This window comes from Nicotiana tabacum, chromosome 20 (genome assembly GCF_000715075.1).
Source record: "Nicotiana tabacum cultivar K326 chromosome 20, ASM71507v2, whole genome shotgun sequence".
NCBI classification, from domain to species: Eukaryota; Viridiplantae; Streptophyta; class Magnoliopsida; order Solanales; family Solanaceae; genus Nicotiana; species Nicotiana tabacum.
The window spans coordinates 129,551,453-129,623,541 of NC_134099.1; the positions used below are offsets into that span (position 1 = coordinate 129,551,453).

Genomic DNA, 72,089 nt, shown 5'->3' on the forward strand with positions numbered 1-72,089 from the left:
TAGAGTATGGTAATTTTGAGTCATAGCCATGGGGTATTAAATCGTTCAATCAGGTTATGGAATCTGTTAGGCATCGTCTAAATCCCCGTGTACATTCTTATCTTATACGAGGATGCTCATTAGCCTTGAAAGTGTGGCTTTATGAGTGTTGATCGACCGTCAGCACGGAGCTTGCCACGAGGTGTTCTGACTCAATACCTCGCATATTAAGATGGTCAGCTACTAAGGGGCAGATTTGGTTAACTGCCTTTGAAGAGAAGATGATCAAGCCTGAGTGGATTAAGGTATTTTTTTTCATTTTTGTATGTTCCTACATTTACCTTCATAATATCTGCATTTAGACTATATTTTTTTGTCTTAGTGGAACTAACTGTTTTTTTTCATGATTCAGTTCACAAGCATGACTGAATCTGGAGAAGAGATTGAAGTGCTTACTCTGCCAAACAAGATTGAGTATGAAGATGAACAAGGTGCACAATCATCAGAGATTCCAAATGCTGATTCTCCAACATTGGAACCCAAACATACAGACTGTCAAGAGGACAAGGAATCTGTGGCTATGAAGCTCAGGAAGCTAGAAAAGGGAATTAAGCAGGTAAAATTATTAACTACAATATATTTACATATTTGCTACAATTTATCTACATTGCATAACATTGTTGTTAAATTGTAGTATAACTGTATCAATTTGGAGACAATTGTATAAACAATACTGCCTCGTACATAATTAAACTAAATTGTAATTTATTTGAATAAAATTACCAACTAACTATATTTTTAACTTTTAGGTTGATGGAAAGTTAGAGGATTTTAGGAAGGATGTATTTAAGGAACTCCATGACCTTCGAGTGATTATAGATGATTCTATGAAGAGGGTTTTGAATTTGATAAACAGGAGATATGATGTGGATGAGGCAAAGGTAAGAGTTGATATATATTTATATGCCAAAACAAATTATGACATTTTAAAAAATATAATCAAACTAACATAAAATCTTTAGTTTGCTGGTAGTTCAACCAAAAACAATGACCAAAAACAAGGAGTGAACCACCAGCAATTTCCGTTCAATCTTGGTGATCAAGTGCATGCAAGCACAAGCAACACATGTATCTACAAAATACATACAAATATATACACTTATTATAAAACTTTATAGAACTGAGTTTTATTATTCACAATTTATCTACAACTTCCTACATATATCTGCAACTTTCAAGGCAACATTATCTAGTATTTTTTACCTATTATTTTTTTATAAATTGAAGCTGCAGTTTGTCCAGAACATGTTCCAGTACATGTTGACTTATATGGAGAATTTCAAGAAGCAGCTGAGGTAGAACAAGCAGGTATAATATCATACTGTCATTCAGAATAAATAATTGTTCTTTATACAATTTTACATTCCCTGTTAAGTAAGTATTGTTTTTTGTAATAGATATTGAAGATATCAATGCACAGTCCCCAATTCACGGAGTGACTGTAGCAGCTCAGACAGAACATGTCATTGAGAAACAGCTAAATGAAGGTGAAGATGTACATCATGTGGATGAAGTTGTTTCTGAAGTTGTTTCTGGATGACTTTGAGTTGCCAGACAATTTAACACATTGGTTAAGTATGGCCAGCCCGTACCAGATGAAGCAACCCCTATTCATCCGGGGAGAACCAGGCAACCGGGGAAACATGCACGATCACCTTTCATACCGCTATATAGTTCTGGAGGCAGCAGCTCTATTGGACCTAAATTTTTCTACCTCAAGCACCCATTCACAACTCTTATAGGTGAAAATGTAGATTCTGATATGTTAGATAAGTTCAACAAGTGGTTATACCACCGTACTGACAAAGTATCTAAGAGGTATGAATGCTTAATTTGACACTTTCATTTCAGCATTTTAAAGTTAAAAAATGTAATTTATTCTGTGAATTTTTTTGATTGGGCATTTATTTGTTGTTACAGGAAGAAGGCTCCCTTTTCCATAAAGGATAACCAAATCAATCCTTGGTTAGACCTTGGAGTTGAAAAAGTGGATAAGAAGGACTGGTTTTATTCCCTTGCTCACCCCGGGGAGTCCTCAATGACTCGGTAAGTATCAAAGAATAAATTCACAAGATATATTTTCACTTCTGTTTTGTAGTTATATTGTAGATATGAAATATATGTGACCATGCCCTTTATTATAAATTGTAGATATAATGTAGACATTTCTTATAAATGATGCTCTTATTTATTATAGTGTGATTGTATTTAGGTTGAACCTTATGTATCATATTTGATGATGAATTGTATGTAAAAATTGTATATTTATTAATTTGGACAGAATTGGTATATCTATATTTCATGGTTGTAGTTAATTTGTAGTAAAATTGTAGAGCCAGTTGAAGACTTATAATATTAACTTTAGTTTGCATGTAGATATTATTGAGGCCTTTTGTGGTAGTTGTTGTTCCATGTGTTGCTATGTATAGCAGTTAAAGTGTAGTTATTTGTTAGATTATTTGAATTCTGATTTTGTATTTTAAGGTGTAGCTGCTTTGTTGATAATTGTAGTTACATTGTAGCTAACAGTAGATTTCATTTTATTTTGCAGCACATTGATGTTATTATGTATTACCTGAGAAAAAGAGGCAAATATGGCCCCAACCCTAATAACACTAGGTTTACAACAACCGATTGTTTGTTCAAGTCAAAGATTGTACAAATCTATGACAAGTTCATAAGTTCTCCACCAGAAAAAAAGTATTCGATTATTAAACCCGATGATGATGTTGCAGAATATATTCTTGGGTATAGACTCCTTGCTAATATTGTCTGGGATGAAGTTGACTATGTCATCATGCCCCTGAACATTGTAGAGAATTTCCATTGGTTGTTGATCGTTTTCGACATAGTGGACAGACAACTTTATGTGTATGATTCCATGGTGTCTTCACACCATCATAATGCTGTTGAATCATGTGTTGATAAGTTTTCAATCATTATCCCTCTGTATTTGTCTTGCACTAGTTTCTACGGGAAGCGTAAATACATTGACTTTAAGACCACAAAGGCATACATTGAGAAATCAGTTACAGACCCTCTCAACATACAGTGGATGGTTACAGAGATTCCACAGCAAAAGGAAGGTTCACTGTAAAAAAACCATTCTCTCTTTCTGGATGTTTAATTATTATTTTTTATAATCATTTGTTAAATAATTAAATTTTTTGTCTTATGCAGCGATTGTGGTGTATTTGTGGCTGCTTTTGCGGAGTATGTTTGCATTGGAGATTTGTCAATCCCTTCAGAAGACCTTTCGGATATCGACCAACACCGTAGACGCTATGGAGCTCTCATATGGGACTATGTTACAAAGAAGCAAGAAAATGGGTCAATCAGTGAAAGTGAGGTTACAGGCAGGCTAGCAAGGAGGAAGGGTGCTCCTGCATTGAATGAGAAGACTAGAGTCCAGAGAAAGAAGAAATAGTGTCCTGTTTTCCTAGTTTAGTTGATGCCAATTTGTAGTTGAAGGAGAATACACTACTTTATGAACAAATTTTTTTTATTGCAACATACCTTTTTGTTTTGTAATTTTATCTTTCATCTTAGAATACAATTTGCCTACAAATAATCTCCACAATATCTACATTTTGGCAACACTCAATGTAGTAATTGTATATAATTTTGTAGTTGTATATGTTCATAATTTTTATGAAATACCTTCAAGTTCTAGGTAATATCTGTATATAACTGTCAGATGAAGTTAAATTACACAACAAATAGAATAAATAATTACTCCAATCATAGAAATATATTACCCACAATTTATCTACAAATCATCTACAAATTATTACTAAGACTACAATTTAAATACAGTTAACTTATATTTTACCTACAATCTGGAAACACTTTACATTAAAGTTATTTTTTTAATATCAGTTGTATTGTAGATAATAAATATTTAAATTTAATTACACTCTATCAAAGACAAATTTAGATGCCTGATCTTTAAAAACAAATGTAGCATATTAAACAAACATAAACAAATTTTAGTCTACTTCATAATGATATTTAAAAATTTAAACTATTATACAAAATATCTGCTAACTTTAACTCACTAACAGTTATTTTGAATAACTATTCTAACTACATGATATTCATTTGGCGCATTCTTGCAAGATCTTTTGTTATGCCCTTCACCTCCACAGTTTCCACATGACACCTTGTACTTCTTTGACTTTATTTCATCATAGGTTTTATATCTTTCCTATTGAGGTCTCCTGGCTGTCTTTTATCTCCCATCGGTGGTTTTACTACCTCATCCAAAATATGTTGTGGCACATTCCATTTGCTTTCATCAGGAAGAGTGGCATTTCATACGTACGCAGAAAGCTCTCCCTTGTGTAATACGAAGAGCAATAGTTTTCATATGTTTCATTCCTGTGCCTTAATGCTGCCAAAGCATGCGCACATGGAAGTTCTTCAAGCTGGAATTGGCCACAACTATATTTCTTGTTTTCTAAACACACAATGTACCGCTTCACACCATCTAACACAGTATGTATATGATCTGTTGAATCCCTCACCTACAATTGCAGAACAAACAAAAAAAATATTATCTCAATCATAAAAATTTATTATCTACAACTTATATACAAATCATCTACAAATATTCTACACCTTATATACAATCTACAATTATCTACAATTTGACTACAATTTATATACAATCTGGAAACACTGCATATTAAGTAATTCATTTTTTCTGCACCAAATAAACAGATCTTACCCTAAGCTTCTGAGATAATGTTCTGTTGTCATCTAATTCTTTGTTGAATTTGGCCCCAAGAAATGTGAAAGTACCCTTCGCCTTCAATAACTTCTCATTGGTCCAACGTTCTAGCAGTGTCCGCATATACTCTAAAAGGTCAAATATCGGCAGCTCTCTTGCATCTTTTGTTACTGCGTTCAACGACTCTGCAATATTTGATGTCATTGTCCACGTTCTATTCACTGTTGCATGTACTCTTGACCATCTATGATAACCAATATCATATAGGTAAGATTTCACACGCGGGTCTACCTCTTCAATCTTCGACATCCTTTCATTAAATTCATCCAGAGTGTATGACCGTGCTGTAGCAAAGTACAATTCATGCAATTGTAGATGACCCTTCTTGAATTTTGACCTTATATTTGTCCAAATATGCCACATGCAAGAGTAGTGTGGGATGCCCGGATAGACAATTGATGTTGCCTTTAGTATACTCTCATTCCTATCTGAAACAACACACATTGAAGGTCTTTCACCATATGCCTGCTTGAATTGCTCAAAGAACCACTTCCAAGATGCGTCGTTTTCAGAATCAACCACAGCATATGCCAAGGGCAATATTGTTCCTACATTATTAATTCATAAAATATTAATTGGCAGCTTTGAAAATTTATATAAAAATATAAATACATAACAACTACAATATATATTCATAATATATTCATTTTATCTACATTACATGTAATAGCTACAAAATAACTACAAATTACTACAATATATCTACATTTTATAGACTGCCTACAAAATGACTACAAAATTTTTACACTTTTTACCTGCTGCATCCATGGTGCTTGCTGTCAGCATAATCCCTCTGTAGGCTGACTTTAAGAATGCCCCATCAACCACTACTACTGGCCTACAATGTTGCCAACCACTTATTGATGTACAAAGAGCAACAAATGCGTATAAGAAGCATTCATCTGCTGTCCTTTTCAATTTAACAACCGAACCAGGATAAGTCTCCTCAAGAATATAAAAATATTTGGGTAATTTGCTGTAGGAGTCAGCCGGATTCCCTCTCAAAAACTGTAAAGCCTTTTCCTTTGCTCTTTATGCTTGCATGTAGCTTAGGTTCACTCCGTGTTCGGATAACATGTCAGTCTGTATGTCCTTTGGTGTGTAAATAGTCTTAGGATCACAATACTTTGGAATTACCATGCTACCAACTACATCTGCAGTACATTTGCGCTGTATGAATGTTTCGTCCATTAGGAAGCATGTGTGTTGTCGGTTGAAACTCCTTATCTTGAACATTGCGAAATCATTAATTGACGTTGCCTTGAAGTGTCATTTACAGTTTTCACCAACGCATACAAGCCAGTAGATACAAAAAGAAATACAATATATAATACAGATTATAAATGTAGATGCAACAAACAGACTGTTTTAACATAAAGTAACATAAACGACAATGTAACTACAATTTATCTACAATGTTTACATTACACATATCTTGAGTATAACACTGCTTTTATTGGTCTTTTCTCCATAAATATCTCCACACCTTCTACGACTAGATCTTTTAACTCTGAACTGGAACTTGTGCATCACAGAAAAATGCTTCATTGCAGCAGCTACAGTTTGTTTGTCCTGATACACTTGTCCTTCTTCAATAGCAGTTTGCGTAGATTCTGTTATTATTTCACTTTGATATTCCTCTATAGCTGGAGATGATGGCATATCAAGTAACTTTATGGATCCAGATGAACCTGCATCAAAATAAAGATAAACAGTGTACTTATAATTTTGTAGAATATTTGTAGAGAATTTGTAGATATAGTAAAAATTTTGTAGTCATCCATTTTTAGGATGTCAGCCATTATAGTTAATTTCTACTATAACTGTTGCAATTGTAGTTTTATTTGAAGACAACATTTTGAAATCAACAATTTCTAATCATAATTGTAGTTTATGTTGTTTTATAAATGTACTAACTTTGTAGGTAATTTTGAAAACAACATTGCTTTATTATATCATGAAACAGATTTGTAGTTAATTGTAGGTAGCTGTAGTAATTTTGAAGATAATACCGTAAAAACATAAATCTATGCAATTTACAACTATACAAACCTGCACTTGTGTTATCGTTGGTGATTGCCAATTCCATATTGAAATCTCGTACACTTATACATAACGGATATGAACCTAAGTTTTTATTCTCCTTTTTGGTTTCCATATACACACGAACCCCCATATCATTCCTAATCCCCATTGGGAGATATTTGTCGTTCACCATGTATTTGATTTCTACAATTTTTTCTGAAGTATCAATCGATAGTTGTTCTGCAATTGTAGAAATCAGAATACTGTAGCTTGCATTCTCATCTACCACAATGGCATCAACTTCAAAATCTCTGAATCTGCCATAGTTATCCCAATTCCCATTCAATTGTAGCATGATTGCGATTTTGGACATGATTGCTGATGTATTATTCTAAATTTTTTCGTTTTTTTGTATTTCTAGATTGAGAGAAAAAAAGATGAAGAACAGATTTATGATCGCCAATTTGTTTTCTGAAAACGAACGAAGAACAGAATATACCAATGTTGAGTTGTTGAATCTCGAAGATTTGAATTCTACAATTTGAATTCAGTTTGTTGAAGCTGTTCGTAGTTTGTTGAAGCTGGTCGTATTTTTTTTTTAAAAAGATTTTCAAATTGTATTCTAAGAGTAAATTACGCAGATGTGAAATCTCCTTTCCTTTTCAAAACTTGAAGTTAATGTAGAATCAATCTATCCCAAGATTCTTTCCTGATTTTTAGCATGTTTTTATGGAATATTCTGCCCTAATTATTCATAATAGACGAATGGTACATGAATTGTAGGAAAAATGTAGACTAGGCGGATAATTTAGATACTATGCACATATTTGGTAATAAAGTTTCATATATGGTATAGAAGGGAAAAATCCCTAAATAGAATTCCTAATCCTTCAATTCATTAGGGAAAAAACCTATAGGAATTACATTCAACAATCACAACCACAAATTAGAAAATGGACTCTATGGTAAAATCACAAATGTAAAATCCTAAGTCAAAAAATGTTCCTGCTTTTAACTTGAATGTTATATAATTCTTTAATTTTTAAAGCTTGAAATTCTTGTTTGGTGATAAAAAATAGAAGTTAATAATTGATTATTGTTAAAATCCTTTGAATGTTGATAATTTGTGCTTAAGCGTTTAGTGCAAACACAAATTTTGGTGACTTATTGTAAAAATCTTAAAAATCTATTGTTGGACCTTAGAAAGTGTTAAAAAGATAAAGTGAGTCTTTTCAATTTGGTATTATTTGACTAAATTGATGATTGGAGATTGTTTATGTTAGTATTTGAAAGTTTTGTTTCAAATTTAAGATTATTTGGAGCAGATTTGGGGTGGTTTGATCGAAACTGAAGTTGCAAATTTGAATAACACTTTGTTAAAACAACCTAGAAGAAGTGTGTCAATCAGATAGACTTCAATGAACAGCTTAATAAATAGGTAGAATAAATATAGCATCAATTTTACCATCGATAGAGAAGAGCAAAAGTATGATAATTGGATAGACTTCGATGAACAATTTAACAAATAGGTAGAGTAATAATAACATCAACTCTAGCAATCCGATAGAGAAATCCCGAAGAGCAAAAAGTATGACAATCATGTAGACTTCAATGAAAATTTAATCCAGTAGAAAAACCCTTGAAGAGCAGTGCACGGGCGTGGGGCCATTTCTCAAATACCACCAATTTTAAGGACGCTCGGCTAAGATCAGCCCCAAGGGGCCATTCTTGTCAATCTCCCAAGTAATAAGCCTGCATTCCTGTCAATCTCCCATGTAATAAGCATGCTGAAGCTTAGAAGTTGGGCTACGCAGCAGGGGCTTCTGAATGAACCGAATTGACTCCAATAGCTTAAACTAGTGACTGCTTACAGCGATCAAAACATATGTATAACTTAAATAAAGATGGTAAATAGGTTTCTATTATAGTATAGAAAAGTAAAAACCCCATATATAAGTCAAAGAATTAGTTGTTGGAAGAAAAGCTCTACTCTTCAACACCAAGAACTCTAAGAAACACAATTTGAGGAAGCTTTCTCATTGAAAGTTGATAAAGCAATATAACGTTTAAATCAAACTCAAAAGGAGAATATATGCACTCCTAGATTCAATTCACTTGCTAGGATCAAAGTGCACATCAAAAAGTAGTCCGATTTAACATACACTAAGAACTACGCATACCTAAATACGAGTAGTTGGGAATAAAAGACCCCGCCATACACGTATACACAGATTTACTCGATCTAACATAGATCACCGTCGCTGCTAAGAGTAACTTCTCCAGAACCATGGATACTGCTACCTCTAACTCTTTTACAAACTCTTTCCTAATGAGAAGGTTAGCAGCACACTAAAAACGCTTTAACCTCTCTGTAAACTCGCTCGGACATATTAGCACAGAATCTACACAAAGTCCACCTTTGGTGTGTGTGCAGTCTATTTGTGTCATGGAGAACTTAACTTTCATGGTTTCTGTAGATCCTGTGACAACAAAGTCTCCTACATGGTGGTATTTCCATTTTCCAGCTTCTTTCAAGTAACACTGGGTAGTGGCTTGCTGGTTGTCTGATGTTGAAAGCTGGAATTGTACTGGTTTTTTATCCCATCCGTGGACATGCTCGGAGTTGCAAATTCGCTTTCCAAATCTCCGAGAGGCACGTCCAACTTGCAGCCTATAGAAAATGCTATAGGACCCTACTGGGAATGGGAAATCAACCTCTCCATCGACTTCAAACCACCAAATCTGTTGGAGATATGCAACGGACTGGAATCTGCAGGCAAAAAAAAGGAGAAGAAATCCTTTAAGTATTTTGTATTAAGATTTCGTACCTTAGCTTTTAGTTTGTGTGACAACATAGCAGTAAATTTGAAACATGAAGTATGTGATACTTAAGATCCAGACCTTTCAACAAATACAGATCATTTTTCACTTCTCTTTTGATTGGAGGCTAGGCGAAAGAGGTATTCTTGAAAATTCTACAAGTAGTAAGATATATTCTAAAGATGTACGCTTTGTACATCTAGTGTATGAAATTTGATACTTAAAGCCCCATTTGAAGTTCTGAGTCTGTGATTGGAATTCATTTTATCCTCCATTGCAGTTTCCGAGAAACATAATACTACTCACGGACACGACGCAGGTGAAAATGTGTGGTGTCAAAAACACATTCATCTTTATTCTCTCTAATAATTTTCGTGGTTTACAAGGGAACAGGGAGGGGACTTTTATGGTATTTCCAACCTCTAAGAAACAAGGAACTATGCTTTCATTAAGGTCTGCTTGGGTATTACAAGCTTCCAATGTGATGAGGCATGAGCATACTAATGGTAAGGAGAGTTCCCAACTAGAACTACCAGATAATCATGATCACTTGCAATCATTGGAAGAGGTGGAACTTGGACGTTTCTCTTTTCAAGCAAATACGTTTCCCTGAATTAAAGATAATACATTGATATAACAAGTATCAAAGCCCCTTATAAATCTCAAGCAAAGATCTTCCGATCAATAGATGTATCAAATAATTCAGATATATTTCAAAGTACCTAAGTTGCCCGGACACGAGTGTGGGTGTTCGACATGGGTGAGGATCTAGAGGTCGGATCCTTCTAAGATTCTAAGATTCGGGAATATGGATCCTACTACGGATGCGGGTGCGCGGGGATCTAGCTAAAAATTATTCAAAAAAATCAAAAATTAAAAATATAAAAAAAATTCTAAATTTTGAGGAATACTTATATATAGCTTGTTAAGTATGGATTTCTCAAGTTGTAGATAATTAAAGGACTAATTTCCTATGCTATTTTCTTCAAATTTACCCTAGTTTTGGTTCTGATTTCGAGAATCAAATTGTATCTCGTCTCGAATTTTTCCTTCCGTTATGGTCAAAGTACCAAAATCATTTGAAAAGATCCGGTACGGATTCCATACCCACACCCACACTATTGTCGTGTCGATACAAGTGTGGCACCTAAACTGCCGTATCGGAGCAACTTAGCCAAATACCCAGAAGGCCAGCGTGAGAAACTGCTAATGGGATTAAAGTATCAAGTAGAAGAAATTGTATAAAGGAATCAATTTACCACTCAGGCTTCATTTTCAAAATTTAGAAGTAAACAGGCAAGATTTATATATAAGAATAATATAATTTCTGTGCCATAGGGAACAAGGACTCAAGGAGACATAGAAGACAAAATAAACTTCTTCAATTCATACACTCTACCACAAGCATATCAAACAAGAGATCACAAACTTTACAACATAAATCATGTATAAATAGAACCTTTGAATAGGAGGATTTCATCAAAATTGTCCGAAGAGTTGGACTTGATCAGCCAATCTAAACCACACACCATCAATAAACACACACACACACATACACATTCTGCTATAACTTGATAACAGAAGTAAAACAATTTTAACCTCTCACCTAGATTCATCTGTTTCAATACGACTCCAATATCTCCTATCATCAATGCCCGTTATCGCCAATCCATTTGCAGATATCGATAGACAAACTCGTCCTGTTCCCTTATCTAACCAAACCTTCTGCATACATCCCAATCAATAAATCCATCAGAATATTTAATCAGAAAAAGCATATCCCTATGATATTTCCTAAAAAGTAGACAAACCCATTTCACCTAACTCTCGTTCAATCATTTTCAACATAAATATGGAACAATTCCTATCAAAAAACTGCATCTTTCAAGAAAAAAAATATATCCTTCTCCAAGAATGAACCAAAAAAAGTGGAAACAATCAAACTTTTACAACAAATTAAACCCCATATATGCAATAGAAATTGGGAATTCATATACATAAAAGAAATCCTAAAAATAAAGAAGTAATATAAGAAGGGTAAAGATTGGACCTTTGTGCCGCCATCAAAATAATTGGGTCGACAAAGCCTAGCATAAATATCCCTTTTACACAAATTGGTAGGAAAATTATCATCAGCAGCAAAGACTCTATCAATAAGAGAGCCATAATTCAAAGGCAATTTAGATTCCCATACAAAATCAGCAGAAGAAGCGTCCCTAAAAGCACGATTTAGCATTGAAATTTTACAGATCTCTTGTGGGTCTAAATAAACCATAACTGACGCAACACAACTCTCCGGCAAGTCTCCGAGACCGGGATTCGCCGGCGGCGAGGTGGTGGTGGATACACGTGGCATTAAAAGGAAAGATAAAGATGAACCCATTTTGTGAGGCACTTGATTTTGGTACTGTATTGTTATTGCAAAGGAAAGAAATGTACGTATAAAAAGAAAGAGAGTGTGGTAAGAAGACAGTTTAGAACAGCTGGATATATAGTTGTGTATATATAGAGGAATGGACGCGTACGTGGTTAGGTTTACTTTTGGTTTGGTCGTCTCTTTTGTGTGTGTCGGATTCTGCGGGAATTAAAAAAAAAAGGAAAATATAATATTCACATCGGCGGAAAACTACGAAAATCAATTAATTATATAAATGTGTTTACATATTGTAATTTCACTTTTCTTAACATGGAGATAGTACTTTCCGTTTAGTTTCATATGACAGTATTTGAAGAAGTTGGAATTTAAGAAGAAAAGAAAAAAAAGTTTCTCAACATATCAAAGTATTTTCTGAATTTGTATCAGAACATTTTTATAACTAAGAAAAAATATTGTAAAAAAAAATTAATTTTAAAAAGTATCTTTTTCTTTTGTCAATAAAGGAGACATATATTAGAAGTTAAGTAGTATTACAAGGAGCATGAGCTGATGGGGATTCAGCATTACAAAAAAACAATTGATCACTCTCCCCAGTGGTTACTACATTATCCCTACTAGGACCAGCGTTTGCTACATTTTCTATACTGGTGTTCATCACATTATCAAGACAAAAAGAGATAGGTTCCTCTGCAGGAGATGTACGTAGAGGGCGTCTGTGAAAGGTGCCCCCGTTGGTCTGCTAGAAAGTCATGCATCACAAAAGGAGGTGGTTGCAAAAAAAACAGTTGTGGAAGCATTGCATGCTAATGTGGTCCCATGTTTGGCAAGCGTATCTGCTACTTGATTTTGCTCCCTGTAAGTGTGTATGACCAATGGTCTATCCAGCTGTTGGAGGAGGTACCTGCATTCATGCGTTAAAGATGAGTAATGTGGATTAAGATGACGGAGTAGAGAGATTACCTCAGTGGAATCCACATTAACTTCCAAGGGGGCGAGTTTGTACTGTAGAGCAAGTTGTAACCCTTCTAGTAGGGCAGTGAGTTCCATGTAGTGATGGTTGCCTGTTGACCTTGTACCCATATACCCTATAACCCAATTACCCATGGAGTCTCTAATTACACCCCCAAACCCCCTTTTGCCATGTTTGAAAGTATATGCACCGTCTGAATTTAATTTATACATTCTGTGTGAAGGAGGGTTCCACTTAACATCTATGTAGGTGTGAGGGTTATTGTGCGCGCTATGTGTAATATCTAGATGGAAATACTCAGCAGCTTGACCTAGAATGTGCTGGATATTTGGAGGGTGATTGACATTGTCACAGACTAGGTGATTGCGACTTTTTCATATGTGGCATAGCAAATGATAGTAGGATAGCTCGTTATAGAGGTATTAAGGTTATTATGGAGAATGATACGCGGGAGTTTTAAGGCAGTTTGTTCATGGAGTGTTTGAACATGTATGTTTTGATGTTGAATGTCTAGTTGTTGCCATACTGTTTTTGCTTGGTGACATTCAAAGAATAAATGTGCTATAGTTTCAGCTGTGTACTGGCATACTGGGCATAAAGGATTACGAGTGACATGAATAGTATAGAGGTAACTAGCCGTGGGTAATCGATGGTGGGACATTTGCCAAAGGAAATATTTTATCTTTTGAGATAGTTGTAGTTTCCATAGCCATCGGAAAGAGTGGTTTTCTGATTTGGACTGTAGCTGTCGATATATGAATTTAACTGAGAACTGCCCGTTAGGTGTGAGGCTCCAGTAAATGTGATCATGATATTGGTGATTATTGAGTGTAGGGATATAGTGGTTTTGAAGTAGGTGATGTAAATCATGAGGGAGCTCAAAAGATATTTGAGGAACGTTTAGGAAGTTCCCGTGTATATAGGAATCTAGTGTGGCACAGTGGTCATTTCTGGGCAAGGGTCCTGCAATTAGGTTTCTGAGTATGAGGTTGGTTCCAAGCCAAGGCTCTGTCCAAAATTTAATATGAGTGTCATTAACAACATGCCAGCGGATACCAAGTTGACATGAGGCCCATCCGTGTTGGATGACTTTCCAAGTAGAGAAGGTATGAGTAGAAGTGGGTGAGTGTGTGTACTTGAAAATTATAATGGAGGCCCAGTGGGATAAAGAGGAATTAAACAATCTCCAGGCTAGGGAACCTAACAAGGCACTATTTTTGGCAGTTAGGTTTTGTATTCCCAGGCCTCCACTAGGTTTTGGTTGTTGAACGGTTCCCCAGTTAATTAGGTGTAATTTACCATATTGAGGTGTGGATCCCCAAAGAAAATTACGCTGATATTGATCTAGCCTGTTGGTAATATGAGCGGGGAGTTTGATCATTTGCATTACATGGTTGGGTAGGTAATTTAGGGTTGATTTAATAAGAGTGGTTCTGCCTGCCATTGTAAGGCAATTTATTTTCCATCCCGCTAGTCTATTCTTAAAGTTATCTAACAAGAATTGGAAGTCAGCAGTCTTAGGCTTCTTTGTGAAGATAGGATATCCTAAATATTTGCCAAATTTTGACCCATCCTTTATGTGAAAGGAAGTAATCATTATATCTTTAGCAATTTGGGAGGTATTTTTTGAGAAGATTTTTTTTGATTTATTGTAATTTATGATGAGTCCTGAAACTTGAGTAAAGAAGTTTAGGGAATCTATGACGAAGTTAATGCTATTGGATTTATTCTTAGAAAGAATAGTGTTGTCGTCTGCAAATAAAAGGTGAGAGAGTGGTGGTCCTTGTCGGAATAATTTGATTGGTTGTCATTTTTGGTAGTATACCTCCATGTGTAGTTTTTGCGAGAGCATTTTCATACATAGTATGAATATGTAGGGTGATAGAGGATCCCCTGTCTAATGCCTCTTGAAGGTGAGAAGAAGGATGAGGGTTGACCATTAATGAGAATGGATATTGTAGAAGTTGCGATGCAAGACATGATTAATTTGATTAACTTAGGTGGGAATTTGAAGTAATGAAGGGTTTCATGGATGAATCCCCATTCTAATTTATCAAAGGTCTTCTCTAGGTCTAGTTTGAGGAGAAAAGAAGATTGGGCACCTCTTTTCTTCTTAAAGTGGTGCATAATTTCTTGAACAAGGAGCGCATTATCATAGGCTCTACGGTTAGGTAAGAAAGCTGATTGTTCCGAACTGATGGGAATAGATAATATTGGTTTAATACGGAATACAATAATTTTAGTAATTAACTTGTATATAGTGTTGCAAAGATTGATAGGCCAATATTGGGTGATGAGGGAGGGTTGTTGTGTTTTTGGAATGAGACATAGATAAGTTTTATTTAATTTAGGGGGTAATTTTTGTGAGTTGAATATTTCCTTACAAAAAGAAACCATAGAGTGATTGACAAGTGGCCAATAGGTTTGGAAAAAATATAGATGGAGACCATCCGGTTCAGGGGCTTTAAAGGATTAGGAAAGTTTTTAGTGCATTGGTGATTTCTAACGAAGTAATTGGTGCATCAAGTTTTAAAAGGTCAGTAGGGGTGATGGCATGATGCGTGGCTTAAAACTTAGGAATGGTATTGTGGGTGTGACTGGTGGTGAATAGGCCATGGTAATGATCTTCTATATAGAGGTTAATATCGCGTTGGTCTAAGATCTAATTGCCCACTGAATCTTGTAGAGTAGTAATACGGTTACGTCTACGATGCTTTAAAGTAGTAAGGTGAAAAACTTTTGTTTTGGCGTCCCCTTCTTGTAGCCAACTTTTTCTAGATTTTAACTTTCAAAAATCTTCTTTTAGTTTTAGTACATCATTGTATTGGGCTATTAGACCAGTTTCTAGGTTTTGTAAAAATTGACTACTAATGTATTTTGGAGAATTTTAGATACCTTGAAGTCTAAATACTGATAAGACCGAGTAAGGATAAGGGTTTTGATGTGTTTGCACGAGAAGGAGAAGGTGTTAGATATATTAAGATTTCTTAGTTAGATTAATATTAAAGAGGTTGACAAATTATAGAATGAATGGATAATTGACCACGAAAAAAGGGGATATTTCGGATAAAGCATGACCATTTTCCTTGTTTAGGCCCACGGAAATAGAAGGAAATAACTTTTTTTCCTTTTGACAAGTGCATTGAGAGCTTGCATCATAAAATTGAATCAAAACACAAATCCCTTATCATCCTATACGGATTTGCACGCGTTTTCCCCATTTGTTATTTTGTTTGAATTAGATTGAACGAATTTTCAATTCATACAGCTTATCTCTCATTAAATTTCCTTCTTTGAGGATTCGTATTTTGAAGTAAATATTCAAACTTAATATATTGTCCCTAATATAAATAAGCGAGGAAAATACATGAGTGCACCCCAAAATTTTAAATTATTTATTATTGAGAATCCAAGTAAAGCTATGTAAGATCAGAAATGGAGGAGAAATGGAGAAAATTCTAGAAATAGCTCTCAAGGTCTGGATGAGAGAAAATTGAGAAGGTACAATCTATATATACAGTTGTCTCCAATATACGCCTAATCTACCTACCTAATCTTTGTCTAATTAACTGATCTGATAATTACTTACAATCAACTACTTTCTCATGTGACAGTCATGTGCACCTTTTTTCCTCAATACTTCCCCCTCAATCTAGGTGGTGCAAACAAGTTAAGCACTCCTAGCTTGCTCATCAAATACTCATGTTGTGTCTTCCCCAAAGTCTTAGTGAACAAATCTACTTCTTGGTTTTTTGACATAACATATCTTGTCCTAACAATCCCTTGTTGAATTCTTTCTCTTATAAAATATAGATCTATCTCTATATGCTTTGTCTGCTCGTGAAATATGAGGTTTGTTGTGATTTGAATTGCTGCTTTATTATCACAGTTCAACTCAACTAGTAATTGAACATCTGCACCCAACTCCTTTCATAATCCTGCCAGTCATAGAATATTTGAAACACCTGTTGTCATGCTTCTATACTCAGTTTTGGCTTAGCTCCTAGATATTGTACATTATTTTTTTATTTTCACGGCACAAAATAATCCCCCAGCTTCATCACACATCATGCCACAGATCTCCTAGAGATTGGACATGATCCTCAGTCTGCATCACAAAAGGCAATGAGTTTTGTTGACTGTTTTGAGCTTATTAACACCCCTAATCCTGGTGCATTCTTGAAATACTTTACAACTCTAATTGCTGCCTTCATGTGTGATTTTTTTGGACTATGAATGAATTGGCTCAGGACATGTACTGCATAAAATATATCTGGCCATTATCATTGTAAGATACAATAACTTTCCCACCAATCTCTGGTATAGCCCTGCATCTTCCAGCTTCTCATCTCCTTTACAATCTGTATGCTCATCAAATTCCACAGATGTACTTTGATTGCACTCCATTGTTGTGCTAACTAGTTTTGACCCTGCTAATCTCAGTTCATTAATCAACTCTAATACAGATTCTCTGATTCATCAATATCCCTTGCTTGGATCTTGTTATTTCAATTCCAAAAAAGAACATCAATTCACCTAAGTCCTTAATCTTGAAGCTATAATGTACTATTGTCTTTGCCTCTGATATTAGATTTTGATCATTTGGAGTTATAAGAAGGTCATCTACGTATACCAAGATAATCATATCTATTTTCTTTGTGAACAAGGAATAGTCACAATAACTTTGTACAAACCCTGAGTTGATAAGTGCTTCAGTAAGTTTTAAATTTCATTATCTTGACGCTTGCTTTAGACCGTATAGGGATTGCAACTTGCATACTTACTTCTCCTCCTAGCTGGAAAATCCCTTAGGTAATGACATGTAAACTTCCTCTATTAGGTCCTCTTGGGGGAATTCATTATAAACCTCCATTTGGTGCAAGGCCCAATTATGTGCAACAGCTAAGGCCAGGACTACTCTTACTGTCACTATTGTAACAACGGGTAAGAATATTTCCTGGTAGTCTACCCCTTATTGTTGGTTGTACCCTTTGGCAATCAACCTTGCTTTATACCGTTCCACCTCGCCATCGACTTTATACTTAACTTGAACACCCATTTATATCCAATTGGTACTTTGCCATCTGGCAAGTCCATCAAGGAAAAGTCTTATTTTCTCTAAGAGCTGCGAGTTCTTGTTCCATTGTTGTAACCCATTTTGGATCTGTTGTTGCCTCCTCATAACTCTGAGGTTCCTTGATATTAGTGATTTTAGTTAAGAAACTCTCATACTTGGGTGAAACACCATTATGGCACAAATATGCTTTCATTGGATACTTACAAGCAACTTTAGCATGGAGCTTTGTTGAAGATATATCAGAAATATAATCATGCGTCCAGGCAGGTTCCTTTCATGTTCTTGCTAATTTCCTCAATGGATCAGTAGGCCTATGCATTGTAACCTCAGAAGACGGCTTTTCTATTATTTCATCATGATTAAAACTGAATGAATCCGGTGAAAGAGGTGCCTTTGTAGCTGTTGACCCCTATCAATTGGCATATCTTCTCTTGGCTTATGAACAACAGTGTCAAAGTTGGACAACACTCCATTAGGAAAGACTTGTAGTTTTCTTTTTGTTAACAGTTGGAAAGAAAATATATGTTCCATGAATTTGACATCTCTGCTAACAAAAAAGGTGTTAATCATCATATTGTACAGTTTATACCTTTTTGAGTTGTTGAATAACCCATCAAAACAGCCACAGTTGATCTATCTGCAAACTTGTCACTTCATGTCACATTTGTTGCAAAGCACAAGCAACCAACCGTCCTCAAAAGTTGCAAGGATGGTGATTTATCATACAGGATCTCAAAAGAAGATTTTCCAGATAGTACTGATAAAGGAATTCTATTAATTACATACACTACCGCTTGAACACATTTACCCCAAAATTTAAGAGGTAAATGTCCTTGTAGTCGAATTGCTCTTCCTACCTCCAATATGTGTCGATGCTTCCTTTCAAAGACTTTATTTTGCTGTGGATTATGTACACAAGAACTCGGATAAATATCCCATAAGATTGGAAAAGCGCTTTACATTTGGAGTTGAAAAACTCATTGCCATTATCACTTCTCAAAATCTTCATTGTTACACTAGATTGATTTTTATTAATACCAAAATTATCTCAGACATACAATGATATTACTTTTCAATCTCAACAAGTAAATCCACACCATCCTACTATAATCATCAACTATGGTAAGAAAATCTATAGTCATCATGAGTTGGAACTCTATAGGGACCTCATACATCTATATGAATCAATTGAAAAGGTTTACTAGATCTATTTTGTACTTTTTGGGAAAGGCAATCTTTCCTATCTAGCTAAATAACAAATTGTGCATTCTTTTATTCTACTATTATTTGTCTTGAACTTCATTTTGGAATCATCTTCAATACTTTATCAGGAGCATGTCCAAGTCTTTCATGCCAAACCTCTAAATTTTCTTCTTTCAAAATTTCTCTAGATAAGTATACATCTACAGCATTTGCCTTGACTTTCTGCTGCTACAGGTTGTATATTCCATCATATTCCTTATCAATCCCCTTCATCTTCCTAGTATGAAGGTCCCGCATTATCTAGAAGTCAGGATAAAAGGAGATAAAATACTTCAAATCACTTGTTAACTTGGATACAGATAACAAATTATACTTAAATCCTGTTATATACGAAACATTTTTAATAGTGTCATTCTCACTAATTTTACACTCTCATGTACAAGCATTATCTAGTGTTTTACCATCAGGAAGATACACCTTTGCTGTATTTTTTGTACACTTTGTTTTCATCTTCTCTAGCAATTCTTTATTATGAACTATATGATTAGTTGCCCCGGAGTCAACTATCCATTTTCTATTTTTTACACTATCACTTATAGAAAAACTTCTAAATGTACCTGCAAAGTCTTTCATTTGATCATCCTAATTTTTCTTATTAATCAATTTCAAGATCTAATCATATTGTTCCTAAGTAAGCATGATTCCTCCCCCTTGCACTGTGTGCTCATAGGTTTGTTCATCATATGCTTCCCTTCCTGTGCTATTGCAGTAGCCATAGGCCTATTTATCATTTGTTGCCCTTCATGTGCTATTGCATTAGCCACAGGTTGTTGATAAAATCCAGTTATACTCCTTTTTGTCTTGAAATCTACAGGGTATCCATGTAACTTGTAACAAGTATCTTTTGTGTGACCTTTATAATTACAAAAAGTCACAGTAGATACCTCTTGGATTAACACCTCCTTTATTAGTGAACAATGCAGCTTCGTCAGCTATCTCTACTTATGTGTGAATTTCCCCAAGGACCTCTGGCTTTCTTCTGAAATGATCATCGAGTAAGCCTTATTTACAGTAGGGATAAGATTCATCATCAAAATTTAACTCCTAGCATGAGTATATGACTCATTAAGTCCCATTAGAAATTGTAACAATCATTGATACTTAAAATGTTCGGCATATTTTTTGGATTTTGGACAATCACAACCCGGACAAGGCATTAAGGCATCAAATTCTTCCTAGAGATCAGCCATTTTTTGATAAATAGGTTGAGACAGAGAAGGTTCCTTGAGATAAAGTAGCAATTTCTTGTGCAAATAGAAGATGCGAGATCTATCCACTTTGTCATATCTATCTTTGAGATCTGTCCATACCTTATGAGCACTCGACTTGTACATAATTCTACTAAGCAATCTTGGGCTAATAACATTCATAATCCACGAAAGTACTATTGCATTATATTTCTCATACAATTCATGTATAGAGCGATCAAATTTATCCTTAATACATCTTCCATCTACGAAACCTAGCTTGCTTTTATCAATTAGTCTAATTTCATGGATCTACTTCACAATGTGTAATTTTCAGATCCAGTTAGCTGAATAGAAATCAAGGAGCTACCTGGAGTGTCGCATGGTTGTAGAATAACGAGTGATGGTGATCTATGGCCTTTCCTGCACGCACTAGACATTCTCATATTGGTTCCAATAGAAATTTGCTCTTCAATCGCCATGAACGACAAATTCAAGTAAAGTAAATCGCTAATGTCCGCAAGCAGTACACCCTAGTTTGTAAAAATTAGATTACAATCAAATACTAATAGGTTCAAGAGTTTTAAAGAGATTTGATTTAGATACTGTGCTCTGATACCATAATGACAATCCAAGTAAAGCTCTATAAGATTAGAAATGGAGGAGAAACGGAGAAGATTCTAGAAAGAGCTCTCAAGGTCTGGATGAGAGAAAATCGAGAATATATCTATTCATTCTGCTAAGTCTAGTCGTTACAATCTATATATACAGTTGTCTTCAATATATGCCTAATCTACCTATCTAATCTTTGTAATTAATTGATATGATAATTACTTACAACCAACTAATATTTATTGGAAAAAATATTGGATTATGGAGAATAAGATATAGCTTGAGCCGTTCAAGGATACTGTCCTTAAGGATATTTTGCCCATACTGTAATAAATATTATTAGGCGTATTCTCTAGGATTCAACAAGCTCTTCTAGTATAACTAGGAGCAGAAACAATAAAGATTGAATAAAAGAAAATCCAACACAAAAAAAGGGAAGAAAAGTTTTACTTTGTTCACACTATCCAAATGAACTCAAACATATACTTATATATAATCCAAAATATGGACATATGATGGTTGCCAAAAACGTTATAAAATTAAGGAATCTTCCGGTAAGAGAGTTACTAAATTTAAAGGCAATTAAGTCAAAAACGTTATAAACATCAATTTTCTTACAGCCATAATGATAGCCATTCAAGGTTAGTGAATTATTATATTCAAAGCTATTCAAATATTCAGTTATAGATATTAAAGTATATTCAAATGATTGGTATAATAAAGTCTATTAAAATAATATTAAAGAATGAACCAAGACATTAATTTGAATATTTCCTTTTGAGTTATCAAATTATTTTTCTAATAATCCTTCACATAGCTCAAAAGAATATTAAGGAATAGAATAAAATTTGAAGTTTTGCTGGGTTTTCAAAAATGAGTATAATGCGTCGAATCTGGTGTCTCTTGGACTATGAACCGGACCTATATAAAACAAGAATAAACTTACAGAACAATTGGTAAAGTGTAGAACTTTTATGAACCAAGAATTCTTTTGTAAGTTTAGTGTCTTATCTATCACATTATATGTGATGACCCAAACCTGTTTTCTTACCCATTATGTGCTTCCGAGGCCTTGAAAACCTCATTTAGAGTCGCTTCGATTTGTGTACGCAGTCCGGGCGCATAGCCGGAAAGCTTAAATATGAAATTCTGCGAAAAATGTTAAGTCTTGACTTTAAAATGAATAAATTTGACTTCGATCAATATTTTAGGTAAACGGACCCGGACCTGTGATTTGATGGTCCCGGAGGATCCGTAGGAGAATATGAAACTTGGGCGTATGCCCGGAATCGAATTCCGAGGTCCCAAGCCCGAGAAATGAATTTTTAAGTGAAATTATTTTCAGAAATTGATTAAGGAAATTTGAAGTGAAAACTGATTAGAAAGCAATGGTATCGGGCCCGTATTTTGGTTTCGGCGTCCGGTACAGGTCTTATATAAGACTTGAGTCATTCCTGTGAAATTTGGTTAAAAACGAACGTCGTTTGATGTGATCCGGACCTTAATTGAGAAATTTGATGTTTAAAAGAGTTTTGAGAAATTTCAGTGATCTCGAGGTTTAATTCGATGCTCGTGATGTTATTTTGGTAATTTGATTACACGAATATATCTGCAGGATATTTTTGAGGTTGTGTGTATATTTGGGTTGGAGTTTCGAGGGCTCGGGTGAGTTTCGAGTGGGCTCTGGAATGCCTTAGGCTTAGAAAGTCAGATGTTGCAGGTTCAGGATGTTACAGTCTCTGAACCCTCTAGTGCGGTCCGCGAGAAATCACGTGCGACTACAGAGGGGCCAGCGCGATCGCGGTCGCCTTTGTGCGGTCCGCGGTGGAAGCTATGCAGCCGCAGTCACCTTTGTGCGGTCCGCACAGGGTGCTCAACTGCAGGTCTTCAGGGAGGGGCCAGCGCGGCCGCGGTCGCCTTTATGCGGTCTGCGGTGGAGGCTGTGTGGCCGCAGTCCATTTGATGTGGTCCGCACTGGGGGTCTGAGAGGGGTATAAATAAACAGGAATTTCAGCTATTTTTCACTTTTCAAAATCCCAAAAATATAAGAGGCGATTTTTCAAACAACCTTTCTTCTCCAAAACGTTGGTAAGTGATTTCTAACTCATTTTCTTCACTCCTTAACATCTTTTAACATGATTTCAACTTCAAATCAAAGATTTTCATGGGGGAAATTGGGTGTTTTGGATAGAACCTAGTTTTTTCTAAAATTGGGGATTTGGACCTCAATTTGAGGTCCGATTTCAAAACAAATTATATATTTGGATTCGTGGAGGAATGGGTAATCGGGTTTTGGTCCGAACCTCAGGTTTCGACCACGTAGGCCCGGGGGGTGATTTTTGACTTTTGGGTAAAACTTTAGAAAACTCATTTTCATGCATTGGGGTTGATTCATTTAGCACTTATTGATGTAATTAAGTAACTTGTGACTAGATTTGAGTAGATTGGTGGTGGAATCAAGGGGTAAAGCTATAGTTGAAACTTGAGTGGTGATCAAGGCATCGAGGTAAGTGTTTGGTCTAACCCTAGCTTGAGGGATTAGGAGTTGAGTCATACTTGCTACTTGCTTCTTGTGGAGTACGACGTATAGGCATGGTGATGAATATTTATACGTTGGTGTCAAGCATGACCGTGAGTCTTAAATGGAAAGTTGTTGTGTTCTTAAATGACACTTGGGTGCTTTACTTAATGATCTTCGATGACTGAGCATTTTCAATAATTGCACTGAGTACAATTTGAGTTGAGATTGGTTATAGCTGATTCTCCCTTGCCGGGATGACTAATTCAATATTGTTGTTCCCTTGCCGGAAAAATTATAATATTGTTGTGTTCCCTTGCCGGGAAGTTATTATGTTATTTGTGTTCCCTTGCCAGAATTTCTTGTAATTGTGTGATGAAATGTAAAAGGGAGCGGGTGATACGCCTACCACAAGATATAATGAAATAGGAGTGGGTGGTATGCCTACCACAAGATATAATAAAATGGGAGCGGGTGGTACGCCTACCACAAGATATAATAAAATGGGAGCGGGTGGTAGGCCTACCACGAGATATAATGAAATGGGAGCGGGTGGTACGCCTACCACGAGATATAATGAAATGGGAGCGGGTGGTACAACTACCACGAGATATAATGAAATGGGAGCGGGTGGTACGCCTACCACAAGATATACTGAAATGGGAGCGGATGGTATGCCTACCACAAGATATGAGATATGGGATCGGGTTGCATGCCTGCAACAAGATGAAACTGAAGTGAAAGTTGCCTTATTTCTCTTTATCCGTGTTAGAAGTTAAATTGTAGTTTCCTTACTCTTCTTTGATATTCTGTTTTATCTGCTACCCCCGGAGCATGTTTCCCCTTTCCCAGCTTTGATTGCTTATTACCTATTTACTTTTCCGCCATATAGTATATAACTACACAGGTTTATTTGGAGTCTGGTCCTAGCCTCGTCACTACCTCGCCGGGGTTAGGCCAGACACTTACCAGCACATGGGGTCGGTTGTGCTGATACTGCACTCTGTGCTCTTTTGCACAGATCCAGGCTTGGACAACAACAGTAGCGCGGGAGCCAGCTTTCAGTCCAGTGAGACACCGAGGTAGCCTTGCAAGCGTCCGCAGGCCCGACGTCTCCTCTATCTTTATTTCAGTCTGTTATCTCATGTATTCGAGACAAACAGTTTATATTTTTCTTTCAAACGGTTGTATTTAGTACTCTTAGAAGTTCGTGAGTAATGTGACACCATTTCTTGGGTAGAGGCATATGATGATTTCCGTATTATTGTTCAGTTTCTTTAATTTAAGTCTTCCGTACATTTATTAAATTCCTCTGTTTTCATGCTATCACTGATAATCGTTAAAAGAAGTGATTTGTTAATGAAGTAAACTGTTAAGGATTGACTTGCCTAGCTCACATTAGTAGGCACCATCATGAATCCCGAGGGTGGAAAATTCGGGTCGTGACATTATACCCCCACATACTTTGTTGTTTATCGTATTTTTACGCTAATAGGCCATGCGCGCGCCTGGTTTTCATGAGTGCTCTAGAAATTTTGCCACAAATTTCATAGGAGCGACCCCACTCCACACGCATATAGGTCCATTCATCAAGTGTATTCTGCAGTGCAATACACCACCTACAAAAGGCTATGGATTATTGGATTAAGAGTTTAATAACTCAGCCTCATATTCCTTGCAGTCTTGCACTATAAACACATACCATAGGAAGAGACATACTTTTATAGTGCACATTTGATCAACTAATGACTTGTTATTGTTGAAACCCAATTTTTCTCTATAATATTTTTAAAGTGCATATATACTTTCAAAACTATGCATTAGCATTAATTGATATTTTTTCATAATTTCTATATTTCTAAATTAATTTTATACTAGTATTTTATTTACATAAAGAATTACAAATTGCATCACAAATGACTTTATAACATTTCATGACTTAATATTGCTATTTATAGTTATATTAGGTTCAAATTATTTTACAAATGGCCAGATTTATACCTTTTGGTTACAATTGCAATAATTTTAAAATTATAGCCCATGTGTACATTATTACATTATTTTTACAAAAATAGCTCATTGTGTTTTTCTAAATATGTAGTAACTGTTTTAAAATACTTCTATGCATGAAAAATATTTTTTTAATCTGTTAACTATTTTATAAAATATTTTTTATCAATTATTTGGGTATTTAACAAATAGCCTTTTTAATTTCTCTAATTTTTCGGACCTAACCCTTTTAATACCAGCCCAAACCCCTTAATAATACCAGCCCAATTCACCCTAAGCCCAATCTGTACCTACCCGACCCAAACCCCCATTAAATCGTGGCCTTTGATCCTTCAGATCAACGGTCCACATTAAAACTTACCTTATTAACCTCTAAACCAACCGTAAAGCCCTTCATTCCTCTTGGACCGCCGTCATCATCTCCCTAACCTCTCCAATTCTCTCTCGATCTAACCCTAACTCTAATCGTTGTCACCGGCAAAGAGTTCCTATCTATGGAGATTCTGAGTATTCTCCGACCATTACCAACTGTGTATGCTTCCTGGTTGTTTGATTTCATGGATCCTTAGAAGAATCTCATGGAGATTTGACCTAGTTCTTGCCTGAAACTTGTTTAATGGCCTTTCTAGGCCCGCTCTCATTTGTGAGTACAAATTTCCTCCTATTTTAGTTTGAATCTATGAGTTTTTGACCAAGTTTCTTTATCTTTACTGTTTTGAAAACCATAGTTTTGCAACTACTCGAATTCGTTCTGATCTTTGTAGATCTGAAATGGTTTGAGTATTTTCTGGTGTTTTCCCTTGAAAATCCTTTGTTTTAGTTAATTGCTTCGATTTTATTCACTTTTTCTAAAATTAGGGTTCTTCCTAGACTTCTCTTCAAGAGGTTTTTTCTACTTTAAAATGTTTAATCTAGTCATCTCTTTACGTGTTTGGTTAATTTTCATATATATGCTTGAACCCTAGATGTTTCTGATGGTAACACAGATTTCTTTAATTTTTTTCATTTATTATGTTTATTTTTGTGAACCAGTCGTACTAACTGATTCTATTTAGGGATTTGAGTGATTTTCCTGTTAAATCTAGTATTCTTTGGGATTTTTTTGCTTAATTGATTTTTACTTAGGGAATTTGAATAATATTTTCCTGTTAAAATTAGTATTTTCTGGAATTTTTACTTGTTTCCCTATTTTGACTAATTATACTTGCCTTAATTAGTTATCAGTAGTTTGGGGATTTGATGGACTCCTTATATGATATGGTGTTGATTTATTACCTTATTTGAGTCCTAGTTCTGACCGTTAACTGACTCTCCCCAATTAAAGGGGACTTTTCCGGATTTCTCAATTGGAATTGATTCTATAATTGGTTGATTGCTTCTAATTGATTAAACTGTGATTCTCTTTACCTTATTTGTTTTACTCCCTAAAGTGCTATATATACACTCTCATTCTGCCTCTTAAAAATACGAACACACAGTTCAAAATACATACACATAGTGCAACTGGGGCAAGGCAAAGTAGGAACCAAGAAGCAGACTTTCTCACAGACAATGTTGGAAGAATGCAAGTGCATAGAAAAGAATGGGGGTAGGCAGTAGGCATTATATCAACCATCTCACAACTCATTAATACTCAAAATAGTTCAACTAAGGAGATTCGAAGGTTGAAGGATAGCAATGCTATCCTGGAAGGTCAGCAAGCCCAAGGGGCTTCGGAGTCAAATAATGAAGTGGCTCGTTTAACAAAAGAGAATGCTGATATCAGGGCATAAGTGGAGAAACTGAAAGCAGAACTGCTCAATGAGCAAAAGTCGGCCACTGCCTGAATAGACTTAGTTCTCAAAACTCTTGTTGCAGCTTCCAAGCCCTCTACTCCTAGTTCCCCCTAAGTAACCCCTTCAGTGACCAGTTTCAGGATTGTTCTTTTTAAGTTTTTATGACTTGGTAGATGTTTTGTTTCTTTCTTTTTTTTAATGTGGTTTGTATGTAACAGTACTGCTCCCATTTTTAACAATCCAATTCTTCCTTTGCTTTTTAAGCAAAGGCATATGTTTTTATATATATCAAATCTATCCTCTTTTATTTATCTCGTTGCTTGAATTTTCTGTTTCTCTTCTCTATCATGTTGTGTGCACATAACTGGCATGAGTTAGCTAGGCTAGACTTCTTTATGTTGTTTGACTGCTTGTGTCTTTTTAATGATGCCAAAAGTGGGAAGTATAATTTGAATCAAGGATCTGATTAAGGGGCAATCATAAAGTCAGGGGGAACTTATGAAGTTCCTAAACTTATGAAGTTCCTATTACTTTATCTGGTTCTCTTTGTTCTAAATATTGTGTTATAAGTGTCTAAGTTTGTCATCATTAAAAAGGGGAAATTGATGGGTTTTCAATGTTTTAGTCTTATGTTTTGATGATCTAACAAACTTACTCTCAAGAACCAGATAGGGAACCTGACTTACTTGGTCTATATTGCAAATCAATAGACTCCAGCTAAATGTGAACTACTATAGCTTCAAGAGATAGAGACCCAAAAAAAGGACCTGATACCATTATGGTTTCCTCACAACAGTACGAAGTCAATTGGGCACAGTTGGAAAGCGATGCGACTGCCTGCACTATTTTGTCTGCACTGCACTATTTCCAGCGGTCACTTGTTCTTTGACCAACCAAGTGCTTAAATCATTCAAGTGATGTTATCAAGCTGTATTAACAAAATCATTATAACAAAACATCACTTGAACACTTGAGAATTTACTTCAAGCATTCAAGCCTTCTGCAAAACAGTGAACTTAATTCTCAAGAGCTTGAAGAACAAAGTTAAACGCTACTACGGACCAGTTCCTAAATCTAGTATTTTGTTGTCCTTAGTTGAGTTATAACTTTGTGATTGTTCTTATTGTAATTTCTAAATTGCTTAGCTAGAAGCGTTGATTAGAAACCCCTTTGTAAAACAATAAACTCTCTGAGTATGTGTTGTGACTAGAGTTAGTCATAAGTTAAAACCTTTGTAACTAGTGAGTGACAAAGTGGCTTGTGGTAAGAGTATCACAAGTTAGTTTAGTTGAAGTCTTTGTAATAGAGTCATTACAAAGTGGCTTGTAATAGTGTATTTACAAGTTAGTGAAGTTGAAAGCATACAAGTGTAGGTCGTTGTTTTGTCCCCTTGAGTTGGGATTTTTCCATGTAAAAATCCCACGTCTTATTTACTTACCGTTTCATTAGCATTCTCAGTAAAAATTTATAGAGGACCAGGTACTCTATAGTTTGGTGGACTCGTATAAACTAACATAGTTGTTCTGTACATTTGCTGTATTAAATGTTTCCCTATTTATGTGATTTCAACCCTATATGTTCCCAATTCCCTTCACCCCATGTTTGTAAGTCTGCTTGTTAAGTGAATCTGGGTATTCTATGATTAATTGGGTTATTTGCTGAGTATGCTTTCCTCAAAATGATTTCAAAACTGTTGCTCCTACTCTTAGTATTCTTCTCAAAACTGGTCACCCTTAGCATCTTTAAAAACTATTTTCCATTTCTGAATCCTTTCTCTACACTATTTTACTAAGTCTTTCAACACTATGTCAAGCACTCTCACCCTACTCCTGGACTATTAAGTCCTTCCCCTCTGGTGTGTGTACTGCTTAGGGATCCTTGAGATCTCCCTGAACTCTGGCATACCGGGGTTGGTCCTTCCACACTACACATAACTAATCCCCATTTGAGAAAGGTCTTGGTGTGAGCACTACCCGAGATCCTTGAGGTCCTTAGGGAACTCTAACACACCAAGGCATACATTATTGGATGTGGGATCTTTAGCTTCTGAGACTGTATTGAAGGCCTGACATTCCCAGGTTTACTTTGGGCCTAATTCAGGCTCCCTATAGTATAGTTTCATGTACTTATGTAATTCATTTGATCCTGGTCTGTAATAATATTATTTGTAAATAGATATTGGGGTAATTAGTAAAAAAGGGAGGTTCATACATGATTTTTGGGGAAACCGGGTAGAAATCATGCTTTTAGGTTCATATATGTGATCTGCAATAGAAATTATGTTCTTAGGTATATATATGAATTTCCTACTTTGGGTTTATATTGTGATATAAATCATGCTTTAGGTCTATATGCTATGTTACTTGCATTAGAAACATGTCATAGGTCTATGCTCTTTGCATTAGAAATCCTGCTTTAGGATGTTCACGTTTACTGACTTTGCGTATTAAAAAACATGTTATAGTTCATCACTTTATTTCTAATTCTGCATAAGTTGTTATCACCTGTAAATCCTATCATTAAACTACTGCTATAATCACGTTTGATAAAATGACCATATAGAAATCCTGCCTTAGGACTCTGTTCACATTTACTTCAAATCACATCTATGTTGTTTAAATGAATAACTGTACGAATAAAAGGTTTTAAAACGAACCAACATAGATATTATGTTCTAGTATAAACATGCATGAAATCAGTTCTGTAACATTAATCACCTAATTCAGTATGCCTATAGGATTGAATGACTTCAAGTTGTCCTAACCAATTCCTAGATTTATGATTGCATACAAACCTACGCCTAGGTAAGCCTTAGGTAATTAATGGTCTTATAACTATGAAATCAGGCTCTGTTTATGTGTGAAATTGTCCAGGTTTAATAGGTTATAAAATTAATAAGTAAGCTGATTAGGGTTCTGCCACTTCGCTTTTGAACAAAAATGCTGCATATTCTGTGTTTGTGATGTTCATCTAGATACCATGTTCTAGGGCTTTCTAAATTCTGTAAAATCAGCTGTTTGAGATGTGCTATTATTTGTTTACATATGGAGGTAACCTGAGCCCCCTTATTTACATCTCTATTTGATAGTCCTATATGTTCTTTGTTGTCGCTTAGATTTTACCTTTTAAATACCTTAGGAGTGTCTAGAACTGCCTAAGTATAGATGTCCTAAACATCTCCGGGACTACAAGGAAGGGACGGGTAAAGCACACTTAGAGTTCGTTAATTAAAAGTGCTTATATAACTACTAAGGGGAGGGTAATGGGTAGTAAAAGGATATGATGACCTGTGCGCTAATGCCACATGTAACCCCTCTAGTTGAGGAAGGCTTACATGGTATTGTACAGATGCGATCCTATAAGCTAATCAACTTAGGACTTCCCTTCTCCAATTCACATATGTGTGCTTAGACTGCCTAAGCTTCCTTAAATTATGTATGTATGCTTGGACTGTTCAAACTTCCCTAACTCAAGTATGTGTGCCTAGACTGTCTAAATTTCTTAAATTAACATATGCGTGCTTGGACCATCTAAACTTTTTTGATTATATATGTGTGCTTAGACTGCATAAACTACCCTTATTTGCAAATGTGTGCTTAGACTTCTTACCTGTTGAATGACTAATTCACATAACTAAGTTCGGCTGGGACCCACCATTGTGGACTGCAAGGGGTGCCTAACACCATCCCCTCAAGGTTATTTCGAGCTCTTACCCAATCTCTTGTAATGCAAACTGGTTACATGAGTTAATCGCTCTAGGTGCCCTAACGCACCTTAATCCGTTAGATGACCATTCTTCAAATACCCAATTCCCAAAAGGAAATGAGTTGTTACTAATGAATGTTGAAACCGGGACCCCGCGAAGGAAAAAGGGGGCGCAACAACATGGCGACTCTGCTAGGGATATTTTAGGCTCTTACCATAACGAACTTATTTTGTGAATTAATCTTAAGCATGCTTTATCCCGTGCACCCTCCCCCTCATTTGGATTTAACTGCCTATTTTCAAGCATTTATGATTTCTTTTATTTCCTGAAACTGACTTGTCTCTTTGTTTTCTTTTTCCGTAATTGTCTTTCAATTATTTAAATACTGCATTTTTTAACGTGCAAATACTTAACAACATGCTATTTATTGTTGCATAAATCATGCTCAACATCATATTCCACTGGTGCATAATCAATCCTATAGCAACGTTTGATGAGTGTTTGCGCTCTTCCTATATATCACCCTTTAAATTCTGAAAGGCGTATTTGCGGTAAAACTAGTCGATCAGTCGTGCGATCGATGATTCCATGCCTTTTCCCTCAAGTTGTCCGCTTGAAGGTCCTAGTCTAGACTTCTATAGCAACTTTACTCTGATTAATTGTGCATGCATCATGGTCAAACCTAGCCGGGTTAATATGTTGTTCGCATAATAACCCTTTAAGACAAGCCTCGTCCAAAAGTCCATCGGGTTTTCCATAATCCCAACGTACGCAACAACGATTGTGTGCATTAATTTTGGAGAAATAAATGCTAATATGCTAATAATTATTGTATAAATAGACGAACCTAGAGGGGGGGAAAGAACCTAACCATCTTTTGTTTTGCAGAAAATGAGGCACGAAGTCCCCAGATTCGGTATGGTCGGCAGCATACCTCCATTTTTGCTAGATTGGTGGAGGGATCTTCCCTCAAGTGACCAAAATCATGTGAAACGAGTCTTAGGATTTGCCTTCACTGTTGGATCTTCAGCCAAACAAAATGTTGTTCGAGGCTGCCACTATGTTTTGGGATAAGGAAAGGGCAGTGTTCCACTTTGGAGACATAGAAATGACTCCCCTTCTAGAAGAAATAGGAGGATTTGCTGGGTTGCCTTGGGATAGACTTGGTCTATTAGCACCTGAAAATTGCACCACTAGAGGATTCCTTAAGATGATGGGGCTGAAGAAAAATGATGATTAGGAGTGCTTGAAGAACTTCTACATATCTTTTGACTTCCTCTATGAAAGATACGATCACAGTAGCTCTTACCATATTTTTGATGATGATTTCTCAATCACCTCTTTGGGCTGGGTTCATCGTAGGGTCTTTATGTTCATTGTGTGTTTATTGGGCATGCTGGAATTCCCAATCCAAAGAGATAGAATCCATACTAGGCGGGCCATGACGGCCAAAACTTTGATGGACGGGATCGAGGGGAATGCATATACCATTGTCCCTATGATTATTGCAGTTATGTACCGGGCCTTGGAACACTGTCAGAAGGGATCCAGATTCTTTGAGGGTTGCAATTTGCTGCTACAGGTTTGGTTGTTAGAGCATCTCCAAAGGGGTCAATACCGACAAGAGTTTCCATGAAGGCCGTGGAATGACCACATAGCTTTCCATCACCCTAAGAGAATGACTTACATTCCGGATATGTTTGCTCAACCTAAGGATTCTATAGGATGGGTACAATTCTTCAACAAGTTAACTGAGGACCGGGTTCAGTGGATGTTCGAGTGGTTCCCCACCGACGAGTTCATTATTAGATCCAGAGACGTCCCACACTTGGTGTTGATTGGGTTAAAGGGGATATATCCTTATGATCCCCTCAGGGTTATGAGACAGGTCATACCACAGGTCGCTAAAATGAGTCACTTCATAGCTGATTTTCAGGGTGACACCATCCTATATAAGAATGAAGCACAACATATGTGGATTTTGAAGATTACCGTGGAGAAGGATACCATCGAGTCGGACCAATATCATGCGGGCCATTCATACTTTTACCCATCATGGTTGGATGATAATCTATTAGGAATCTTCGAGCCAAGGGTTGGTCCATGAAACGGGGTCATAAACGAGTTTGCCGAAACAGAGGTGAAGTATAACAAGCTGCGCAAAAGAGTTCAAGTGTCTGAAGCTGAGCATATGGCGCAGCATAAGGCCGATATGGAAATGATTAATCCGTGGAAAGAGAGAGCTGTTAAGTCCAACGAAAGGCTGGAATATCTGGAGTACAATTTAATGGAATTGGAATTGAAGATAAGAAAGAGGGTCACCGACTGCCAGAACGCTGAGGGAAACGAATGAGGGCATTTGGCAAGGGCATTCTTACTGCTGAACCTGCGAGAGCTGGGAGAACTGATCAACAACAGCATCCGGTCTGGATAGGGTCCTTCTGGGACCAAGTAGATTAGGTTTACTTGCTTTTCTTTTAAATGTAATAAGGCCAAGTGCCATTAGTAACATTATTTAGTGTCGCTTTGGGTCGTTTATTTTTTACATTAATGAAATGAGGCAATTGTTTGCACTGAATTTCTCCAAATCTATTTGTTGCTAGGCCTATCTCGGGCACAACGAGGCTCCAAAATTAAGACACGAATTTACATTCTCGCAATATGTGTTTAAATACTACAAACATTTCAGAACCATTACTGACTTGTTTACTTTTTATTTTTCTTTATTTTTTATTTCCATCCCCTAAGGTTGGTTCGCACATACTGGTATCATCAACGTATCACACCAGATCTAGAGGCCCTCCACCTCCCCCTCCTCCAAGTGGTATTCGAAAGGAAAATGCAGAGAATGCAGAAACTTCAGATGGTTGGAGTACTCTGGCACCAAATGATTTGGTTTTATGGTTGGAACAAAAGATACTAGAGCTACAAGGAGAACTTGAGTAGGTCCGCAACTTAGCAAACCTGTACCTCACCCTGAATGTCCCCGATGTCAACCAACAAAACACCAAAAACCTAGTACCTCCCAAAATACACTAAACTAATATCCATAAAACCCTCCTGCACCGCATCAATATGCAACTCCACCTCAAAATCTCAATCACTTACCAATACTAACTCCACCACAACACCATCATCAACCAATCCAGTACCCACCAACCGCTACTTATCACACTCCCCAGAACACACCACAACCCATTCCTGATCCTCGAAACTCAACCAATGACCACTACTATACCTAGGTTCCTGGCACTCACCAAAACAACCCTATATATGTGGAAACCATACCTCACTTTACTCAACCAACCTCCTATACACCAGAATCTGCTGATAAGGACCTGCTCATCAAGAACATGGTTGGGGAACTGAAGAAATTAACAAGTCGGGTTCAGGGTGTTGAAGGAGTCAATGGAATAGAAGGTTTGAATTATGAATACCTATGCATACAGCCGGATGTAGAACTACCATAGGGTTACAAACCTTCCAAGTTCGAGATGTTTGACGGTACAGGTGATCCTAGGGTACATCTAAGGACCTATTGTGACAAACTTGTCAAGGTCGGAAAGGATGAAAAGATCAGGATGAAGCTTTTTATGAGAAGTCTTACAGGAGACGCTTTGTCCTGGTACATCAGCCAAGATCCTAAGAAATGGTCCAACTAGATGAGTATGGCGTCTGATTTTATGGAACGATTCAGGTTCAACACAAAAAATGCACTAGATGTTTTCTACATTTAGAACCTTAAGAAGAATCCCACTAAGACTTTCCATGAGTATGCTACTCGTTGAAGGTCAGAAGCGGCCAAAGTCAGGCTAGCTTTGGACGAGGAACAGATGAACAAATTCTTCGTCAGAGCACATGATCCATAATACTATGAAAGGCTGATGGTTATTGAAAACCATAAATTCTCTGATATCATCAAACTTGATGAAAGGATCGAAGAAGGCTTCAAAAGCGGGATCGTAACAAACTTTGAGGCACTACAGGCCACAAACAAAGCATTACAATCAGGCGGCATATCGAAAAAGAAAGTCGTCGGGGCAGTAATGGTGGCTTAAGGCCCAAAATCTCCACTCACATACCAAACATCTCCACTCACATACCAAACACCTCTACCCATATACCAAACACATCCGCCCATATACCAAGCGCCTTCACTTACATATCAATCCTCATCTCCTAGATATTCCCAACCAGCCACTGTTTATCACACCTATAATTCCCAACTATCTCATTTCTAGTCACCTCCAACTTGCCAAAATTACCCAAGACCACAACCCAATTTTGACCTCAAACTACCCAGACAATACACCGCTATTGCTGAACCTATCGACCAACTATATGAAAGGTTGAAGGCTGATAGTTACATCACTCCTATTCCCGCTGTGGTAGTGGAAAACCCATCCCAATGGGTCAACCCAAACAAAAGCTGTGCATACCATTCCGGTATGGAGGAGCACACCATTGACGAGTGCCAAACATTGAAAGATAAAATCCAGACACTGATTGACAACAAGGTCATACAGGCAAAATAAGCTGCACCCAATGTCTGCAACAATCCTCTCCCGGATCATAAGGGCGATGGAATACATGTGATAGAGATAGTTGAAAAATGGGATCCTGAGGGGTCAATCGGGCTTATTCGAGAAGGTGATGACTTTAAACCCGCAGTAAAACTTACTCTTATTATAGTACAGACTCAGTCACCAGTCAAGGTTGAGGTGGCTGCATCGGTTCCATTTGAGGTAGAGGTAGCTCCAACTGCGGCCACCCCTGTTCCGTTTGAATTAGAAGTGGCCATACCTTTCATAGTGACAATATCAGCCATATCTCCTTTTGATTCAAAAGCAATACCCTGGGATTACGTTGCCAAAGCTAGGCGAAAAGGAAAGGCAAAGATGGAAGAATCCGATGCTGCACAAGGAATGACTAGGACCGGAAGAATCTATACACCTGAACACTTGGGAGGACAAAGTAAGGATGCCACTACCAAGCAGCATGTCATTGAAACAGGACCAGATGACCTTTAGAGGAAAGTACAGGCCAGGGAATACTCTGGCATTGATCATTTGAACAAAATTCCAGCTCATATATTCATCCTATCACTGTTGCGAAATTCAGAGGCACACAAGAATGTTTTGATGAAGGTGTTAAGTGAAGCTTACATACCCAACCATATCACTTACGGAGAGATGGCCAACATGGTAGGACAGGTGCTGGAAAGTCATAAGATAATCTTCCACAAGATGAACTACCGCCTGAAGGGTTGAATCATAATCGCGTATTGCATATCACAGTACAATTTGAAGACAAATTCATTGCCAGAGTTCTAATCGATGGAGGTTCAAGCCTCAACATTTGTCCGTTGGATACTCTAAAAAGATTGGGCAAAGGTTTCCATGAAATACGAGTAGGAAGCATGAACGTGAAAGCCTTTGATTGGTCTCAACGGGCCATGATTGGGGAGATTAATCTTTTTCTGCAGATGGGGCCAACTTGGTTCAACGTTGAATTCCAAGTGCTTGACATATCAGCTTCATACAATCTTCTGTTGGGCCGACCTTGGATACATACCACTGGGACTGTGGCTTCCACACTACACCAGGTCGTAAAGTTTGAATGGAACCATCAGGAGGTGATCATTCACGGGGACGGGAGTAATCCCATTTACACCAGTCAAACCATCTCGGTTATCGAGAACAGAAGAAGGCTAGGAGGGGAAACCTATCATCACATCAAACATGTCAATGCCGTTGAGAAAGACAAATGGTAGAGTAACAAAATAGAAAGCATATTAGCATGGTCTTGGTATGAACACGACAAAGGGCTTGGGAAGAATCTCCAAGGCATCACCAAACCAATACAGTTGAAACGTCATGGTACTACCTTCGGGCTCGGATACCAGTATACATGGAAAGAGTATGATGATTGGTCGCCTCCAGGACGTGGACCTTATTACCCGCTCGAGCAACCAGTGCCACATCTGGGTCAGACTTTTCACCAAGCTGATACAATATAGGGAACTGCAAAAGAAGAAGCATTAGCTGGGGTGAGGAATCTATTCCTAGAGGATGAAGACATGGATTGCAGTGTGATAATTGAAGAAGAGGAGGAAGAAGGCCTCACTATTTAGGAACTGGACTGCTACACCATCCCAGGCCCGCCGAGTCCCTGGATAGCTTAGCAATCAACTTAATTTTATTTCTATAGCCATGCTAGGCATCTAAGATATTTTCAGTAATTTTGTTTTAAAGACTCACTTGTTTCAAAATAATTGCTTGATTCATCGAGCGTACTTGTTTTGGATATTTTCAGTTTTAATCAATACATTGCTATTTACTATTCATTACTATCTTCCACACTTTTCTTTCTACAATGTTATTATTACTTTTCTTGATGAACCGATGACTGTGACATGTAATGAGGAAATGCAATATAAGGATAGTGACTCGGATGAAGAAGATGAAATACCCGAGGAAGGTTGAAAACTTTGAGAATAAGCCTAAGTCCAACTTGGACGAAACCGAAGCAGTAAATTTGGGAGACGCCGAAACCATCAAGGAGACTCGCATCAGCATTCACCTATCGCCGATAGAGAAAGAAGAATACATTCATTTCTTAAAGGAATATGAGGACATATTTACATGGTCATATGATGACATGACTGGTTTGAGCACGTCCATAGTGGCTCACAAGCTGCCTACCAATCCCATGTGTCCGCCGGTGAAGCAGAAACTCAAAAAATTCAAACCAGATATGAGCCTGAAAATCAAGGAGGAAGTTACTAAGTAGATCAAAGCCAAAGTCCTCAGGGTGGTTGAATACCCCAACATTGTACCAGTTCCGAAGAAAGATGGGAAAGTTAGAGTATGTGTCGACTATCGAGACTTAAACAGAGCAAGTTCCAAGGACGACTTCCCACTGCCAAATATACACATCGTGATCGACAATTGCGCCAAGCATGAGCTCTAATCCTTTGTATATTGCTTTGCGGGTTATCACCAGATCTGGATGGATGAAGAAGACGCAGAGAAAATAGCTTTTATTACACCATATGGGGTATACTGCTACAAGATGGTGCCATTCGGTCTAAAGAACACTGGGCTACTTACATGAGATCCATGAAAACTATCTTCCATGATATGATACATAAAGAAATAGAGGTGTATGTGGATGACGTCATTATCAAATCCAAGAGGGCCATAGATCACATAGCAGACTTAAGAAAGTTCTTTGACAGGTTAAGGAGGTACAACTTAAGATTAAACCCCGTAAAATATGCATTCGGGGTTCCCACAGGAAATTTATTGGGATTTATTGTCAGCCGCTGAGGGATCGAGCTAGACCCATCCAAAGTTAAGGCTATTCAGGAGTTACCACCACCTAGGAGCAAAAAGGACGTGATGAGCTTCCTAGGACATCTCAACTATATCAGTCGCTTCATAGCACAGTCCACGGTTATATGTGAACCCATCTTTAAGATGTTGAGGAAAGATGCCGAAATGAGTTGGACCGAAGATTGTCAAAAATTGTTCGACAAAATTAAGGAGTACCTGTCCACACCACCGATATTGGTCCTGCCAGAGCCAGCTAGGCCCTTGCTACTCTACCTTGTAGTACTAGACGGAGCCTTTGGCTGCATTCTGGGGCAGCATGACGAGACAGGGCAAAAGGAGCAAGCCATATACTACTTGAGTAAGAAGTTCACACCTTACGAAGCATGATATTCTCTACTGGAACGCACTTGCTGCACTTTGACCTAGACAGCTCAGAAATTGAGGCATTACTTCTGTGCCTAGACAATATACCTCATATCAAGGATGGATCCCTTGAAATATATCTTTTAGAAACCCATCCCCACTGGCAAGCTTGCTAAGTGGAAAATCTTGTTGAGCGAATTCGACATTATTTATGTGACTCCGAAAGCAGTCAAGGGACAGGCACTGACAGATCATCGTGCTGAGAATCCCGTGGAAGGAGAATATGAACCCCTAAAAATGTATTTTCCTGATGAATAAGTATCATTCATAGGAGAGGACATTACTGAAGCTTACGATGGTTGGAGGATGTTCTTTGATGGAGCTGCGAACTTCAAAGGAGTGGGCATTGGAGCAGTTCTAGTATCAAAAATAGGTCAACATTATTCGGTATCTGCTAAACTCAGATTTCCCTACACTAACAACATGGAAGAGTATGAAGCCTGCATACTAGGGCTCAACATAGCAATCAATATGAATATTCAGGAGCTGTTGGTAATCGGTGATTCAGATCTGCTTATGCACCAGGTACAATGAGAATGGGCTACCAAGAATTCCAAGATATTGTCGTATTTGCACCATGTACATGAATTGAGAAAGAGGTTCACGAAGATAGAGTTTCGGCATGTTCCCAGAATTCAGAATGAGTTTGCCGATGCATTGACTACCTTGTCATCCATGATACAGCATCCCGACAACAACTTCATCGATCCATCCTAGTAAGGATCCATAGTCAGCCGGCGTATTGTGCCCATGTTGAAAAAGAAACAGACGGGAAGCCTTGGTTTCAAGATATCAAAGAATATTTGGCAAAAGGGAAATATCCGGAGCATGCAAACTATACTCAGAAACGCATACTTCGGAGGTTATCCAATCACTTCTTCCACAAGGGGAGGAAACTTGTATAGAAGAACTCCTAATTTGGGATGGCTAAGATGTGTCGACGCAAAAGAGGCTTCTAAGCTACTTGAGGAGATACATGCTAGGACCTGCGGCCCGCATATGAATGGTTTTGTCTTGGCCAAGAAAATACTTAGGGCTGGTTATTTTTTGGATGACCATGGAGACAGATTTCGTCCAGTATGTTCGAAAATGCTACCAATGTCAAGTACATGCCGATATGATAAAAGTTCCGCCAAATGAGCTCAATGCCACAAGCTTACCTTGGCCATTCGCTGCCTGGGGAATGGATGTCATTGGTCTGATCGAGCCTACTGCTTCCAACGGGCACAGGTTTATTCAGTAGCCATCCACTACTTCACAAAATGTGTAAAGGCTACATCCTACAAAGCTGTAACCAAGAAAGTCATCGCAGACTTTGTCAAGGATCGTATTGTTTACCGATTCAGAGTTCCCGAGTCCATTGTCAATGACAATGCCGCCAATCTCAATAGTGATCTAATGAAAGCCATGAGTGAAACTTTCAAAATCAAGCACAAGAACTCCACAGCATACTAACCTCAGATGAATGGAGCCGTAGAAGCCGCCAACAAAAATATCAAGAAGATACTAAAGAAGATGGTAGAAAACCACAAACAATGGCACGAGAAGCTTTGTTGGGATACCGCAATACAGTTTACACATCAACCGGGGCAACTCCCTACATGCTGGTTTATGGTACCGAAGTTGTCATCCCAGTCGAGGTAGAGGTTCCTTCTTTAAGGATCATACAGGAAGCCAAACTCAGCGATGCGGAATGGATAAGGAGCCGCTATGAGCAATTGGCCCTTATAGATGGAAAAAGAATGAATGCAGTATGTCACGGTTAGTTTTATCAGAATAGAATATCCGGAGCTTTCAACAAAAGGGTCAAACCAAGGCAATTTTCACCAGGACAGTTGGTACTGAAGAAAATCTTCCCGCATCAAGGTGAAGCCAAAGGGAAATTCTCTCCCAACTGACAGGTCCCTACATGGTTCACAGGGTGCTAACAGGAGGAGCACTCATTGTGAACACCTAATTTTTGACCGCACTCAAATTTTATACGAGTTTAGTGTAAATATTTCTTTTAGGTCTAATCTTAATATTTTAAAAAAAATTTATCTTACTTTTAATATGTTTTACTTTAGAAAAAAGGGGAACCAAGAAAAGTTAAAATAAAATAAATAATAAACTAACGGAAGAACAAGAATCAGTAAATTAAGAAAGATACAAAATAATATCCCTTTTACCCATGATCTCTTCAACCGCCCCACGATTTCTCCTCCTAACTCCCATTTTTCCACTTCCTCATGTTAATGATTTTTCCACTTCCTCATATTAGTGACTTTTCCACTTCCTCATATTAGTGACTTCCCCACTTCCTCATGTTAGTGGTCATGTCCCAATCTCTACTTCCTCATGTTAGTGCTCACTCCCTCACGTCTCACATCATGCGCACACACACAATCACTGGCACACACACACGATCTTACACAAAAACACACATACACATCTATATAATACACTTCACAAATAAAAAGAAGAAAAAAGAGAGAAAAAAAATAATTCAAGTAAGAAGAAACGAGAGGAGAAGTTCAAAACACAGACGAAAAAAGGGATGGCTTCTTCTTAAAGGAGACAGGGGGTATACACTCGATATACAGTCACTATACATTCTATATACACTAGAGATACTCTCGATATACACTGGATATACACGGGCAGCCATTGAAAAATACAAGGTCATGAACCCCACCCTAGACGACCACTAGTTCGTCTTCTTCGTCCTCACTGTTGGAAACAGATACATACACACACACACAACAAAAGAAAGAACAGGAATTCGTGGACTTCAGTTAGTTCGTGAAACTCCGGCAACCTCCATTAACGCCGACGAAATCGCATTTTTGTCTCTCTCCACTGTTCTCCTCTCATTTTTCAGTTATTTTAGTGGCTTTGTTCTACAAAATCAGATCCGGCTGTTTTTTTTATAAAAAAAATTCCGACGAGGTTCCGTTGAGGTCCGAGCTCCCGTCCGTTTGAGTTCCTGTCATGGTTGCGGTGTCGATTTTGTTTGTGTAATTGCTGAATGCTTTGAGGAATTGAAACTTCATTTTTCAGGTGCAATTCTTACTTCTTCTTATGTTTCTCTAATGGTAATGGTGTGGATTCATTTTGAGTTTATTTTGCAAGTATTATTTTCTGTTTGATTTACAAAAAAGTAAGGAAACATGATTAATTTGGTTATAAGGAGAAGAAAACGGTACTGCCCGTCATTTTGATAATAGAAAACCATCCAATTTTCAGTTAAAGATTATATTCATTAATTCATATAAAGTAATTGTTAATATATAAATTTTGTAATATTGTAATAAGTGTCATTTGGAAGACGTATACATATTGTAATGACACTTATTTGTGACCTTTTTGATTAATGATATACGCAGGAGACAAGAACTTTTCCCAACAGAAAGCTCTTAATTTTCTATAATGTTTAGCATCTTTCCATCCTTCAAGTGCTTTAAGAAGTGCAATATGTGATTTTTACACTGTTTCATCTTCACAAAAAAAATTCTATAATAATCTTCCACGAGTTATGTTTTGATAATTACTTGGACTGGAGGATATGTAGTTTCTGTAATTTAGTTAGTCATTGCAGTTGAATTAGCAATTATCGTGATAGTGTACACGCTCGCGTGACATGATCATGATTCTAATAATCAATTCGGAGTATGCCTTCGAGCATCTTCGATCAAACTTTTGTTAATAATAAAAATGGGTTTCCATGGGCTATTAATTAATTTTAGTTTATATAGCTTGAGGTGTGCCATTCACAATTTTATCATTTGTGGCCCCCGTAATAACTTCACGACTTAGATATAAAATGACAAATGTTTGTAGCATGCTTTAGGCATGATTAATAAATAAACCATCGTGATTGTGTACACGTTCGCGTGATATAATTATGATTCTAAAATAAATTAAGGTATGTGTTCGCGCAACTTCGGCAAAACTTTCTTAATAATTAATATAGCGTGATTAATTGTTAAAATAAAAACACAACTTCCTTTTGTTAAAATAAGTGAGGTGTGTCATGCCAAACAAAATGTATAATTCATGGCACTCGTAAGATTAGATTAAGAACTAACACTTATAGAAAATGTTTGAGGTGTGCCATAAATAAATTAAATCATCCATGGCCCTCACAAATATTGCTTTTAAAAATTTGAACAATCGTAATTTGTTTTAGGCCCGATTTAGATTAGTATTGCGATTATATATACTTTCGCGTAATATGATTGCAAATTTTACTCTTAAAAGACTCGAGGGATGCGTTCCCGCACCTTCAACCAAATTTTCCTAATGAATCAACAAAGCGTTATTTATTGTGGACACGTTCGCGTGACATGATTTTTGATGTGCCAAAGGAAAAGAGTATACGTACGCGTAACTCAATTCTTTAATTACGAATAAATCAAGTGATTTAAATGTGGTAAAAAGATAATTGCACATAGGTTCTAAAATAAGTAATTAGACAATTTAAGTCGAGTATAAATTGGTAAGAGACCGTGCTAGAACCACAGAACCCGGGAATGCCTAACACCTTCTCCCGGGTTGACATAATTCCTTACTTAGAATTTCTGGTTCGCAGACTTCAAAAAGGAAAGTCGAAATTTCCTCGATTTGGGATTTAAAATAAACCGGTGACTTGGGACACCATTTAAAATATTCCAAGTGACGACTCTAGAATTAAATAAATAATCTCATTTCGAATAATGTCACTTAAATTGGAAAAACTCCCTTATACCCCTCAGGTGTGTAAAAAGGAGGTGTGACAGCTCTGGTCGACTCTGCTGGGGACAAGAACCCAGAATTTCTGGTTCAGGGTTCAAGAATTCGAGCTTACAGTAACTGTTATATTTGGCTTTATTATTTTTTCATGTTTGTGCTTAATGTGCGAAATATTGCTTTTTACCGCTTTGATATTATCTGAATTGTATATATAAACTATTACGAAACCCTTCTTCTTTCTGAGTCTTCTGAATTTATGGTGCACACGTGCGCGTGGCCCACCTTTCTGTTAGAGGTCATACCAAATAGAACGAAGTTGGTCCAAGTAACTAGGCCGGGTAGACTTTCGTGCTCCCGGTATGTTACCCCCACTTCGGCTCGAGCTGTCCGCTTGGGAAAGCCAAGTCTAGAACAGTATACCCCAGGTTTTACACTTAGAATAACTCAGCTTCATGCCGGATCCCTAGTAGGAACGTTTGTTTGCATCATGTGCATTTGACTTCGGAGACTCAACACAGGGGTTGGGTCTGTCTAGGGCAGGTGTACCCTGAAATGAAAAGACCATCCTGATGCATCTTACTTGTGCATTCATTTGTTTCGGATTTTCATGTTGACCAACTTATAGGAAAAGTTAGAAAATGAAAATCAAGGTGAGGACCAAGAAAGAAAATTGGCTATTTTTCGAAAAAGAAAAAACAATTTCCAAAATATTTTAAAATTCTTTCGAAATTTTGAAAAAACAAAAGAAGGAAATTTTGTGTTTCTTTTAAAAATAGTTTTATTATTACGAACTACGTAAGTTTGATTCTCGCCGGATGTGAGATACGTAGGCAACCCACATCGGGCCCAGCTATAAAAAAAAGAAAGAGAAATAGATAATAAATAAATAAAAATGTGGGTACATAAATGTCGTTGTGTTGTCATAAGTAAGGCGATGCCATTCTTGTCCAAAATATGCTGAATGTCCCCAAAAGGGCGTCGGAAGGTTGTTTTTGCAAGAACAGCCGCCTTTGGTCGTTTTTTTTAAAAAAAATATATAAATAAATTAAAAAAAATTGCCGGTTAGCAAACACAACCTTTAAATCTTCTTCATCGAAGTGTTTTTTTTTATGATTTTTTTTTTCAAAATGAGTCTTGATTTTTGTTTTTAAAATTAAAATCACTCGCAAGTACAAAATGAGCACCATCCAAAACCCACCGTTCACAGATGTAGATGAGTTTCTATTTCGGCTTCAGATGTGGTGGTATGAAATAGGAGGATATGGTCAGAAATGGGTTATTAAGTATTTGGGAGCTCTCACAGATATTATGAAAGTTAAACCACGCGATGATTTGATTACAACACTAGTGACTTTTTGGGACCCTGTTTACAATGTCTTTCGCTTCTCTGATTTCGAGCTTACTCCCACATTAGAAGAAATAGCTGGATATTCCGGTTTTGGCGGATATTTGAGAAACCAGAATCTTATATTCCCAAAGACTCCCTCAGTACACCCATTCTTTGTTCTTCTGAATATCAGTAATCAAATCAGAAAAAGCAACGTTGTCAAATGGTGTTGTTATTTCAACTTCCTATATTCAAGGTTCGGAAAGCCGGATGGATTTGAAATTCATGAAAAGGGCCTTACTAACAAACAAAACAAGGACACCTGGCAGATTCACCGTCGCTTCGCTTTCATGGTGGCTTTTCTAGGAATCTTGGTCTTCCCAAACAAAGAGCGGACAATTAATATTCGCATAGCCAGAGTCGTACAAGTCCTCACTACCAAAGAACATCACACTCTTGCCCCGATCATTCTCTCAGACATTTATTGGGCGTTGACTTTGTGTAAATCCGGGGCAAAATTCTTCGAAGGGTGCAATATTTTGTTGCAAATGTGGTTGACTGAACATCTCCGACATCACCCCAAGTTCATGCAGTATGGTCCGAGCAAGGACAATTTTATTGAGAGTTATGAAGAAAGAATAAAAGATTATAAATCTCCAGAAGGGGTGGAAGCCTGGATATCCCATTTAAGATCTTTAATGGCAAGTCAAATAGAGTGGACTTTGGGATGACTCCCGGTAAGAGAGGTGATACACATGTCAACCTTAAAGAGTTATTTGCTGCTGTTGGGTTTAAGAAGTGTCCAGCCGTATGCGCCACAGAGAGTTCTAAGACAGCTAGGGAGATACCAAGTGGTGCCTGATGATGAAGATTTGAGTGTGCAAGTGATTGAGCTACACCCCGAAGCCACTCTCCATGAGGCTTTAATCCAGCGGATTTGGAATGGTTGTCGATACTTGAAAGATGATACCCAAGTTTCAGATCCTGCGAAAGGCGAGATAAATCCAGGTTATGCTAGGTGATTTGAGAAAAGATCCCGTGTGGATGATGCACCAGAACCTGATCCTAGAAGGCCCATAAAAAGACCGCATGTTCAAGCCTTTGATGATAAAATTCAAGAACGGTTGGCTTGGAGTGAAAAGGAAAAGGGGTACAAAGCAACTATTCATGCCTTAGAAGAAAGCTTGAGGAACCTCAATTTGGAGAAAGACTTACAAGCACAAGAAGTAGAAGGTGAAAAAAAGAGTCTGATTAGCGAGAATAAAACTCTCCGCGCTCAGTTTCAACAGATGAAGAAAGCCTCTGAAGCGCCAGTGAGAAGTTGGAAAGATCAGAAAATCATTGCCAATCTGATGGAAAAAATACAAGATTATGACTCCATCTTGACAAAGACTGAAAAAGCGTTAGACAAAGCTAAGGAAAAAATCATACAGTTAAATGAGGAGGCCAAATCTAGTAAGGAACGCCAAGTAATGAGATGTGAAGAAGAAATGGCTCAATTCAAGAGAGGGAAGGACCATTGGATACATTCAGAAGCTTAACTCTATGCACAATTGGAAGAAATAAGAAGGTACAATAGAGAACATCAGCACGCAGATATTGATAGGGAGAGAGCACAGGCAAAACTCGATCAGGACAGACTTCGGGCTCAATTGGAGTCGGCTTTAGATCGAGAAGGCCACATAAGAGATATAGCCACCACTCGCCAACAACAGTTACAAAACCAAGACCAGAATCTCCAGGACTTCAGAGCATAAATCCATGATTTGGCTATTTACACCTCTCAAAGTTATGTGAACTGCCAAGGGATGGATTATGAGAGGTTTCTAGAGCATGCACCTACTTTTGCCCGTCATCTTGCAATGGAGTTAGAGAGGATGTACCGTACACTAGGAGGTCAGTCGGGTCAAACCCCACCGTGAGCAGATGTTCCAGTGATTAAAAGCAAAAGATTGTGGAGTGAAGCATGGTCATATTTGTTGGAACTTTTCATATAATAGTCATGTTTTAGTTTAAGTCCATGTTGAGTCTTTTAAACCATTTTTTTAAAGTATTGTCCAAATGTAATGTCATTTTTGTCTTTGTACTGTTTCGTTTGTTAAAATAAATAAAAGTAATAATAATTGTTTCCGCCAGAACTACGCTCGGTCTGATTCATGCGGGGTCATGATACGTAGGCAATCTCCATAGGATTCCACCACAACCAAAAGAAAAGAATAAAATGAATAAAGGGGGAGAGGAATAAAAGATAGGCGTGAGTGACAATAAAAGGGAAAGGTCAGGAAAAGCTGGGATGACACAAGCAACCAAGCAAATACATGGTAGAAATGACTAATTGCCTAGGTGCATTGCATCCCTATGTATGGTTGTTTATTTGTTAAAACTCTAATCACTAAAAAGTTTGGTTGTTGTTATCAGAATTCAAGCAGTTAGTACACCTAAGCATACTTGCAACCCACCCCTACCAAACCAGATTCAAAGGAGAAATAATCACGTCTATCCCAGATGTAGACACCAGTGTCATTGAAGGAGAAGAGTTGGACGTTAACGCCATAAAAGAAGAGATGTACAAATTAAAACAATAAATGGCCGAAATGTATCAGGCTTGGGCTAAAGGACAACCGCCATCCGCCTACCTGGCTAACCCTACCTTCACTCCACCATCGGCTCAAACTCAGGATCATCCTGCCACCGATCTATCCCCGAGCTTTCCCATTTACCAACACTACCTGGGCACCACTTCTCATACACCACAATCTCCACCCCCTAAACCGATTCCATACCCCCTCCACCAGTAACTCCTATCTTCGTAGCATCTCCACCAGCTACACTCCACAAATCTCCTAGCGAGCCTATGTTCCAGGACCAAGACAACCAATACTACCCCTCGGAGCCCACTTTCAAAGCTCCAGAAACCCTTTCCTATACTCCTCACTTTGACCTCCCGATAGAAGCTGATAAACCAGTCAAAAATACCTAACAAGAGGAGATGTTCAGGAAAGTTAAAAGCTTAGAACAATCATTCAGAGACATGCAGGGTTGGGAGGGCAAGTCAGCGTGGCCTACAAGGACCTATGTCTGTTCCCGAATGTGCAATTACCGGCAGGTTTCAAGATGCCCAAGTTCGATCTATACAACAGGCACGGCGATCCAGTAGCCCACTTGAGGGGTTTTTGCAGCAAGATGAGGGGAGCTGGAGGAAAAGATGAATTGTTAATGGCTTACTTCAGTCATAGTTTGAGTGGATCAGCATTGGAATGGTATACCCGCCAAGACCATGGGAGATGGTACACATGGGATGATCTGGCGCAAGCATTTGCTTGTCACTTCCAATACAATCTTGAGATTATTCTAGATCGACTGTCCTTGACTAAACTTGAGAAGAAGCACAGTGAAAGCTTCAAAGAATATGGTTTCAGATGGAGGGAGCAAGCAGCAAGAGTAGATCCCCCAATGAAGGAAAGTGAGATGGTAGATTACTTCCTACAGGCTTTGGAACCTACTTACTATGGCCATTTGGTCTCAGCTGTGGGAAAGTCATTCAACGAAGTAGTAAATATGGGGGGCATGGTAGAAGAAGGCCTCAAGTTGAATAAAATCATGAGCTATTCGGCTATCAAAGCGACTACTCAGGCTATTCAGGGCGACATAGGAGGGATTGGGAAGAAGAAAAGAGAGGAAACAGCAATGGTTGATTCAGGAACTTGGTAAGGATCCAGAGGTTTACCTTACCACTATAATCAACCTCGACCCCACCAATAAACTTAACACCACAATCCACCCCAACACTACTATCCCCCACCAGAACCTCATTTTTCCGTCCACCATGCACAAGCATACAACCAACCTCCTGCCCACACTCAGTGGCGTGCTTCTGTCCTACCAAATACTTATCCACATCCACGAGCCTACAAAAACACTCCCGGACCAAGTTTCAGGCCTAGTCAAGCATTCAAGGGTGAAAGGTTACAGAAAAAGAAAACCTTTACTCCGTTGGGAGAATCATACACTAGTCTGTTCCACAGGCTAAAACAGCTAGATATGCTAAAGCCAATACAGTCCAAATAGCCAAATCCTCCTCCAAAGAATCTTGACTATACTGTCAGCTGTGAGTATTGTTCTGGTACTCCAGGTCATGATACAGAAAAGTGCTGGCACTTGAAAAGTGCGATACAGGAGCTTATTGATACCAATAGAATTGAAGTTCAAGCTCCCGAAGCACCCAATATCAACAGGAATCCGATGCCAGCCCATCAGGAGGCAAATATGATCAAACTAGTGCATGCGGAGGGAGAACCCAAGAAGCCATCACAGACCATCATGATGATTCGGTCTAGTGGAGTCAAGACAGATGAACAATTAGCAGATGAGAAGTTGGTGCTCAAGCAGAGCAAAAAGAGTGTTGAGCCATCTGTGGCAGTTAAGAAGGGGTCTTTAAGCAAAGTTGCGACGAAATAGGAAGGGGCGAAGGTGATTGTACAAGGAGCGGCCAGCAAACCCGTCATAATCGTGGAAGGTGCTCATGCAGACCATGTTATCATCAAGATGGTAACCCAGTTACCAATAATCAATAGCAAGGCTATTCTATGGAATTACGAATGGGTAACAGTGATGTACAAGGGGATGGAAGTCAAAGAAGAAATCTGTGAAGTACAGGGTTTGACTCGCTCGGGAAGGTGTTTTACTCTCGAGGAGTTAAGAAGAGCTAAACATAATCCAGCACTAGTAAAGAAAGCCGTAACTGAAGAAGAAGCAGAAGAATTTTTGAGGAAGATGAAGTTACAGGACTACTCTATCGTGGAACAATTAAGAAAGACGCCTGCTCAAATTTCCATATTGTCATTATTAATCCATTCGGATGAGCACCGTTAAGCTTTAATGAAGATTTTGAATGAGGCGCACGTTCCCGATAACATCTCCGTGAATCACTTGGAAAAAATAGCCAACAAAATCTTTGAAGCAAACAGAGTCACGTTTTCTGATGATGAATTGCCTGTAGAAGGTACTGAGTACAACAGAGCTCTTTACCTCACATTAAAACATGAGAACTCTGTGGTGACCCGGGCATTGGTTGATAGCAGGTCAAGCGCAAACATCTGTCCTCTCTCGACTCTAAGCAAGTTGAAAATAAAAGATGAGAGGATCCATAAGAACAGTATTTGTGTGCGGGGATTTGACGGCGGAAGTAAAGATTCAGTTGGGGACATAGTGCTAGAGCTGACGATAGGGCCAGTTGAGTTCACAATGGAGTTTCAGGTGCTGGATATAGTTGTTTCCTATAATTTACTGTTGGGTCGACCATGGATCCATGCCGCTAAAGCAGTCCCATCAACACTACACCAGGTAGTCAAATTTTAACGGGATAGACAAGAAATAGTTATGCATGGGGAAGACAGTTTATGTGCTCGCAGCAATGCCATTGTACCAGTCATTGAAGTGGAAGATGACCAGGGACCATGGGTTTACCAGATTTCTGACACGATGTTGGTAGAGAAAGTTCCGGAGGGAAAATACATTCCAAATCCAAAGATAATTGCCGCATCAGTCATGGTAGCCTATGAGATGTTGAAGAATGGTTTTGTACTCGGTAAAGGTTTGGGCTCATCTTTGCAAGGCATCATACAGCCGGTGTCTCTTCCTGAAAACATGGGAACATTTGGTTTGGGATTCAAGCCCACTGCCACAAACATAAGAAAGGCCGGAAAGCTAAAACAAAAGGCATGGGTCCTTTCAAAGCCAGTCCCACGTCTTTCCAAATCATTTGTCAAGTCCGGTACCAGAAGTCGCCCAATAATAGCAATTCCCAGTTCTGTGACTGATCCTAACAAGGAGTTAATTGAAAGATTTGAGAAGTTGTTCGACAGTGTGAACATGGTGGAAATTGGAGAGGGTTCTAGCAACGTGGAAGTGCAATTTGTCGGGCCAAAAACAAAGCTTAACAATTGGAAGGCTACTCCTCTCCCCACTCGGAAGGAGTCTTGGTTATTCCAGGGTTGTAATCTAGATTTTTTATCTTTCAGTCTGTTTGAAGTGTGCAAACCTTGTTATCTTTCATCATTTAAAGAAATGCGGTTTCCCTTTCTTTATCATTCCTGATAGTTTTTCTTTTGTTTTCTTTTCTTTTCTGTACAGTTCTTTTTACTCTGGTTCTATGCATGATGAATCCTTAGCCCAGTCTTAAAAATCAATCTGATTCTAAAGTAATAGTTCAAGAAGTAGATTGTGACTATAAATCAGAATATGATGAAGATGAAGCCTTCGAAGAGATCAGTAAGGAGTTAATTATCTTCGAAGAAAAACCCAAACTCAACCTAAATGAAACAGAAACTGTCAATTTTGGGGACACAGATAATGTCAGAGAGACTAAAATAAGTGTCCATCTCGAGCCAAAGATCCGGGAAGAGTTAATCAAAGCACTCATCGAATACAAAGATGTTTTTGCATGGTAGTATGCCGACATGCCGGGTTTGAGCACTGATTTAGTGGTCCACAAATTGCCCACTGATCCAGCGTTTCCTCCCGTCAAGCAAAGGTTGAGGAAATTCAAAACTGATATGAGTGTGAAGATTAAAGAAGAAATCACCAAGCAGTTGGATGCAAAGGTTATTCGGGTCACTCGATATCCTGTTTGGTTGGCTAATGTCGTACCTGTGTCAAAGAAGGACGACAAGATCAGAGTATGCATCGATTACTGCAATCTCAACAAAGCAAGTCCGAAGGATAACTTCCCACTACCCAATATCCACATTTTGATCGATAATTGTGCCAAACATGAGATTGGATATTTTGTGGATTGTTATGCAGGGTATCATCAGATTCTAATGGATGAAGAAGATGCAGAAAACACGGCATTCATCACACCATGGGGAACTTACTGCTACCGGGTAATGCCATTTGGTTTGAAGAACGTTGGGGCAACTTACATGAGAGCGATGACTACTGTGTTTCATGATATGATACACAAGGAGATTGAGGTATACGTGGATGATGTGATCATAAAATCAAAGCATCAGGCCGACCACGTTGGGAATTTGAGGAAATTCTTCCTGAGGCTTCGCAGGTACAACCTCAAGCTTAACCTTGCCAAGTGCGCATTTGGTGTTCCATCTGGAAAGCTGTTGGGATTCATAGTCATCCGGCGAGGCATCGAGTTGGACCCATCAAATATCAAAGCCATCCAAGAATTTCCACCTCCGAGGAACAAGACTGAAGTGATGAGTCTGTTAGGGAGGTTGAGCTACATCAGCAGGTTTATTGCTCAGCTCACAATAACTTGTGAGCCTATTTTCAAATTGCTGAAGAAGGATGTTGCGGTCAAATGGACTAATGAGTGTCAAGAAGAATTTGATAAGATAAAAGGATACTTGTCAAACCCACCTGTGCTGGTTCCGCCAGAACCAGGGAGACCTTTGATTCTTTACTTGATAGTCTTGGAAAATTCATTTGGCTGTGTACTGGGGCATCATGACATTACCGGCAGAAAGGAACAGGCTATCTACTATCTTAGCAAGAAGTTCACGACTTATGAGGTTAAGTACACTCATCTGGAAAGGACATGTTGCGCCCTAACTTGGGTGGCTCAGAAATTAAAACATTATTTGTCATCCTACACTACTTACCTCATTTCGTGCTTTGATCCGTTGAAGTATATCTTTCAAAAGCCTATGCCGACAGGGAGACTTGCGAAGTGGCAGATATTTCTCACAGAGTTTGACATCATCTATGTGATTCAGACTGCGATGAAAGCCCAAGCATTGGCCGATCATTTAGCCAAAAACCCGGTCGATGAAGATTACGAGCCATTGAGGACTTATTTCCCCGATGAAGAAGTGATGCATATCGATGAACTGGAGCAAATTGAGAAACCGGGCTGGAAACTTTTCTTTGATGGGGCTGCCAACATGAAAGGAGTCGGAATAGGAGTTGTGCTTATTTCTGAAACAGGGCATCACTATCCTGTTACGGCTCAACTTCGGTTTTATTGCACCAACAATATGGCTGAGTATGAAGCCTGTATTTTGGGTCTAAGGCTAGCTACAGACATGGATATCCAGAAAGTCTTGGTCTCGGGAGACTCAGATCTTCTGGTACATCAAATTCAAGGTGAATGGGAAACACGAGATTTGAAGCTCATACCGTACCGACAATGCTTGCATGATCTTTGTCAACGGTTACGATCAGTGGAGTTCAGGCATATTCCAAGGATCTATAATGAGGTCGCTGATGCTTTAGCTACCCTGGCATCAATGTTGCACCATCCGGACAAAGCTTATGTCGATCCTCTGCATATTCAAGTCTGAGATCAGCATGCTTACTGTAACATGATTGAAGAAGAACTTGATGGCGAACCATGGTTCCACGATATCAAGGAGTACATCAGAATGGGGATATATCCAGTGCAAGCCACGGGGGATCAAAAGATAACAATTCGACGGTTGGCAAAATGGATTCTTCTTTAGTGGAGGAGTTTTGTATAAGAGAACACTAGACCTTGGATTATTAAGATGCATAGATGCTAGAAAAGCTACGACTGTCATGTCCGAAGTACATTCGGGAGTCTGCGGACCACATATGAGCGGATATGTGTTGGCAAAGAATATTCTCCGAGCAGGCTATTATTGGCTTACTATGGAGCGAGATTGTATCAATTTTGTGCGCAAATGTCATCAGTGCCAGATACACGGAGATTTGATTCATTCTCCACCATCGGAATTGCACACAATGTCGGCACCATGGCCCTTCGTTGCTTGGGGAATGGATGTCATTGGACCAATTTAGCCAGCAACATCCAATGGGCACATGTTCATTCTGGTAGCCATTGATTATTTCACCAAGTGGGTTGAGGCCAAAACTTTCAAATCGGTGACCAAGAAAGCAGTGGTCGATTTTGTTCACTCAAATATCATCTGTCGATTCGGAATCCCAAAGGTGATCATCACAGATAATGGTGCTAATCTTAACAGTAACTTGATGGAAGAGGTATGTCAACAGTTTAAGATTACACATCGCAATTCTACCCCATATCGTCCCAAGGCGAATGGAGCAGTCAAGGCAGCCAACAAAAACATAAAGAAGATACTTCGGAAAATGGTAGAAGGTTCGAGGCAATGGCACGAAAAATTACCATTTGCGTTGTTGGGATATCGCACTACTGTTCGTACTTCGGTAGGTGCAACTCCTTATTTGTTAGTATATGGCACTGAAGCAGTAATACCTGCAGAAGTTGAAATCCCTTCCCTTTTGATTGTCGCTGAGGCTACGATTGATGATGATGAGTGGGTCAAAACCCGTTTGGAGCAGTTGAACTTGATTGATGAAAAAAGATTGGCAGCAGTATGTCATGGCCAGTTATATCAAAAGAGAATGGCAAGAGCATACAACAAAAGGGTGCGTCCTCGAAAGTTTGAAGTGGGTTAGCAAGTGTTGAAACGTATCCTTCCACATCAGGTTGAAGCAAAAGGCAAGTTCGCCCCGAATTGGCAAGGGCCATTTATTGTAACCAGAGTATTGTCCAATGGTGATCTATGTTTAATAGATATCGAAGGAAAATACACAGACATGACCATCAATTCCGATGCAGTCAAGAGATATTATGTATGATTTCTTTGTTATAATTGTTGATTATTTGTACCGGGCATTGTTTCGAAGATTGAAATGACGAAGGCAATTCGTTCTGCTATCTAAACACTTTACCCTTTGTTCCCCCTTTTGATCTTTATTTATTTCTTTCATACCCCTCTTTTGGAATCAATAACGAAAAAGAGAGAGAAGAAAGAAAAAGTTAAAAAAAGTGAAAAGAGAAAGTATAACAACAAGGAAATTCAAGTGTGAACTACGTTTGACCTGATTCCTGTTAAGGATACGTAGGCAGCCTCACGGCTCGGTCATAGTAAAATAAAATATCAAAAGATCCCCAAGCAAGAAACTGGGGCAGAAGTTGTACTTGTAATAAGAAATGTGATTCCAAGAGTTGTAATTTTAAACCCATGTCAAATTGTTTTGAGCCTTTTATACCCTTTCTTTCTAACCTTATCCAAAAGCCCACATTACGGTCCAAAGAAAGACCTTCCGATCAGTCTTTGAGAAATGCCAAGTTGAGCAAATAGAGGTGATTAATATCAGGATAACACTCTGATCCAAGCAGGAAAAGTAATGAAAATGAGAAAATCTTATTGGTGAAAACCCTCATGGGCACCATGAGGCGACGAAAACTGAGAGAAAGTAAAAATGAGAGTCTTATCGGTGAAAACCTTCACGGGTACCATGAGGCGACGAAAGCTGAGAGAAAGTAAAAATAAGAGAGTCTTATCGGTGAAAACCTTCGCAGGCACCATAAGGCGATAAGGAATTGAGGAACAAACAAATGACAGAGGTTTGTCGGTGAAAACCCTTCAGGGCACTACAAGTCGAACAAGGTCCGTAAGTTGGCGGAAAGTAAAATTGGGTTGTGGAAATCTTGGAGAACAAAGTAAAACAATTGGAAAGGAGATTGGTTAAATAGACTGGGCTGATTAATCCAAAATGCATACCATGATCATTGGTGCTAGTGACTCGACTCAGATAAGTTCCTTTTTCCTATCTCCAACAGTCATCCAAATTTGGATTTTCTTCTTTATCTTAATTCTCAAAATCGTCGCATTTCATTGCTGTTAATTTTTACTCCTCTAAAGCTCTTCCAAGGTTAGCCTTGTTCCAACAAATAAGAAGGAATGTCAAAGTGTACTACCAGATTCAAAATTGCACATAGCAAAATACAGTTAGGACATGCTGGAGATAGTATGATGAAAAGTGGAACCTAGGGTGTAAGCAAAGGTTAAATTGGTGGAATGGTTCAGTAATGTCATGAGAGATGTATGGTTACGAATAAAAGGGTCAGAAATGAAAAACAACAGTTGGGGATCCTGCAGTTAAGGATCAGTCATGAGGTCAAAACAGTCCTTTCGACCAGTTCAAGGCAGTCTGTTGAAGCAAAGCATGGCAAAGAGAAAATCATCCCCAGCAAAAATGCCACAACTAACCACCACGTTTTAAACTGACAAAATTTTCTTTGATTTGAAACAGGGGCAAAGATGGAATTTATTTCAGGAAGCACCCTGTAAGGAAAACAAGTACCATGCAGGTTTGATCGTATAAATTCTCAGGACCCTCCTGGAAAATGGGACTTAGCTTTAATTCAAAACATTCATGAGTACAAGATCTAGCACAAACTCTACTTCGTGAAAATATAAGTTGGTTTGAATTTTTCATTTTTTTAAGACAAGACTCAATTCAAAACTTCAGGACCCTCCTGGAAAATGGGACCTAGGTTAAAATCCAAAAAAAAAAACATAAGTAGTGAATATAGGACAAATGTGCACCAAAAGAGATATAAGTTGGCTTCAAAGTTCGCATAAGAGTTTTCAAGACCCACCTGAATAATGGGACGTAACTTTAAGCATTCCATTAGATAAGTAAGTGTTGTTATAAGAGAGTACAATTTAGCCGTAAAATTGTCACTCTTAAGATAAGACTTGATTTTTGATTGTCAGGACCCTCCTGGATAATGGGATGTAGTTTAAAACTGGCTTGGATAACAAGATTTAGCATAAGACATACCTTCAGTAGATACAATTTAGCTTTAAAATTGTCGTTAATTAAGAGTTGTCAGGACCCTCCCGGATAATGGGGAGTAGTTTAAGACCTTCTTAGATAATAAAATTTAGCAGAAGTCATACCTTTAAAAGATATAGCTTAGATTTAAAATTGTCGTTTAGTTAAGAGTTGTCAGGACCCCCTGGATAATGGGACCTAGCTTTCAAATTCTTAGTAATATTTGGTAATATGATTCAGTTTAACACTCACAGATGCGCCCAGCTACCAAACTGGGGCAGAAAATTTTCTTTTGTTTTGTCTATTTTTGTTGAAGTCAGGTGCCCATCTGAAGAATAGGGAGAACAACACGGATGTTAAAGATAAGAGCATGACCAAGTACTAGCAATCAGGCGTCCACCTGGAGAACAAGGAAAAACAGTTGAAATATCAGGCGCCCACCTGGAGAGCAAGGGAGTACAATTCAAGTTTCAACTTTCAAGTTCTTACTGATATTTGGTAACATGATTTAGTTTACACTCATATATATGCCCAGTTACCAAACTGGGGCAGAAATTTTTCTTTGTTTTTGTCTATTTTGTTGAAATCAGGCGCCCGCCTGGAGAGCAAGGGAATACAATTCAAGTTTCAGCAATCAAGCACCCACCTGGAGAGCAAGGGAATACAAATCAAGTTTCAGCAATCAGGCGCCCACCTAGAGAGAAAGGGAATACAATTCACGTTTCAGCAATCAGGCGCCCACCTGGAGAGCAAGGGAATACAATTCAAGTTTCAGCAATCAGGAGCCCACCTGGAGAGCATGGGAGTATAATTCAAGTTCAGCGGTCAGGCATCTACTTGGAGGAAAGGGAAAACATCTCAGATTACAATTAAAGTCAACAACAAAAGAAGTTCGCGGCAAGAATGCGAGTCAACAGTCCGAGCTGATCAACAAAAGTTAGTCACAATCCAAAAAAAAAGAGAGAGAAAGGCAAAAAGTGAATCCAAATGCAGAAGTTGATGAAAGATGTGAGCTTCTCAAGACATGGTTAAGGTGACAAGCACTACATGTCCGGTCTTGATCCGAAAATCTGAAGAAGAACGGGCTAGCACCTGCAACTAGCAAGCGTCAAGGTTCAAATCCAAAGTCTGCATGAAGAACCATTCAAGACTCAAGATCTAGCTTTAGAAGACTTATAGATAGGAATCTTGTAACTCATAGTTGATATTAGCTAGTTTTTTCCATGTTTTAATTTTTGATGTAACATCAGGATTGCGGATCGGAGCCTCGGACAGAACCTCACTCGACTCTCGAACATCACTTCATCACCTCATCCATTTCTGAACTACACGCGACCTAATTCCCTTATAACCCGGGATATGTAGGCTGTCCAAAACCAGGACTCGGTTGCACCTTTTCTTTTCTTTTTTCGTTTTTCCTCTTTTGAATACCGATATGGTCAAAATATTAGTCACATGGTTCACTTTATATTTGCCCGAAAACTCTTCGTGTTTCCGAGCAAAGAGGGGCAGCTGTGAACACCTAATTTTTGACCGCACTCAAATTTTATACTAGTTTAGTGTAAATATTTCTTTTAGGTCTAATCTTAATATTTTAAAAAAGTTTATCTTACTTTTAATATGTTTTACTATAGAAAAAAAGGGGTGCCAAGAAAAGTTAAAATAAAATAAATAATAAACTAACGGAAGAACAAGAATCAGTAAATTAAGAAAGATACAAAATAATATCCCTTTTACCCATGATCTCCTCAACCGCCCCACGATATCTCCTCAACCGCCCCACGATTTCTCCTCCTAACTCCCATTTTTTCACTTGCTCATGTTAGTGACTTTCCCACTTCCTCATATTAGTGACTTTTCCACTTTCTCATATTAGTGACTTCCCCACTTCCTCATGTTAGTGGTCATGTCCCAATCCCCACTTCCTCATGTTAGTGCTCACTCCCTCACAACTCACATCATGCGCACACACACAATCACTGGCACACACACACGATCTTACACAAAAATACACATACACATCTATATAATACACTTCACAAATAAAAAGAAGAAAAAAGAGAGAGAAAAAAATAATTCAAGTAAGAAGAAACGAGAGGAGAAGTTTAAAACACAGACGAAAAAAAAGGATGGCTTCTTCTTAAAGGAGACAGGGGGTATACACCCGATATACAATCACTATACATTCTATATACACTAGAGATACTCTCGATATACACTGGATATACACGGGCAGCCATTGAAAAATACAAGGTCATGAACCCCACCCCAGACGACCACTATTTCATCTTCTTCGTCCTCACTGTTGGAAACAGATACACACACACACACAACAAAAGAAAGAACAGGAATTCGTGGACTTCAGTTAGTTCGAGAAACTCCGGCGACCTCCATTAACGCCGACGAAATCACATTTTTGTCTCTCTCCACTGTTCTCCTCTCATTTTTCAGTTATTTTAGTGACTTTGTTCTACAAAATCAGATCCGGCCATTTTTTTTTAAAAAAATTCCGACGAGGTTCCGTCGAGGTCCGAGCTCCCGTCCGTTTGAGTTCCTGTCATGGTTGCAGTGTCAATTTTGTTTTTGTAACTGCTGAATGCTTTGAGGAATTGAAACTTCATTTTTCAGGTGCAATTCTTACTTCTTCTTATGTTTCTCTAATGGTAATGGTGTGGATTCATTTTGAGTTTATTTTGCAAGTATTATTTTCTGTTTGATTTACAAAAAAGTAAGGAAACATGATTAATTTGGTTATACGGAGAAGAAAACGGTACTGCCCGTCATTTTGATAATAGAAAACCATCCAATTTTCAGATAAGGATTATATTCATTAATTCATATGAAGTAATTGTTAATATATACATTTTGTAATATTGTAATAAGTGTCATTTGGAAGACGTATACATATTGTAATGACACTTATTTGTGACCTTTTTGATTAATGATATACGCATGAGACAAGAACTTTTCCCAACAGAAAGCTCTTTCTTTTCTATAATGTTTAGCATTTTTCCATCCTTCAAGTGCTTTAAGAAGTGCAATATGTGATTTTTACACAGTTTCATCTTCACAAAAGGAAATCTATAATAATCTTCCACGAGTTATGTTTTGATAATTACTTGGACTGGAGGATATGTAGTTTCTGTAATTTAGTTAGTCATTGCAGTTGAATTAGCAATTATCGTGATTGTGTACACGTTCGCGTGACATGATCATGATTCTAATAATCAATTCGGAGTATGCCTTCGCACAACTTCGATCAAACTTTTGTTAATAATAAAAATGGATTTCCATGGGCTATTAATTAATTTTAGTTTATATAGCTTGAGGTGTGACATTCTCAATTTTATCATTTGTGGCCCCCGTATTAACTTCACGACTTAGATATAAAATGACAAATGTTTGTAGCATGCTTTAGGCATGATTAATAAATAAACCATCGTGATTGTGTACACGTTCGCGTGATATAATTATGATTCTAAAATAAATTAAGGTATGTGTTCGCGCAACTTCGGCAAAACTTTCTTAATAATTAATATAGCGTGATTAATTGTTAAAATAAAAACGCAACTTCCTTTTGTTAAAATAAGTGAGGTGTGTCATGCCAAACAAAATTTATAATTCATGGCACTCGTAAGATTAGATTAAGAACTAACACTTATAGAAAATGTTTGAGGTGTGCCATAAATAAATTAAATCATCCATGGCCCTCACAAATATTGCTTTTAAAAATTTGAACAATCGTAATTTGCTTTAGGCCCGATTTAGATTAGTATTGCGATTATATATACTTTCGCGTAATATGATTGCAAATTTAACTCTTAAAAGACTCGAGGGATGCGTTCGCGCACCTTCAACCAAATTTTCCTAATGAATCAACGAAGCGTTATTAATTGTGGACACGTTCGCGTGACAAGATTTTTGACGTGCCAAAGGAAAAGAGTATACGTACGCGTAACTCAATTCTTTAATTACGAATAAATCAAGTGATTTAAATGCGGTAAAAAGATAATTGCACATAGGTTCTAAAATAAGTAATTAGACAATTTAAGTCGAGTATAAATTGGTAAGCGACCGTGCTAGAACCACGGAATCCGGGAATGTCTAACACCTTCTCCTGGGTTAACAGAATTCCTTACTTAGAATTTCTGATTCGCAGACTTCAAAAAGGAAAGTCGAAATTTCCTCGATTTGGGTTTTAAAATAAACCGGTGACTTGGGACACCATTTAAAATATTCAAAGTGGCGACTCTAGAATTAAGTAAATAATCTCATTTCGAATATTGTCACTTAAATTGGAAAAACTCCCTTATACCCCTCATGTGTGTAAAAAGGAGGTGTGACACTCATACTTGCAGAAATGGACGGATAAGTCAGGCCAAAACTAATCAATTCAGACGCAGTTAAGAGATACTATGTTTAGGTTGTTTACATTTCTTCATCAGATATATTGAACTACGCTTGACTTGATTCCCATTTAAGAGAGGATATGTAGGCAGCCCTGTTGGTTCGGTCATATCATAATAAAATTTTCATGACCCTAGACACCAGAAACTGGGGCAGAATTTTGAGAACTCTCAAAATTCCAGAGCAAGTCAGGCAACGCCATTGCATGCCAGAAAGTCAAAAATTGGTTAAGCAACTGGGGCAAAATTTTGAGAAAGGTTCTCAAAATTCCGAAGAAGGTTCAACAAGTTCGTTACTCGCAAACGGCCAAAGGATCATTTACCAAACTGGGACAGAATTTTGAGGTGGACCCTCAAAATTCTAACACGAGAAAGTTGCAATGTCTCTGAAATGTGTTACAGTCACTAGTTCATCTAAAATTACTTGATATTTAACCATGTTTCTAAAATAACTCTATTTTTCATCAATAATTGCATATTTTCGAAAACACTATTTCCGTAACAGCCAGGTGTTACCCAGGGAAACTCAAGCACGACATCCAAAACAGAGGAGCAAGGCTAGCAGACGAAGGCACGAACCAACTTCCCCTTACGAAACTTATAATTTTTCTTTGAGCGCAGGCACATCTGACGTAGCAGTAGCATTCACAAATATATATACACGGAGCAAAATCACTATCAATCGGGTCACCAGACACTGAATATATCTCCAGCTAAGAAATATTCTACTCTTATTTGCTACCTATTCTTTGCATGAGACTAAGCCCTGTCCCGAACCTTGCATGAGACTAAGCTCTATTTCCATCTTTCATGAGGCTAAGCCCTGCCTCCATATTTGCATGAGCCTAAGCCCTGCCTCCACATTTGCATAATGCCAAGCTCTGCCTTCCATTTTTATGGGACTAAGCCCTGTCCCACATCCTGTATGAGGCTAAGCCCTGCCTCCATATTTGCATGAGGCTAAGACCTGCCCCCATGTTTGCATAAGGCTAAGCTCTGCCTTCCATTTGCATGGGACTAATCCCTGTCCCGCATCTTGCATGAGGCTAAGCCCTGCCTCCATATTTGCATAAGGCTAAGCTCTGCCTTCCATTTGCATGGGACTAAGCCCTGTCCCGTATCCTGCATGAGACTAAGCCATGCCTCCATATTTGCATGAGGCTAAGCCCTGCCTCCATATTTGCATAAGGCTAAGCTCTCCCTTCCATTTGCATGGGACTAAGCCCTGTCTGGAACCTTGCATGAGGCTAAGCCCTGCCTCCATATTTGCATAAGGCTAAGCGTTTCCTTCCATCTACATGGGACTAAGCCCTATCCCGCATCGTGCATGAGACTAAGCTCTATCTCCATTTTCCATAAGTCTAAGCACTGCCTCCTCATGGGACTGAGCATTGTCCCTACTTATATAAATGTTGCTTTATTCCCACACTATCTATTTTCTCCTCTTTCAGGCTAAGCTCTGCCCTCAACCTCACAAGACTATAAGCCTTGTCTTATTAATTTTAGCATCATATTATTATATATCATGGGCAGAAATATCGCCAACTTGTCCAAAGGCGTTATTGTCTAAAGGCATCATCCTCATAGCCGGAAGACATCATGCCATGACCTGGGGATCTCTCAAATTTTCATATCATTATTCAAAGGCGTCATGGTTCGGAGGCACCATTTTCATGGCCCGAGAACATCATTTCATGGCCTGCTAATCTCCTATCTCACAATTCATGGCCCGGGACATCATAGTCTAAGGACGTCATCCGCACCATCCAAAGGCATTCTTTCATGGTCCAAAGGGAATTTGCATCACGATTAAATTTTCGCAGCAATCTACATACTTGCATGCATTGTATTTTGAGTTTGCAGGTGATCCTAGAGGCAACTATTTTCAAATAGGAGCAACCTTCGCTCCGGTTTTTGCTCACACCATTTTCACTTTACCACTCATGACCAATTCCCATCAATCGCCCACCTACTCTGCAATGTTCGGATATCTACCCTATAATCTGATACACTCTAGACCCATAATCATAACTCTATCCGACATTACCCTTTACAAAAGAACCTTCGCTGAAATTGGGTATCATTCCTATAACAACTACATCAGCTTCCGCTCGTCGTTGGATCCGGAACTACACATGGCCTGATTCTTGTAATACCAGGGATATGTAGGCAGCTCAAAGACCAGAGTTCGGCCTCTATTTTGTCTAAAAATATCTCATTCGATCAAAATTGGCTATCATTTCTTTACCCGAAAACTCTTTCATCCTTTTCGGATAAAGAGGGGCAGTTGTTGATACCCAATTTTTTCCTATAATATTTTTAAAGTGCATATATACTTTCAAAACTATGCATTAGCATCAATTGATATTTTTTCATAATTTCTATATTTTTAAATTAATTTTATCCTAGTATTTTATTAACATAAATAATTACAAATTGCATCACAAATGACTTTATAGCATTGCATGACTTAATATTGCTATTTATAGTTATATTAGGTTCAAATTATTTCACAAATGACCAGATTTATACCTTTTTGGTTACAATTGCAAAAATTTTGTAATTATAGCCCATGTGTACATTATTACATTATTTTTACAAAAATAGCTCATTGTACTTTTCTAAATATGTAGTTACTGTTTTAACATATTTCTATGCATGAAAATTATTTTTTAAATCTATTAATTATTTTATAAAATATTTTTTTATCAACTATTTGGGTATTTAACAAATAACCTTTTTAATTTCTCTAATTTTTCGGACCTAACCCTTTTAATACCAGCCCAAAGCCCTTAATAATACCTGAACAATTCCCCCTAAGCCTAATTTGCACCTACCCGACCCAAACCCCCATCAAATCGTGGCCTTTGATCCCTTAGATCAACGGTCCACATTAAAACTTACCTTATTAACCTCTAAACCAACCCTAAACCCCTTCATTCCTCATGGACCGCCGTCATCATCTCCCTAACTTCTCCAATTCTCTCTTGATCTACCCCTAACCCTAATCGCCATCACCGGCGAAGAATTCCTACCTATGGAGATTCTGAATATTCTCCGACCATTACCAACCGTGTATGCTTCTTGGTTGTTTGATTTCATGGATTCTTAGAAGAATCTCATGGAGATTTGACCTAGTTCTTGGCTGAAACATGTTTATTGGCGTGTCTACGGTCGTTCTCATTTGTGAGTACAAATTTTCTCCTATTTTAGTTTGAATCTATGAGTTTTTGACCGAGTTTCTTTATCTCTACTGTTCTGAAAACCCTAGTTTTGCAACTACTCGAATCCGTTCTCATTTTTGTAGATTTGAAATAGTTCGAGTATTTTCTGGTGTTTTCCCTTGAAAGTCCTTTGTTTTAGTTAACTGCTTTGATTTTATTCACTCTTTCTGAAATTAGGGTTCTTCCCAGACTTCTCTTCAAGAGGTTTCTCTACTTTCAAATGTTTAATCTAATCATCTCTTTACGTGTTTGGTTAATTTTTGTATGTATGCTCGAATCCTAGATGTTTCTGATGGTAACACAAATTTCTTCAATTTTTTTCATTTATTATGTTTATTTTTGTGAACCTGTCGATTCTATTTAGGGATTTGAGTGATTTTCCTGTTAAATCCAGTATTCTTTGGGATTTTATTTTTGCTTAATTGATTTCTATTTAGGGAATTTGAATAATTCCTTCCTGTTAAAATCAGTATTTTCCGAAATGTTTACTTGTTTCCCTATTTTACTAATTATACTTGCCTTAATTAGTTATCAGTAGTTTGGAGATTTGATGGACTCCTTATATGGTATGGTGTTGATTTATTACCTTATTTGAGTCCCAGTTCTGACCGTTAACTGACTCTCCCCAATTAAAGGGGCCTTTTCCGGATTTCCCAATTGGAATTGATTCCATAATTGGTTGATTGCTTCTAATTGATTAAATTGTGATTCTCTTTACCTTATTTGTTTTACTCCCTAAAGTGCTATATATACACTCTCATTCTACCTCTTAAAAATACGAACACACAGTTCAGAATACACACACATACATTCAAACTCTCTCTTCTTTCTTTGCTACTTTTGCTAACTGTGGATCTAGCCGGCTAAAAGCCAAGGCTAGATAGTGGAATTGCACATGTTTTTACACTCTGCATTTTTCTTCTTTAACTTGTATGTCTGTAGTTAAATTTTGAAACTCAACTTTATGTGTTCCATGTCTATACATCTATGCTTGTTCCTGTACCAGTTATTCAATTTGTTTCTTTGTTTGTTGTTACTAAGCATGTCTAAATTCTGTCTTATGTGCAAGGAGCATGTCTGACTTCATTTAGTTCTTTGATATTTATCCAACATGTTTACTTAGTTCCCTTACCCCCTCCCTTTAATTGGTATGACTATGTTAGTTACTTAGTTTTCTAGTGCATTCGATTGGTCCTGATTGTGTCATATTCTGTTCAACATATCTTTCTCTTCATCATGATTCTGCTACATTCTTTCTATATGTCTTAACTGTCTCTTACCATGACTAACTTGTTCAATAGACTCCTAGTTTGATGGGTTTTCAATATTTTAGTCTTATGTTTTGATGATCTAACAAACTTACTTTCAAGAACCAGATAGGGAACCTGACATACTTGGTCTACATTGCAAATCAACGAACTTCAGCTAAATATGAACTGCTATAGCTTCAGGAGATAGAGACCCAAACAAAGGACTTGATACCCTTGTGGTTTCCTCACAACAGTACGAAGTCAATTGGGCACAGCTGGAAAGCGATGCGACTGCCTGCACTGTTCTGTCTGCACTGCACTGTTTCCAGCGGTCACTTGTCCTTTGACTAACCAAGTGCTTACATCATTCAAGTGATGTCATCAAGGTGTATTAACAAAAGCATTATAACAAAACATTACTTGAACACTTGAGAATTTACTTCAAGCATTCAAGCCTTCTGCAAAATAGTGAACTTAATTCTCAAGGGCTTGAAGAACAAAGTTAAACGCTACTACGAACCAGTTCCTAAATCTAGTATTTTGTTGTCCTTAGTTGAGTTGTAACTTTGTGATTGTTCCTATTATAATTCCTAAATTTCTTAGCTAGAAGCGTTGATTAGGAACCCCTTTGTAAAACCATAAACTCTTTAAGTTTGTGTTGTGACTAGAGTTAGTCATAAGTTAAAACATTTGTAACTAGTGAGTGACAAAGTAGCTTGTGGTAAGAGTATCGCAAGTTAGTTGAGTTGAAGTCTTTGTAATGGATTCATTACAAAGTGGCTTGTAATAGTGCATTTACAAGTTAGTGAAGTTGAAAGCCTACAAGTGTAGGTTGTGGTTTTTGTCCCCTTGAGTTGGGATTTTTCACGTAAAAATCCCGCATCTTATTTACTTACTGTTTCATTAGCATTCTCAGTAAAAATTAATAGAGGACCAGGTACTCTATAGTTTGGTAGACTCATATAAACTAACAATTGGTATCATAGCAGGTTCCTCCTATCAGGCTAACACCTAGGAAGGATTCGTATGGCTGCTCCACCAAATTTTGAAGAAGGTCAATCTACATACAAACCACCCAGGTTCAATGGGAAATACTATGGGTGGTGGAAGACAAGAATAAATGATTTTATCATGGCTGAGGATTCTGAGTTATGGGATGTCATGATGGCCTTTACGTCCCAACAAAGGTACTTGAAGAACTTCCATTCTCAATGCCAAAAACCAGAAAAGAATACACCGACGTAGACATGAAAGTTGTGGAGAAGAATTTTCTTGCCAAGAAGATTTTGGTATGTGGAATAGGACCTGATGAAAACAATAGAATCTCTGCTTGTGAAACTGCTAAGGAGATATGGGAAGCTTTGCAAACAGCTCATGAGGGAACCACTCAAGTAAAAAAATCTAAGATTGATATGATCACTACCGAGTATGAACTCTTTAGCATGAAGGACGATGAATCTATTCAAGATATGCACACAAGATTCACTTCCATCATAAATGAGTTACACTCACTTGGTGAAACCATTCCTAGGAACACGCTAGTGAGTAAAATCCTTAGTATCCTACCTAGTTCTTGGGAAAGCAAGGTGAATGCTATTACTGAAGCAAAAGACCTGTAGGAGCTGACCATAGACAAGCTGGTTGGAAATTGAAGACCTGCGAGATGAAGAGGAAGATAGACAGCGAAAGAAGAGAACCAAAGATAGAAAAGAACATGGTACTCAAAGCTGATAGCAATGACTCAAGTAAGGAGGACAGTGACATGACTTACTTAAATAAAAGATTTCAGAAGATGGTTAGAAGAAATGGAGGAATGCTGAAAAGGGGCATCTCTAGCAAACCAAAGAACTATGATCTTTGTCATAAGTGTGGAAAGCCCGGACACTTCATCAAATACTGTCCTCACCTAAAGCAAGAGTTATCCAAGTACTACCTTGAGAAAGGAGCTAAGAGGAACCCGGTTCCTGACAACGACTTCAAAAGGAAGAGATCTGCTAACAATATGGTAAAACAGGCTCTTGCAGCATGGGGAGACTCCTCTAGTAAGTCTGAAGATGAAACTTATACTAGTGATAGCTCCATGATGGTAGTTGAAAGCGAGGAAAATGAATATGATTCAACTTTTGCTTTGATGGACCAATCAGATAATGATAAAGACGATGACAACAGTGAGGTATATTTCAGGGATGTTCAGAGAAATCTGAAATCCTACTCTCCTAAGAAACTTATGTCTTTAGCTAATATATTGATTGATGCCTATCATAGTCTTGTGGAGGATAAGGATGCCTTGACTTTAGAACTAGGGGAAGCTGAACAAACCAGAGATGATCTGGTAGTGTGTGTAGTGGATCTGAAGGAAACCATTTGTGATTTGAAGAAAGAAACAAATGTCTTAACCAAAAAGGTTGACAACTTAGAGCATGAAAGATATGACTTAGTGGTTATAGTTGTTGACCATAAGGAAACCATTGAGAACTTCAATGAAGAAAAGGAGGCCCTAGTGAAAAGAGTGACTGAGATTAAGGAAGAAAGAGATGATCTCTTGGTAGTAGTTGCAGACCTGACAATAGAGGGACTAGGAACTGAGTCTAAACCCGAAAATACTGGAAAAGGAAAAGAGGTAGCCAGTGAGGAACACATTAGGCGTGAAAACGAGTTGAAAGCTGTGAGAACTAGGTTGTGTGTTGAAACTGAGATAAACAAGCACATCCAAACTGAACTAGAAAGAGTAAAAAATGATTTTGAAAAATCCCCAAAAGTGGACCTGGTCCTTAGAAGCTATCACTGACATGTACGCTAATAATAGTGGAAACAGGCAGGGAATATGGTTCCAAAGGGAGAAAACCCCTTACAACCCACATAGCAAGTATGTGACTGTACCAGACATCTGACTGTGTACCCATTGTAGGAACAATAGACATTTCAAGGAAAATTGCCAAGCCAGGGTCCAGTCCATTCAGAAAAACAAAGTGTTTGCTGAAAATGTAACTACTAAAAAGGGACCAGGTTCCACCCACAAAAACTCATATTACCTGCATGGACTAAGAGAGATCTTATTCATCCTTTTGCCTACTACAAGGGGCCCAAACATGCTCGGGTTCCTAAAACTAACTCTTGATCTCCTTATGCAGGGAATAGTGAAAGAAAGCGATCAACAATGGTTCATGGATAGTGGGTGTTCAAAGCGCATGACTGGGAACACCATGGACTTTCTTTCACTAAAATCTCGGCAAGGAGGGAGTGTATCCTTTGGCAATGGGAAAAGGGGGTACATTCTTGGAGTTGGAAAAGTTGGGAAATCACTCACTCACTCTATTGAGAATGTGTACTATGTCAATGGTCTTAAGTATAGTCTCTTGAGTATCTCTCAGATATGTGATAAAGGAAACAAGGTGAAATTCTTGTCCAAGATATGTACAGTTACTAATCTGGTAACTGGTGAAGTGGTACTTGCGGCCAAGAGATACAAGAACATCTATGTTGCTGATTTCGAGTCCTTACAAAGTGGTGATCTGAGTTGTTTGAAAGTTGTTAATGATGATGTTGAACTCTGGCACAAAAGATTGGGGCACGCAAGCTTATCTCTTCTGAACAAACTAATTTAGAAGGACCTGGTCCATGGTCTGCCCATGTCAAAGTTCAAAGTACAGAAAGTTCGTGATTCCTGTGCTAGAGAAAAGCATGTGAAGTCCTCTTTTAAGTCTAAAAATGATGTAAGCACCTCAAAGACACTCGATCTTCTGCATATGGACCTATGTGGCCCTATGAGAGTGCAAATCAGGGGAGGAAAAAGATACATTTCTGTGATAGTGGATGACTACTTCAGATTCACATGGACTCTGTTTCTTAGAACTAAAGATGAAACCTTTAAGGTGTTTGTGGCTTTTGTGAAGAAACTCCAGGTGAAGATGGAGTTTAGAGTCGCATGTATTAGATCAGATCATGGAACAAAATTTGACAATGCAAAATTTAATGAGTTCTGCAATGAAAATGGCATTACTCACAATTTCTTAGCTCCTAGAACCCCCCCAGCAAAATAGAGTAGTGGAAAGGAAGAATATAACTCTTGAAGAAATGGCAAGAACAATGCTGATCGACAGTGGAATTGCAAAGAACTTTTGGGCTGAAGCGGTCAACACTGCCTGCTACTTGGTGAACAGGTGCATGATTAGATCACTCCTGAACAAAACCCCCTATGAGTTGTTGAATAGAAGGAAACCCAAGCTGACTCACCTAAGAACATTTGGGTGCAAATGCTATGTTCTCAACAATGGAAAGAATCAGCTTGGTAAATTTGATGCCAAGAATGATGAAGGAATATTTCTGGGCTACTCTTCTCAAAGCAAAGCTTACAAGATATACACCAAGCGGACTCAATGTGTTGAGGAAAGTGTTCATGTTATTTTTGATGAGTCATATCCCTCCTGTAAGAAGAGTGCTGAAGAGGATCAAGATGGAGAACCCTTACTTGTCCCTGGTGAAGTCATTGACATGACAAATGGAAAGACAGATATGATGATCCAAGTAAAAGAGCCGAGTGAAGATAATGCTACCTCTTCTTCAATGGAACCAAGTACCTCAATTACAACCACTGAAGTAGAAGAAAGAGTGGTTGATGCAGTCCAGTGTACTCCACTAGTACCTAAGAGAAGAATACAAGAGAACCAGTTAAATATGCCCACCTCCTCTACAAATGAACCTCAGATGTCTAACTAGAAACACAAAAGTTCTCATCCTCTTGACAACATAATTACTCCCCTAGATTCCAGAGTACAAACTAGGTCGAAAGCTAGAAATTCACTTGCCTTCTCAGCCTTTCTCTCTCAAATAGAGCCCAAATATATCAAGGAAACCCTGAAAGATGCAGATTGGATTACAACCATGCAAGATGAGCTGCATTAGTTTGAAAGGAACAATGTCTGGCACCAACCTAGACCCTCAGATCGAACAATTATAAGAATCAGCTGGGTATTCAGGAACAAGCTTGATGAACATGGAAACACCATAAGGAACAAGGCCAGGCTAGTGGTTCAAGGCTACAATCAGGAGGAAGGGATTGATTTTGATGAAACATTTGCTCTGGTCGCTCGCATGTAAGCTATTAGAATCCTAATCGCTTTTGCATCTCATATGGAATTCACCTTGTTCCAAATGGATATCAAAAGTGCATTTCTGAATGGACTTCTTAAGGAAGAAGCAACCTCCAGGGTTTGAATGTCATGAACACCCTGAATATGTGTTTAAACTAGACAAAGCACTATATGGGTTGAAGTAGGCTCCTTGAGCTTGGTATGAAAGACTGTCAAAGTTCCTCATAGAAAATGGTTTTAAAATAGGGAAAATTGACAACACCTTGTTCCTAAAGAAACAAGGAAGGAACCTGCTCATTGTTCAGGTCGATGTTGATGATATCATTTTTGGGGAAACAAGTGATTATTTGTGTGAAGAATTTGCAAAACTCAAGGGAAGTGAGTTTGAAATGAGCATGATGGGGGAACTGAATTTCTACTTGGGTCTTCAAGTGAAGCAGTCCTCAAAGGGTACATTCATTTGTCGGCAGAAATAAATCAGGGAGCTCTTGAAGAGGTTTGACATGGAAGCATCAAAGGTGATAGACACTCTCATTGCTACGGCCACTCGACTGGACATGGATGAAACTGGATCTCCTGTGAATCAAACTATGTATAGAGGCATTATTGGGTCTCTTCTCTATCTCACTGCCAGCAGACCTGATATTGTCTTCAGTGTGGGGCTATGTGCAAGGTTTTAATCAAATCCCAATGAATCTCATTTGAAGGCTGCCAAAATAATTTTGAGATACCTTAAGGGAACACATGACCTGATCCTTTATTACCCCTTAGGTGACAGTTTCAATCTCATTGGATATGCTGATGCTAACTATGCAGGTTATCTTGTGGACAGGAAAAGCACTTCTAGAATGGCTCACTTCCTAGGTTCATGTCTCATCTCTTGGGGCACAAGAAAGCAAAACTCAGTGGTTTTTTCAATAGCTGAAGCAGAATATGTAGCTGCAACATCCTGTTGTGCTCAACTCCTATGGATTAAGTAGTAATTGGAGGATTTTGGGTTACTTATTGAGAGTGTGCCCCTTCTATGTGATAACACCAGTGTACTCAACATGGCCAAGAATCTAGTTCTGTGATAACACCAGTGTACTCAACATGGCCAAGAATCTAGTTCAACACAAAAGGACCAAGCATATTGATGTGAGGCATCATTTACTTAGGGACAATGTGGAGAAAGGGTTGATCTGTATGAAGTTCTGCAGCACAGAAGACCAAATTACAGATATCTTCACCAAAGCATTGAGTAGGGAACATTTTGAAAGAAACATGGTAAAGCTGGGGCTTTTGAAGCCCAATTGAGAACCTGATTCCTCATCAATTGGCTATGAAAATCGCCTTCAGGTAAAACTAGCTAAAGTGTTTTCTGGCCAAGTCTAACTCACTTCACTACCATTGAAGATAAATACACATGATAGTATAGAAGCTGTAGATGAAGTGCATGGATGCTAACAGAGGATTTATATTTTCAAATAACAGGTCAAGAACTTGGTTCTTGTACCAAAAGGTTAGTAGTTCTGTGCATTCTTTAATACACGTCTTGAAAAGGTACAAAAATCAACTGCCAT

General features: G+C 38.0%; 1 protein-coding gene across 1 annotated transcript; it reads right to left on the reverse strand.

Moving 5' to 3' along the window:
• Positions 1-8,289: 8,289 nt before the first annotated feature.
• Positions 8,290-12,164, reverse strand: LOC107825302 (F-box protein PP2-A12-like). The gene is made up of 3 exons (XM_016652141.2): positions 11,727-12,164; positions 11,283-11,401; positions 8,290-9,626 (listed from the first exon to the last, which is right to left on the reverse strand). The coding sequence occupies exons 1-3, from the start codon at positions 12,057-12,059 to the stop codon at positions 9,206-9,208; spliced, it is 873 nt and encodes a 290-aa protein (XP_016507627.1). The 5' UTR covers positions 12,060-12,164; the 3' UTR covers positions 8,290-9,205.
• Positions 12,165-72,089: the final 59,925 nt, after the last annotated feature.

What these genes read in the sequence shown, in the direction of transcription:
- LOC107825302 (XM_016652141.2), bottom strand. Translation starts at nt 12,059, where the DNA reads ATGGGTTCATCTTTATCTTTCCTTTTAATGCCACGTGTATCCACCACC. An exon ending in ATTTTGATGGCGGCACAAAG is followed by an intron (nt 11,402 to 11,726) that starts GTCCAATCTTTA and finishes GGATGTATGCAG; the next exon opens with AAGGTTTGGTTAGATAAGGG. An exon ending in ATTGAAACAGATGAATCTAG is followed by an intron (nt 9,627 to 11,282) that starts GTGAGAGGTTAA and finishes TTTTGCCTGCAG; the next exon opens with ATTCCAGTCCGTTGCATATC.